At 43.1% G+C, this 72,089-nt stretch overlaps 1 protein-coding gene across 5 annotated transcripts; it reads left to right on the forward strand.

Annotated features, from left to right (window-relative positions):
* The first annotated feature begins 16,163 nt into the window (after positions 1–16,163).
* Znf169 (zinc finger protein 169) lies at positions 16,164–38,172 on the forward strand. Of its 5 annotated transcripts, none has more exons than XM_076939075.1 (5): positions 16,164–16,241; positions 19,245–19,331; positions 26,826–26,952; positions 27,278–27,373; positions 34,969–38,172. In XM_076939075.1, exons 2-5 carry the CDS (start codon positions 19,299–19,301, stop codon positions 36,909–36,911), a joined length of 2,199 nt encoding a protein of 732 aa, XP_076795190.1. In that variant the 5' UTR covers positions 16,164–16,241; positions 19,245–19,298; the 3' UTR covers positions 36,912–38,172. The 5 variants fall into 5 exon arrangements, with proteins under 5 accessions (XP_076795190.1, XP_076795187.1, XP_034366349.1 ...); XM_076939072.1 differs by having other exon boundaries at positions 16,189–16,331; XM_034510458.2 differs by having other exon boundaries at positions 16,189–16,331; positions 34,972–38,172.
* Positions 38,173–72,089: the final 33,917 nt, after the last annotated feature.

Here is a 72,089-nt window from a genome sequence, read left to right on the forward strand (position 1 = left end):
TTGGCAAGAGAAAATAACCTTGAATATGTCTCTGAATAGAAAATTCAGTTTTGGAACACCCAGATACATAAATATTAGAGAAAAAGATTGACTAAAATAATAGGGGAACTTTAATCTAGATCACTCAGACCAAAACTTATCAAAGAGCAGTATTAAACCATTCCAAACCAGACAACACATTTACAGAATGTTTCATCCAGCGGCTGCTGAATACACACAATTCTCTTCAGAACATGAAGCATTCTCCAGAGTAGATTACATGGCACACCACAAAACAGATTGCCAACAAATTTTCTTTAAGAGTTGAAGTTGAAGAGTGGGAACCACGTACTAAAACAAGTAGTACTAAGTGAGTTTATTGTGACCAGTAACTACACGATGAAAACAAGTCATTGTTATGCTTAAAGGAATTAAAAGGTAACAAACCAACTTCCGGGTCAGTAAAAGGGGGGGGGGGAGATTAAACAAATAAAAACCTATTTTTAACAAAAAAGGAAATAAAACCAAGATGGGAGTGAGGAAGGGACAACAGTACTCAGGAAATAAAGATGCTGCATCTGACATTGTAGAAATACAGAGATAATTGTGAACACTGATACATAGTTGATAAAAGTGGACACAGTTTCTGAGATTGAATGAAAAACCGAAACAGACCAAAGAGCAATGAGACTGAATAAGCAATAAGGTCCCCATCATAGAAAAGCCTTCGTTGTTGAAGTCCATTAAGCATTTTTAAAAAACAATATCTAACTCAAGCTTTTCAAAAGTATATGAAGAGGAAAAGAAGGCATTCCTCCATACTCAACTCTCCAGGGCCAGCATTATTAATATAGTAAGACTATACAGACACAAGTCAGTGATCAGTATTCTTACAAACATAGATGGGAGACTCAGTAAAACTAGGAAACCAAATCCAAAAGCACATTAAAGTGGTTTTCTACCATGAACAAGAGGAACTCATTTCAGGGATTCAAGAATGCCAAATCAGTAAGTACTGCACAACACATTAATGAAATTCAAAAGCCATATGATTATTTTGGTACATGCAGAAATGGCATTGATAAAACTTAACATTCATCATTAAAATCCCAAATGAACTAATACAGGAGGAATATAACAACATATAATGCCATATACAACAAGGTTCTAGCTAGTGTGCCAAGTGAGACAAGCTGCTAGCTTTCTCTTTGAAGATCAGGAACAGGACAAGAGTCTTTTTTTTTTTTTTTTTTTTTTTTTTTTTACCACCTTTATTGAAAACGCTGTACACCCTAGCCAGAACAATGAAGCAAGAGAAAGAATAGAGAATGTTTGAATTGAAAGGGGGGAGGGGGGAGTAAAATTCTTACTATTGGAAGATGATAAGGACGTTCTAGATAGACACCACCAAATATTCTGTTAAAGGATAGAAAGTCAGTATAGCAAAATGGATAGCTCTGGTAGAGGCTAACAGTGAATTATCTGGAAAAACCAACCCAGGAAGGTTTCTAAGTACAATATGTACAGATATTTAGAAATCAATCAAAGTGTGGACACTTTATAGTAAAAAAAAAAGCTTCGATGATAAAATTAAAAACACACAAGTCATCTGCCTTATTTACTTTTCTATTGCTGTGACAAAGCACCATGACCAAGCAAGAAGAACCAACTTACAGAAGAAAGGGTGAATCCATGACCATCTTGGTAGGGAACATGGTAGCAGGCAGACATGGTGCTGGTGTCCTAGCTGAGGGCTGACACCTTGAGACAACATCCATGAGACACAGGGTTAACTGGGAATGCTGTAAGTTTTGAAACCTGAAAGCCTACCCCCAGTGACACACCTCAAAAAGATCACACATGGGGCTTATACAACTGTTGTCCCATGTTTGTGTTACCCTCAGAGCTGGCACTTCTAGGAAGAAGTGCTGTAACTTCAATTTTTTCAAATCCTATTTTTAATGATGGTTCTTAAACAGTTTAACCTCCCTTCTAGCCCTCCACTCCCACCTCCAGAGGTAGTGGAAAAGAAATGATGGGTCAGGGAGGGGAGTGGACCTGTTTAGAAAGGTTCTTTTGAGCAACTCCCATCTGTGTTGTCTGGAAATTGGCAGTTTAGTTTATAAGTTAGCAGCAGCTTGATCTACTCAAAAACACTTCACAGATACACCAATAGTCCAGCTTGGTACAGTTGGGATAGCAACAGCAGTGACAGGACCTAGCAGAGACAACCAGACCTCAGCTTCAGCATGAGTTAGCAGGAGGGACCAGAGGACACCAGGAGAAGTTCTCTGCATCTCTTAGGGAGGCAAAAATCAGTGAAGATTTGAGACCCACAGAGTTGCACAGCTAGCTGTACCAGCAAGCCAAGCTCTGTCTGTTACTTGGTGGAGTCCTATTTATACCATCCAAACATCGAGTGTCCTCCATGTGCCTTGCCTCAGCACATGCATCCAATCAGCCACACGAGTGGCAAGAAACTGCAGCACACCACCAGAAGTTTTTGGTGCGTTTCTCTCTGTGGAGTCCTGACAAATACAGCTCAACTACACAGTGTAAGGTGGTCCAATACATGCGTGTCATTAGCAAAGACTCCTTCATCACGTGTCCTTTTATGTGTTTGCTTCAGCAGAACATCTCTCCTGTGTCTGCTTTAGCAAAACATTTCTTCACAAGTCTGCCTTAGCCTTTCACACCCGTGTCCACTTTAACAAAACATTCCTTCATGTGTTTGCCCCAGGAAAACACCTTCCAACTGACTTTCTAAAGAATTCCTAAGTTTCCACTTCAGTGTGCTTTTTTCAGAAGCCCATTTTGCTCATAATTCAGTCAAACTAGAAGTACAAGATACAAGAATTTATCAAAGTATAAGATACAATATTATATAGAAGTATGAGATATAAGAATATACTTTAACCCTAAAGAGTATATATTTATATTTTTTCTGCCTTCTGTCTGCCAGGGTTGAGTCCATTGTTTTTCTGTGCAATCTAATGTAAAATACCTAACTAAATGAATAAACATCTATGATCCCAGTTTCTTGAGAGGCTGAGACAGGAGAATTTTAAATTTGGACCAGCTTGGTCTTGGTGACATACATAGTAAGATCTTGTCTTACAGAAATGAGACACACATGCTATATATACATACACACATGTATGTATGTATATACATATTTTAGGGTTAAATACTCAGAAGGTTGAAAAGTTTGCCAGGGAAATAGGCAGCACCACTTAGCAGATGCTCTCCTGGAGAGGAAATCTTGAAATGCTTTAATCTGACCAATCTATCCTGGGCCACTATTTTTTGGGACCTTGAGCTGGCTCATCAGGATCATAGCTGTCCTTCAGTTAGCCCATTCAGTGTTCTTCATGCCCTATCTTGGGGCACTAACCTCTTGCCTAGCAGTCATAGAGCAGATGACCACTGGTTCAAATCTCTTATTGGATCGGAGGCATATTCTAAGACACCTCCTTTTACCCTATAAGGCCTCAATGCAAAGGGCAGTGTGAGGAAGAGTCAGAAACCAAGAGGCGCAGGTAGTCATGTGACTTCTAGTACTAGCCTGCTCTTCATCCATGGGTGGTCCCTTCCCTTCTCTCTTTCATAAGACAGGGTCTCACTATGTAGTTCTGCTTGTCCTTGAACTCAGTATGTAGACCAGGCTAGCCTCAAACTCATAGAGGTTTGACTTCATTTGCCTCCCAAGTCCTGGGATTAAAGGCATGTGACACTTCATCCGGCTCTTTTTCATCACTGTAATTACACTGATTGGAGGACCAGTGAGAGAAACAGGCAAAGTACCACGACAGCTGGCACTGCCTCATTCACTCAGCACAAAGAAGGACTAGCCAGGACAGCCAGAGACTCCCTGGTTGCCTTCAGGGCCTTGGTGTGACCTCCTCCTTCGGACTGGCTCTGCAGTGGTTGTGAAGGAGTTCTATGACAGTCACAAGTCTGCCGTTTTGGACAGAGACACAGAATATTGCCTTTTTGGCTCCATGCTGATACTGCTGTGAGGGTTTATGGGAGATCTTGTGAAACACTGTCCACTAGAAATATAATAATGTGAACCACATGTGTAAATTTAAATTTCCTGGTAATTGCATTTTTACTTTTGTAAAAAGTACAAAGAGAGCAGGTGAAAATAATTTTAAGTGCATATATACAACATTAACTTCCACATATAATCAATACTAAGCACTAATTAGACGTATTAAGCTCCTTTTTAATGCTCAGTTTTCAAAATACCATGTGCGTTTTATGTGGAAAACTACCTTAATTAGAAATAGCCCCCATTTCAAGGGCTCAATGGCCCTTTATGTGGCTAATGGCTTCCTCATTGGACAGATGTAGTCGTGGATTGGACTTTCTGAGAACAGAGCCATGCTGCCACCTGGTGGTTATTTAGTCAAATAGCATCCAGGAGCCACTGTGTGCCTGCCTGGTCCGCGGCCCGCAGGGAAACTTCCTTCTTGTGCAACTCCTCAGAAGCAAACGTATCTGCAGTGTCGTGAGACATGCTAGTAAGAGTCTTTAGGAATGAGGAGGCATTAGCTAAGAGGACAAACGATATGCTTGTCCTCAGGGAACCCCATTCCGGAGAGGCCACAAACATCTTTCCTAGACCACTTAAAATTTCTTTGTTTTTACTGATAAATACTTCGCTGTGACAAGAGTCTTTCTTGCAGCCCCATCTCTAACTGCTGAGCTTTCTGTTAGTGAAGAATCACAAGCGGAGCCGTGAGAAGCCAGGGAATGCTGTCTTTATATGTGGAGGTCAATTTGTAGACGTGTGTGTGTGTGTGTGTGTGTGTGTGTGTACATACATGTGTGTATAAGTGCTTGTGTATCCACTCATGGAGGCCACAGAAGTTCAGTCTCCCCTTCTATCACCCTTTGTCTTATTTCTTTAAAATAACGTTTCTCAGTGAAATGCGAACTATGCTGCCAGCCAACAAGCCCTCCAGTCTCTGCTGGGGTATTAGGCAAGTGTAGCTGTACCCAGGTATTCTACCTGAATGCTGTGAACTTGAACTCAGGAACTACTATGCAAGTGCTCTCACCCACTGATCTCTCTCTCTCCAGCTCACAAAATAGTTTCATAAATGGATTTGTTGGGCCCAAGGGTCTGTGTATCAATAGTTTTTTTTTTTTAAATTAAAAAAATCAGCTTCATTTAAATATAATCTGCATACAACAAATTTGATATTTTAAGTGTATAATTTGATAAATTTTGTCAAATGTACACAGTTATGTAACCACCACCACCACAATCATACCATTTCCATCCCTCTCAGAAATTCCCTGTGACTCTCCGCTCCTAACTCCCTTGTTCCCTTTCCTATCTCCGACAAACACTAATTAGTTGTTTTGTTTACACTGTGGCTCTCTCCCTCTCTCTCCCTCTTCTCTCCCTCCCTTCCTCCCTCCATCCCTTTTCCCCAACCTCTCTCCTGCCTTCCGTCCGTCCGTCCTGCCTTCCTGCCGTCCTTCCTTCCTTCTTCCTTTCTTCCTTCTTTTTTTCCTTTCCTTTTGTTGAGACAGCGTCTCACTCTGTAGCCCTGGCTGGCGTGGCACTCACTTGGTGTAGCAGGCTGGCTTCAGACTTCCAGCGATCATCTGCCTGTCTCCTGAGTGCTGGGGTTAAAGGCCTGCAGCACCCTGCTCAGCGGAAGCTTCATTCTCAGGTAATGTGAGTGGGCTCATCTCCTGGACAGGGGATTCTGGGCTGCACTAAATGAAGAAATAAAGTGAGCCCTAGCTTTATCGTCCTCTTTCTCCGTTTCTAATTGTATATGCAGTATGAGCGGCTCACGCCATTCCTGCTCATGACTTCCTACCACGACGGTCTGGACTTTGAATTGTGAACTGACAGAAACACTTTCCCCCTTCACTTGCTTGTGTTAGGGTAGTTGATCACACGAGGAGAAAAGAAACAAAGATGGAGCCTCAGACAGTAGAGGATTATCAGGGTAGCTCCGGAGGCAGGGTTGGTCATAGATAGCACTGAGGGGGATTTCAGAATTTATAAACCAGGGATGGAGCAAATTGTGACGTTCTCATCTTTAGAACGTATGAGTTTTTTTGTGACATTTTGTTCACTTTGTGGTCTTAGAACTTGTGGTGGTTTGAATGAAAATGGCCCATAGGGAGTAGCACTGTTAGGAGGTGTGACCTTGCTGGAGTGGGTGTGGCCTTGCTGGAGTAGGTGTGGCCTAGTTGGAGTGGGTGTGGCCTAGTTGGAGGATGTGTGTCACGAGGAGTGGGCTTTGAGGTTTCAAATACTCCAGTCAGGCCCAGTGTCACTCTTTCCCTGATGCCTGAGGAGCAGGATGTAGAACTCTCAGCTACTTCTCCAGCACCACATCCTCCTGTGTACTGCCATGCTTCCCACCACCGTGAATGAAATAAACCTCTTAACTGTAAGCCAACCCTAATTGTTTTCTTTTATAAGAGTTATTATGGTCATGGAGTCTTTTCACAGTAATAAACCCTGAGACAGAACTGTTAAGTAAAACATATCAGACAGCCATTTGATTGGACTGCACACCTGCATTCGGTTTCAGCAAGCCAACCCACAGTGTTCCTGTTCACCACTCCAAAATGAAGTTATTTGACCTTTTGAGAGCTCAGGGGAGACTTTGTTACAGACTCTTTCTGGAGTAAGCACTCAGAGATCAATGAGTGGAAGAGAGATGTCACTGGTGGATTGAAACCAGGACACCCCTGAAAGGTTTTGGTCCTGGGTCCAGTTTGCATTTTCATTTTTATACTCCAAAACCACAGGGGAGGGGCGGGCAAGCAAGTGAGATGTTACAGAAGCTATGTAGCAGGTCAGCCATTTAAAGCCGTGTGTTGTAGTTGACAGAGGTCAGCTTTGGCGGCAAGCTGTTAAGGTCATTGTGTCTCTCCAGGTTGCTCTGTTCTAGCAGCAAAGCAAAGTCCTGTTTGGAAATGCACAGAGCTTTAAATAAATCTAATGATTGGCCTTTTCAATTTTATTCTACTTGAACATGGCAGCCGCCTCCACACCAGGCTAGTTTGATCAGGCTTAAGGAAGTCCCTTCTCTACCACTCAGAAGGAAAGTTACTGACATTAATCAACTCCTTTTTGTGTTATGGTCATTCCTTGTTCCTGTCAATGCCGCTTAATAAAAAAAAAAAAATGACAGTTCTGTTATGTCCAGTTTAACCTGTCTGTATTTTTAGATGAAGTGCTACCTGGTTCACGAATTGCAAATAAAGGCAAATTAGACTATTTGACTTATTTTGAAAATTTATCTTTTAAAAGACTATCTGAAGGTCTCTCTGAGCAGATTTATGTGAAGTGTTTTTGCTGTTGGCTGGTGGCTTTGTCTTTTGACGCGGATGCATAGTTTTAATTTGATGCAGCTCATCTCTTTTATTTATAAATCCAGGTTATATTTTACAAATGGTTTCCTTTTCTTTTTACCTTTTATGTCACTCTTGTGAACTTGGTACAGAAAATGCAGTGTGATAAGTTAATATATCAGACCTAAGAGGCAGGGCAGGAAGATCACAAGTTCAAGGCCAGCCTGTGCTGTAGAGCATAAACATGTCTCAAAACCAAGTGAGCAGTGCCAAATGGGGCGGCATGAGGAACACTGGGAAGGGCCGTCAGGAGCTAAAGCAGGAATGGGGACTGTGTTTGCGGCAGTGCTGCCTTTCATCTGGGCTTGATGCATATCAAAGCAGGCAAAAGTTTGGCGTCTCGGCCTTAGCTTTCCATTGCTCCTTTTTTGTCATAAAGTTTGGGTCAGATTCCTGCTCAACTGTCTTTGAGGAACGTTCAACTAAAGCTGAGTAACCTCCCCCCCCCCACCTTTTTTTTTAAAGGTTAGGATACCAAGATAAGAGTGAGATTCTTTTCAAGGATTGCCAACCGACAGCTCTTCAGACACCCTGTTCCAAACCTTGGAGTGGTGCAGAGAGAAGCCTTTACTCATTGCCCTACCTTTGTAGGAACAACGGAGGCTTGCAGGCAGATAAGCCCACGGCACTGCCCCCTCCTCCCCCATGCATAAGGACTCATCGATTCCAAGCCAATGTCACCTTTCTACGGTCAAGGTTCTACCTAACTTTTGATTAAGAAGCCAGAAATACACACTGGAAAACAGAAAGCATCTTCAACAAATGGTGCTTTCAAACTGGATGCCTGCATGTAGAAAAACGCAAATAGACCTATGTTTATGGCCCTGCACAAAACTCAAGTCCAAGTGAGTCAAAGACCTCAACCTAAAGCCAGACACATTGAGCCGGATAGAAACTGGGGAATAGCCTTGAACTCAGTGGTACAGGAGACAACTTCCTGAACAGAACACCAGTAGCTCAGGCAGTAAGATCAACGATTAGTAAATGGGACCTCATGAAACCGAAAAGCTTTGTAAGGCAAAGGACTCCGTCGATCAGACGATGCAGCAGCCTACAGATCGAGAAAAGGTTTCTACCACCTCTACATCCTATACAAGATTAATATCCAAAATGTATAAAGAACTCAAGAAACTAGTTATCAAAACCCCAAATAATACAATTAAAAAAATAGGGTACAGATTTAAACACAGAACTCTTAATAGAGGAATCTCAAATGGCTGAGAAACACTTAAAGAAATGTTCAACATCTTTAGCCATCAGGGAAATGCAAATCAAAATTACTTTGAGATTCCATCTTACACCTGTCAGACTGGCTAAGATCAATCATACAACTGACAGCTCATGCTGGCACGGAAGTGGAGCAAAGGGAACACTCCTCTGTTGCTGGTGGGAGTGCAAACTTTTACAGCAACTATGGAAATCAGTATGGTATTCCCTCAGAAAGTTGGGAATTTATCTACCTCAAGATCCAGTTGTACCACTCGGGCCTATACCCAGAGGATGCCCCATTCTTCCACAAGGATGCTCGCTCAAATATGTACATTGCAGTTTATTATTTATTTATATTTTTTATTATTTTATTATCATAATCAGAAACTGAAAACAACCTAGATGTCCCTCAACAACGAATGAATAAGGAAAATGTGGTACATTTACACAATGGAGTATTACCCATCTGTTTAAAAGTATGACATCATGAAATTTGCAGGCAAATGGATGGAACTAGAAAAAATCATCCAGAGTGAGGTAACCCAAAACCAGAAAGGTAAATATGGCACACACTCACTTATAAGTAGATATTAGCTGTTAAGTAAATGATAACCAAGCTATAATCCATAGACCCAGGAGGTTAGGTGAAGAGGAAGGGTCTAGGGGAAATACATGGATCTCCCTGTGAGGGGACAGGAGGGAGGGCCAGGTTGGGGGTGATGGGTAGAGGGAGGGAGGATGGGGAAGGAAGGCTGGAACTGGGTGGTCCTTGGAGGAATCTGTGGAAACCTAGTGCAGTGGAAACGTCCTGGAATCTATGAAGGTGATTCTAATGAGGACTCCCAGGAATGGGAGAGATGGAGTCTCAGGTGGCCATCTCTTGTTGCCAGGCAACGCTTCCAGTGGCAGGAATAGGTTACATTCACTTGAGCTGTTGGCTAAGGGGGCCCCATAAACAACCCTAAACAACCAAGGCTGTTGCTAAGACAAATGGTTACTCTCTGCAAACTGATAGCAGAGCCCCAGTTGCCAAGAACAATACCTACACAGCTCACTGAGCATGGAGAGGCTGAGCTGTCTGACCACACGGAGCCTTCACCCCTAAGTCTCTTTGTTGAGGAAAAGTACTCTGTAGGCTACTGAGAAAGAAACTTGGAAACCAACCCAGCCACAAAACCTTTGACATAAAATCTGTCCTGTCTGCAAAATATGCCACCTATGGTGGCACAGAACTTATAGGAGTAGCCAAGCAATGTCTGATTTGACTTAAGGTCACTCTATAAGAAGGAACCCATACCTGATACTTCTTGGGTATCCACTAGATACCCAAGACACTAGATAGCCCAGAGATCTAGGGTAAACCTAAACACTACTTGTCTAAAAAAAAGTATTAATAAATGATACTCCTAATGATATTCTGCTGTACTCATAGATCAGTGTCTGATCCAGTCATCATCAGAAGGCTTTCTCCGCAGCTGATGGGAACAGATGCTGTGATCCACAGACAGACATTATGCAGAGAGTCTAAATGGGAGGTCGTCATCAAATCCTTCCTCTTAGAGCTCAGGGAATCCTGTGGAAGAGGAGGTGGAAAGATTTTAAGAGTCAGAGTGGGTGGAGAAGACAAGAATAAGGCCAACCTGAATCAAATAAGCAAGGCACATATGGATTCACAGAGATGGAAAAGAGAGCAAAGGGCCTACCTGGGTCTGCACCAGGTCCTCTGCATGTGTGTTACAGCCACGAGCTTAGTATGTTTATGGGACTCCTGACTGTTAGAACAAGTGGGTCTCTGATTCTTGTTCCTGCTCTTGAGAGTCTTTCCCTCTTGTTAGGTCACCAGCTTCAGTTATAATAGTTTTTGCTTAATGTTGTTATATTTTATTTTGTCTTGTTTGGTTCTTATCTCTTAGAAGCCAGTTTCATTTTAATGAGAGACAGAAAGAGAGTGTGAATCTGGAGAGGGTAGAAGATGAGCGGGAACTGGGAGGACTGGAGGGAGGAAAAACTATAATCAGGATATATTGCACGGGAATAGAATCTATTTTAAATAAAATGAAAAAAAAAAAAAAGCAAAAGATGTCTAACTCGTGTATAATAATGAAGAAACCAGACAGGACTTTGTATATAGCTCAGTGATTGAATGCATGATTAGTATTCATAAAGCTAGGATAATATTCTCTCTCTCTCTCTCTCACATACACACACACACACACACACACACACACACACACACACACTGCAGAGGGAAAAAAGAAAACAGAGAAACAAGACAAGTCTAAATCAGAAGATGTTCTATAAAACGCTTACCTGTCATCCTCACCAGTGGCGAGGTCACCAATGTAAAGCATCCAGGCGTTATGGCACACACCCAGGCGTTAGGACACACACCCAGCTCACATCCAGCTCTTGGAGGCTAAGATAGTAAGTTCATGGCTCCCACGGGCAACATAGCAAAGTCTTATCTCAAAAGCAAACCAACAAAAGCAGAACAAAAGAGAGAAACTGTCTTGTATTGATGTGGACTAAAGGAATGTAGAAACAACTCTTAGCCCATGATTATAAATTTACTCAAATGTTAATAAAGGACCTTATTGATACATTTTGTAAAACTTGAGTAGAATATGAAAATGTGTTAGAAATGAGAATTTATTAATTTTGATGACTATGATGGTTTCTTAGTTAAGGTTTTACTGCTGTAAGCAGACACTGACCAAGGCAACTCTCATAAGGACAACATTTAATTGAGGCTGGCTTACAGGTTCAGAGGTTCAGTCCATTATCAAGGTGGGAGCATGGCAGCATTCAGACAGACTTGGGGCAGGAGGAGCTGAGAGTTCTACATCTTCATCTGAAGGCTGCTAGCAGAATACTGACTTCCAGGCAGCTAGGATGAGGGTCTTAAAGCCCACACCCACAGTGACACACCTACTCCAACAAGGCCACACCTTGTAATAGTGCCACTCCCTGGGCTGAGCATATACAAACCATAACAGATGGTTACTTTTGCTTGTGAAAAACTTGTGGTAAAGTATTTCAATGTGATGTAAGGCCAGGCCTTTTTTTCCCTCTGAAAATTTACTAATTTTTGAGATGGGTATGCACGCTATGGTAACCAGGCTGTTTTTAAACTTGTAGGCCCAATGATCCTCCTGCTTTGGCCTCCCAAGTAGCTGAGACTTCTCTGCCATAAATTGTCAGTTTGGCTTTTTTTTTTTTTTTTTAAATGCACACAAAACTTTTCTTCAAGCATTTGATTGCTTTAAAATGTGAAAAAAGTAGGAAAACATTTTAATACTTTTTTTTTTTTTTAAAATTCTGAGTATGTGTGTATGTCTTCATGTGCGTGTATGTGAGCGCAGGTATCCACAGAAGTCAGCAGAGCATGTTCGATCTGGAACTGAGGTGAGATGCTGTATTTGGACCCAAACTCCAGTTCTCTGGAAGAGTAAGTTGTCCATGCACTTAGCATCTGAGCTATCTCTCCAGCCCTAACTCCCTGACCCCATTGAAAATTGACTTTTAGAAAACAATATATGGTTCTGGAGAGATGGCCCAGCAGTTAAGAGCACTGGTTGTTTTTCAGAGAACCTGGGTTTGAATCTTAGCACCCACATAGTGGCTTAAACCTTCTCTGGCTCTACTTCTAAGGGGCTCTAACACCCTTTTCTGGCCACCATGAACACCATAAACACATGGTGCACAGACATACATGCAGTAAATCATCCATACATATAATATCAAATGAAAAAAAACCTCAGCAAATGCAGAAAAATACTTGAAAAAAAGTTTTGGTTTTCTTTTTGTTTTTGAGATAAGATCTTAGGTGGATCAGATTGGCCTTGAGTGTAAGATCCTCCTGCCTTCAGGGTACAATGTCTACATACATTATTTGGCATTCTTTTACTTAGGAGATTTGCATGTTCTCTCACATGTGTTTATCTAATAATTTACACTAATATGGACTCACTGTGATATTTACACTGTGAGTTATGACCCAATTTAAAAAAAAATTGTGAGATTTTTCAGTTGGTTCCTGGATCTTTTTGAACAATATTACCAATTTGTTTTTGAAACTGTAGTGGCTTGAGTATGCTTGGCTTAGGGAGTGGTACTATTAGGAGGTGTGTCCTTGTTGGAAGAAGTGTGTGTCATTGTGAGGGTAGACAATGAGACTTTCTCCTAACCACATGGAAGTCAGTCTTCTCCCATTTACCTTTGGAATGAGATGTAGAATTCTCAGCTCCTCCTGCACTATGCCTGCCTGGATGCTGCCATGTTCCCACTTTGATGATAATGGACTGAACCTCTGAACTTCTGAACCTGTAAGCTAGTCCCAATTAAATGTTGTCTTTATAAGAATTGCCTTGGTCATGGTGTCTTTCACAGCAATTCAAACCCTAGCTAAGATAAACACTTCCAACCTTTTGGTACTATGAGATAATCTAAGCTCATAATGTATATTCTCTGTATATCTCATATAGGGAGCTCTGATTCCTATATTACAGAGTGGTGTAGGAACCAGATGTGGGTAGGTGTGCCCACTACTGTGGGGCTATCATTGTTTCTGGATTCTTCCAGGTGACAGGGCTAGGAACCATCTGTGTGAGCATCTAAGCCATATGCACCAGATGGCTACGTCTCAGTATCCATCTGCATCTTTATTAGAATATACCAGGATGCATGTTGATGTATCTCATCCTATTCTGGTACCACATCCTGACTGCATCTCCCCCCTGGCTTATCAATGACCTTCTCTTCAACAGTGAAGAATCTCGTCTCTACCTTGTGTCATACTAGCAGTATGTCATGTGACATACTGTGTCACAAGGCCCAAGAATGGAGTCGTGAAAATTCTGAATGCTTGTGAGAAAACTAAGAACAAAACAAACCCCAAGAGTCTTGTGACCTGTTTCTTCAAAACATGGAATTTGTTCTTGGATGTATTTTCGTGTTCTTCCCAGGTGTAGCAAATAGTAGTGTGCTTACTTCAGATGACATATTGTTATTCATTATTGTTTGCTGGTGTTATTCAATGAAATGTTTAGCCTCTGTGGAAAAACACATTTTTTTCCCACATGTGGCTCGTCCTTGTGGTTGTTTACAGCTTGAACTCAATGAGAACTTTGATTTTTCTTAACTCTCAGTATGGATTGGCTGATGCTCTGAATAAAGGTGGCTGTTGCACAAGACTTTCTGGTCTGCCTCATTAATTGGCTCCATTCTCCCAGGTCTCACCTGCACCTCTTGAGCAGTAGACATCACATACTCGTTTTTTCTGATTCAGCGTCCATACTCTTGTGAGAAACAAATTCTGAACTGAAGGGCATTATGGCAATTTCAAGACACAATGATCTTAGTGTCTTAAGATATTAATTAAAAAAAAAAAACAGCCCAAAACACCTTAGATTATCTTAGATAACAGCTTCTGGAAGTGTTTTGGATTTATGGGTAGAATTGGCTCCTCAGCTGGGTCCCAACTGCTAAGATCCATCCTGGGCTCAGTCTCTTTATCTCTCTTTATCTTTGTGTGTGTGCGTTTGTGTGTGTGTGTGTGTTTGTGTGTGTGTGTGTTGGGGGGGGTGTGTTGTGGGTACACATGTGTTTGCACATGTGCATGTGTGTGGAGGTCAGAGGCTGACATCAGGTGTTTTCTGCCACTCTAGTCATACAAATTGCATGGTGGCACACGCCTTTAATCACAGCACTTGGGAGGCAGGGGCAGATGGACCTCTGTGAGTTTGAGGCCAGTGCGGGCTACACAGTGAGTTCCTGGACAGCCAGAGATATATATAGAGACCCTATCTCAAAATGCAAAACAACAACAACAACAACAACAACAACAACAACAACAACAATAACACTGAAGCAGGGTGTTAGCATCCAAACCCAAATCTTCATGCTTGAATGCCATGGCGTGCACATTATCCACTGAGCCCATCTCCCCACTACATTTTTTTTTTTAATTTAATGTATACCAGTGTTTTGCCTGCATGTAAGTACACCAGGTACTTGCAGTATCTGTAAAGGCCAGCAGAGGGCATCTGATCCTTGGAACTGGAATTATAAGCAGTTGTGAGCCATTTTGTAGATGCTGGGAATTGAACCTGGGTCCTCTGCAAGATTAGCAAATGCTCTTAACTGTCAGTAGTTACCTCTCCAGACCCTCTCCTTATTTCTTAGTATTATTCTTACTGATTTTATTTTTTCTTTATCGGATCAATATAGGCCCATTTTACTGGCATAGCATCTTTTAATTGAAAACTTGACATACCAAGTTGTGCCTTACCAAGTGTGGCATGTATCCTAAGTATGCTTGAACTTTAAAAAAAATAAAAAATAAAATGAAATTACTTGTAAATAATTTGATCTTTTCTAGGGTCAGTTTTGCTTTTTCTTAGGTGAAACAAGAAAGGCTCTGAGGCCCCCCATCTTGTCTTCCTGTCCAGGTGAAACCGTTTCCAGACATTATGTAAAATTCTAAAGGCTTTCTTGCTTCATAGGAATAGGTATCGCTCCTCACCCCTTTTTCCTCTGACATTTTCCCGTGGCTTTCCCCTTGGACAGCGCAGCTTTGTGTCATGTGATGTCAATGTTCAGTGGATGCACAAGAAGAGGAGCCATTGCACATCTCTGGATTTCTCTGTTTCTTCCTCCTGTCTTTGAAATGAAGCTGCCTTGGTTCCTTCAGGACCCTGGCTTCCTCCCAGGTTGATCACCAGGTCCTGCTCGGGCCTCCCTTCTCTGTTCTGTGACCAGGGGAGTTCGATGCTCACTTCATTTATTGTGCACATTACTGATTTTCCTCTATTGTTTCTGTGCACAGAGCTTCTGCATCGATTTCTTAGTACATGTTTCCTTTAAAGTTTGATTTATGTGGAAGGCTGAATCTGGTCCCTGCTGACGTCTGCTACTTGTTACTTTACTTTGAGAAGCAAATAGGAAATGATTTGAAAATACCACTCATGTCAAATTCCTAGAAATACAATTGAAAATTCAAATTCAATTAAATTGAGTTCTGCTCAAATTCCTAGTCTTTTCGCAAAGACTTTATCTTTCTGTTACAACCGATAATATTTCTTGTATGAGTAAAATAATTTAAAACATTACAGCTTTAAATGTTTTCAAACTTAGTTTGCCCTTGTCTTTTTGTAATCATTAAAAAAATCAGAATTATTTTCAAGAAACAATACCCACAGCATTTTTGGCATTTAAAAGTGCATCTATACATGCTGTAGTTTAAAACACACAACTTCATTTAAAGTAGGCGTGTGAAAACAAAACAAGACTGAATCGGCAGGAGGAAGGCATCTAGATAACACATCTTTTTAAAACAATTGATTGATGAGCCTCCTTAAAAGTACCCGAAGATTACTTCGGTCTGGCTTTTCTGATTTTTCTGTTTCTCCAAGATCCTACCCTGTTGTTCTGCAGTCAAGGAAAGAGTCCCGCAGTGGTAGGGAGCCCCTCCAGTAGTCGGAGGTTGCAACCACCAAGTCAGCACGGGGTGCCCTGCAGCACGCAGCATTCTGGGTATTGTAGTTCCCCCATCTCTAGCGCTGCGTGGGTAGTGAAGTGCGCGCGCGTCATCCCGGTCGGTGTACTTCCGCATCCTGCAGTCGTCACCTGTGCCTGTGGACGATCCTCCCGCGGTTCTGGTGAGGAAAGTGCAGACGACCCCGGCTTCTGCAGATCCCTCCGGGCGGAGAAGAGTCCGAGAGCTGGCGTGGGCCACTCACAAGGTTCAGGTGTCTGTCGCTGCTCCATCCTCGATGCGTGGAGTCTCTGGGAGTAGAATCAGCTTTTCTGCCCATCTCAGAGGAGGGTTTTGGTGAAGACCCTCGGGTGGGGATGGAGCCATGTGAGAATGGCATTTGGGGTCCAGTACCTTGTCCTAGACAAGCTGCAGGTCAGTCTGGCCTGCTTTCCAGGCTATGACGCTGTAGGTGTGTCCCCTGTGTTAGTGCGAGGTCAGGGAGATTGGACTTGGGGCACCTGGATGTCACCTTTCCACTCCAATTCTCCGTTGAGAGTGGGAGGTGAAGGATAGGAGCCATTCACCACAGGAACAAACTTCTGAATTGGTGAGGACAGGAGTCTTGGGGAGCTGCGCTCATCATAAATTTGGAGATACAGCTTGGTCGCTAGGACCAGTGTTCTTGCAGGAGGCTTGCCTTGAGAATCGCCTGACTGAATGCAATGAAAAACCCAGGAGACTGGGGCCACCTTTGAAGTTTGGAGTCTTGGTGTGTGGCAAGGCTTGTGTGTGTATGTAGTGTGTGTGTGTGTGTATGTATGTATGCGCACCCGTGTTCCTATGTGTGTGTGTGGGAGGGGGGGTGGCCTTTGTACATGTTGTGGGCTTCTGACCTTGTGTGACTCCCTTGAGCTCTGGGACCTTCCAAGAGCCTGGAGTGCTGCAAGGGGAAGTGACATTTCCCCCATGTCCCAGGGCTTGATGGCTCCCTGAATTTCTGGACGTGAATCTTTTTCTTTTTAGTTCTCTGAGTGATCCATACAACTCATTTTGATTATAGTCACCAACAAAAATTCTTCCCCGATCCACCAGCCTTTTCTACCCACCCATCTTTGTGGCATGTACTGGCTGGTTTTGTGTGTCAACTTGAGGTATCACAGAGAAAGGAGCTGCAGTTGAGGAAATGCTTCTATGAGATCCAGCTGTAAGGCATTTTCTCAATTAGTGATCAAAGGGGGAGGGCCCATGGTGGGTGGTGCCATCCCTGGGCTGGTGGTCCTGGGTTCTATAAGAAAGCAAGCTGAGCAAGCCAGTGGAAGCAAGCCAGTAAATAACATCCCTCCATAGCCTCTGCATCAGCTCCTGTATCCTGACCTGTGTGAGTTCCAGTCTGACCTCCTTTGGTGATGAACAGCAATGTGGAAGTGGAAGCTGAATAAACCCTTTCCTCCCCAACTTGCATCTTGGTCAGAAAAAAAAATCCCATGAGCAAGAATCAACCCATGACAGTATTAATAATAGTCGCCTGTTATGCTTGCAGACAGGAACCTAGCATAACTATCCTTTGAGAAGCTCCACCCAGCAGCTGACTGTAACAGATGCGTAGACCCAGAGCCAAACATTAGACAGCGCTCAGGAAATCTTATGGAAGAGTTGGGGGAAGGATTGAGGAACCTGGAGGGGATAGAGACTCCACAAGAAGACCAATAGTCAACTAACTGGGAGGGTTGGGGGCTCCCAGAGACTGAACCACCAATCAAAGAGGTCTTTCATTTCTATGAGTACATTGTCGCTCTCTTCAACACTCCAGAGGAGGGCATCGGATCCCATTACAGATGGTTGGGAGCCACCATGTGGTTGCTGGGAATTGAACTCAGAACCTCTGGAGGAGCAGGCAGTGCTTTTAGCTGCTGAGCCATCTCTCCAGACTAGATCTTTCATTTCTTTCAGCAAGGTTTTGTAGTTTTCCTCATAGCCATCTCATAATTAGAAAAATTATACTTAGTATGTCTTTGTTTGGATGTTATTGTGTTATACGGTTTTCATCGCAAATTCTAGTGGTTCATCACTAGTGTATAGGAAAGTAATATTTTATGATTAACTTGGTATCTACTAGTTAAAGTAAATTGCTTTAGGAGTTTTTGTTGATTTTGTGGGATTTCTCTCCATAGTCACGCCATCTATAGACCAAGTCAGAGTTCTTTCTTTCACTGACTACTTACAGTATGCCTCTGTAAGGTTTACATGTTACGTTTGATTGACACATCTTTTAAGTACCTATTTATTCCACGAGAGCATTCATCCCTGTATATGTTAATACTTTTATTTGTTGAGGGCATCATGTTTAATAATATTTATAAATATCAATTCATCATTCAGTACTTTTGCTTTGCTTTTTAATAATGACTGTCATTTTCCTCCATACCCCCAGAGGTCATGATTACACCTAATGATAGTTTCAATTTTCTAACATTGTCTCATGCCCCGTTCACATTTAACTCTCGTTAGTGGTCTTTTCTCATTCATGTGTGTAAGCCAGGATCCGGGCCAGGTCACATACAGCATGTGAGCAGTGGTTTTCTCCTAACTGTAATTAAGAGAAGCCCTCCCTCTACTTGTTCCTTAAACTGTTTATGAGGTTGACTTTCTATAGACCGGAGCAAACACTGCTGATGGCCTAAATTCCAAGTGACATTTCAAATCTTGGGAGCCTCATCTTGGCTTTATGAGTGGGTGTAGCCAGAGTCTCATGAGAAGAGAGCAGGCCTCTTCTCAGCTCCAGTTCTCCCCGAGATCTTCAATTTGGAATTCTCCTGCTCTTTCTACTTTGGATTTCCTGGACTCTGTCCTTTAGCCTCCAGTCAGGTATGGATGGGATGCTTCTGTTTTCAGTGTACCAGCAGCTTTCTCTTTCTGTGTGAGTGCTTGTTTGCTGATGGGCAGTTCTGAGTTTTTCCCAGCTGTTGGAGGATAGAGGCTGTTACTCAGCCAGAGATGGGGCTTGACCTTGTGACTGGCTCAGCTCTGGGGTTCTCTTTACTGGTTACATGGGCTGTAGAGGTGCTTGCTCTCTGTTAACCTGCCTACGTCACCTCTACCAGGTCCCTAATTTCTGCTCAGTCAGGAGACTGGGGCATGATGGGTCTTCTTCCTAAGTGTTCTTGCTTTTCTTCTTGTTCCTCAGATTGGAGTCTGAAAGCAGATTCCTCTCCAGGGAGAATATTCTGGAACGTGGGAAATGGCCCCAGGGCTCCTGACAACCAGAGACAAGGTGAGTCCTGGCATTTCCCATACTCCTTTGCCCATTTACTGTCTGCAGTCTTCCTTGAGGGTGTAAGGCAGTGCCTACCTCCATCTGGGAGGTCTAACCTATCTTATCTGGAGTTTTCTATAAGATTTCTTTGCTTGATTCATGACAAAAATATTTTCCCAATAGTTAACTATGATTATCCCACAGCTAACCTGAAAACACAGGATATCCAGGCTTACATACCCAGTGATTCCCAAGGCCTAATAAGAGGTATATATGAAGGTCATCCCTCTCCACATGTGTACATATGCACACTGGGGCAGGGAAGCCAGAAGCCAGTCTTGGGTGCCGTTCTTCAGGAGTCATCCGTTTTGTTCTTTTGAGACAGAGGCTTACTGATTAAGTCAGGCAGACCTAGTGAGCTCCAGGGATCCAGTCTGCACCTCCCAGCGCTGGGATGTCAGCACCTAGCTTTCTGCATGGATGCTGGGGATTAAACTCGGGTGCTTATCAAACGCGGGTGCTTATATTTTTAAGGCACAAACTTTACCAATAGCTGCCTTCCCAGCCTCTAGGATGGGTTTTGAAAGATTTTGCAAACTGGAGAGTTGAAGACATTTTTAAAGGAATGTCTTAGACCCTGTGACTACAGACTGTCTTTTACTATGTCAGAAGCTTGCACTAGCCAGTAGTCTTTGACACATTAGCTGTCTGGTAGAGGTGAAGATGGTGTACCTTCTGTCTGTGTGGCACACGGATGGCTTTGGTTTTGTGTTTGAGTTTTCTTCTCTATGTGTTCCTTGACTGATGATCTTCTGAAGGCCCATCGTAACTTGAATATACTGTACTGGGTGTTTGTGTTCAGGAAGAAGTCAAAATTTAGAACCAGAGACTAGCCTCTATCGAATGAACACACATACCTTTACACTGCTATAGAATGAAGAACATATGTTGAATCATTTTAAATCAAGGAAGCATCCATGCTTAAAAGATTGCAAGGTGGTGCTTAAAAGTCTGGATTGGAGCCAGGCAGTGGTGGCACACGCCTTTAATCCCAGCACTTGGGAGGCAGAGGCAGGTGGATTTCTGAGTTTGAGGTCAGCCTGGTCTACAGAGTGAGTATCAGGACAGCCAGGGCTACACAGAGAAACCCTGTCTCGAAAAACAAAAACAAAAACAAAAACAAAAGTCTGGATTGGGCTGCATGATAGGGCAGCTGGTAACGCTCTTATCCTGTAAGTTTGAGGACCTGAGCTTGATTTCTGAGACCCTATATTTTTTTAAAAAAGGGTCAGGGGAGGCTGGAGGATGACTTAGCAGCAGGTAAGGGCATTCTGCATGTGATGGCACATACCTTTAATCCTAGCACTCGGGAGGCAGAGGCTGATGAATCTCTGAGTTCAAGGCTAGTCTGGTCTACAGATGGAGTTCCAGGACAGCTGGAACAGAGAAACATTGTCTGCCTCGAAACAAACAAACAAACAAGCTCTGTGGAGAGCTGGGGTTTGGTCTCTATCACTCACATTGGTTGGCTCACTACCACCTGTAGCTCCGGCTCCAGGGAACCTGGAATTCTCTTCTGGCCTCCCTGGGGCAGCTGTGTTCATGTTCACATACACACATAATAGATGTACATACACATACACATGCACATACACATAGTCAGGAGATGGCAAGATGGTACAGTGGGTAAAGGCACCTGCTGCCAGTGACCCCAGTTTGATCCCTGTGAACTCACATGGTAGACGGAGAGAACCAAGTCTTGCAAGTTGTCCTCTGACCTCTACACATATGCTATGGTATACATGTACCCCTCCCCCCACACAAATAAATGTTGAAACATGTTAAAAGAATTCAAGTGGTGGTGCGTGCTTGTAATCCCAGTGTTGGGAATGCAGAGATAGGTAGACCTCTGGGGCTCACTGCCCAGGCAGCCCAGATTACTTAATGAATCTTAGGCCAATGGCAGGTCTTGTCTCAAAAAACAAGGTGGACAACACTTGAGAAATGACAGCTGAGGTTTATCTCTGAATGCCATATACATGCATACATATGCCCAAGTGCTGGGTACAAAGGTGTGTCCCACCACACCTGGCTCCTAGAGAAATGTTCGTCATCAACAGTGTTTTTAAAAGTTGTATTTTCAGTGACTACATTGTGTATCAGATCTGAATTGCATAGAAAAATCTGACACACACACATACATATATAATACTATGTATTATATATATATTATATATGTATAATACATATGTATTATATATGTATTATATGTATTACATATGTATTATATATGTAGATATATACATGTCATTTATATGAAGGATATTGTTTGAAAGTTGAATTATAACATTAAAGGGCTGGTAGGTACAGGATAGTAGCTAATTAGAAATCATTTAACAGCCCTTCATTGCATCATAAGTTTTTTTTCAAAGTCTGCTGCAAACCATGTCTTACAAAAAAATAATAATCACACTTTGGGCTCCATTCCTGCAAAGATCCCCATTTGATTAGAAGACCCATTACTAAAATTTTAAATGTTAAAAATGGGGGCTGGAGAGAAGGCTCAGTGGTGAAGAGCACTTGCTGCTCTTGCAGAGGACCTGGCATGGTTATTCATGACCATCAGTAACTTCTGTTCCAGGGGGATCCAGTCTCCTCTTCTGAACTTTGTACCAGGCATGCATGTGGTGCAGAGATACACATACAGGCAAAACACTCATACACATGAAAATAAAATAACTGTAAAGTTCGCCCATAAGAAATATGCAATTCAGTGAATTTTAGTATACTATCAACTAGTGTGTATTAAATTGTATAGCCTTTACCACCACAATGGTTTTGTCACTTCCAAAAGAAATCCTGTACCCTCAGGAATTATTTTACCCTATACTCTCTTCTTCCAGCTTCTGTTAACCACTGTGGTGGTTTGAATAGGAATGGCTCTCATAGGCTCATAAATTTGGATGCTTGGTCATTAGGTAGTGGTGTTACCTGACAGGGATATCAGGTTGTGAGTTTGTTGGAGTAGGTGTGGCTTTGTTGGAGGAAGTATGTCACTGTGGGTGGGCTTTGAGGTTTCAAGTGCTCAAGCCAGACCCAGTTTATCCCTCTCTTCCTGCTGTTAGCTGATCTGGATGGATGTCTTGCTATCTCTCCAGCACCACGTCTGTCTGTGTGCCACCATGTTTCCCATCATGACTATAATGGACTAAACTTCTGAACCTGTAAGCCAGCCTCTATTAAATATTCTTCTTCTGAAGAGTAGCCAAGGTTGTGTCTCTTTACAGCAATAGAACAATAACTAAGACAACTAATGTGCTTTGTGTTGTATAGATTTAGTTGTGGATGTTTCATATAAATAGAATATTTCAATTAAAAAAGAATATGTAATAAAAATATCATAAAAGAGAAATCCAGATCTCTGTCCTTCCCATCAAGAAACCAGTGAGCTGACAGAGGCAGTCAAACCAGTGTCTGCAGAATGACGGAGTCTAGTCAGAACTGGAAGACACTGTTGAAGGAAACAGCTGATCCTCGGTAGCCAGAGAGCATGGTGATATTTTCAGCTGCCGACCTACCATTATGTTGTCCATCTGCTAAGTGACCTGCAGGAAACTCAGCAGAAAGAGCTAAGGGAACCACACACCCGGAGCCAAAAGAATTCAAGTCAACACAGTGTTTCAGTAGGTAGAGAATTCAGTCAAGAACAATTCTAAAAAGAAACACTACACAAATTAGAGAGCTATAAAGCATACTGACTGGAGTGAAGATCTCAGCAAAGGAATTCAACAGCCTGTGGGGTAGATGGACTGAAGACTGGAGATAGTTCAACTGTGTGTCCATTCTAAAGAGCAAACAAAGAATGCAAGAGAAAGTAAATAAACCAGAGCTTAAGAGAGCTCAGGCACCAGTGTCTGTCAGTGTTCACAGCGGGAATGGAGGAACAGATAGGTGGAGGAGGTGAAGAAGCAATTTCTATAAAGTCTGTGAACAAAGGTCTGTGCATGTAAAAAGCCCACAAACACCAAGTAAGATGAACATTAACGAAACACAACAAAGCAAAACAGACCACACCATGATTTTAATAACCAAAGACAGAACTTTTGGAAGCCGTTAAATGAGAGGTGACTCACTTCCCACAAGAGACCATCAGTGTGACTAAGCTGATTGCTTATCTGAAAGCCAATCCGAGTCAGTGAGAAACCAAATTGTAAGAAAGAGTAAAGTGACCTCTTGAAACCTGGTCCAGTTCCTTCAAACTGTCAAGTACTCTTCCTTACTCTGTGAACTGTCAAGTACTCTTCCTTACTCTGTGAACTGTCAAGTACTCTTCCTTACTCTGTGTATTTGCCCCAAGAGTCGTATGTTGAAACAAGATAGGATCTCGGGGAGGAGATTAAGTCATGGGGGCAGAACTCTCAAAAGACTGACCTTATAAAGGGCTTAAAGGGAACTAATTGGCCCCTCATGTCCCCTCTATCCCCTCTTTCCTATGAGGATGGTGTTTGTCCCCTGTGGAGTTTACAGGACAGCTGTCTTGGGAACAAACGAGGCCCCGAGTTAATACTTCCAGTTGACTTCAAGCACCATGAGAAAGAAAAATTTCAAGCATTTGGTTAGATTATCATGAGTCGAATAACTTTTTTTTTTTTTTCAAGAGAAAAAAAGATGGTTAGAGTTAGTAAATTCATCAGAGTACTAAAACTTGCACTACATATAACCGACACGCACACTCCGGTTCTGTCATCTTACCACTGATCTGTTTGAGAATAATTAAAGAAGAAAAAATTCCTTCAAAATAGCAAAATCCCTGGAAATAAATTTAGCCAAGGAAGCCAAAGATTTGTTCACAAAAACATTTCTGGAAAAAAAAAAAAGACTTCAAGAAGTAGAAACTTTTTGCTTACAGTCCTGGCACCCTGAATGATTGGGGGAAGCTAAGCAGGGTCAGGCCTGCTTAGTGCTTGGATAGGAGAAAGGCTTTCTGTGCTTGTGACTGGATGACAGTACCACCCAAGTGATCCAGAAGTTCAGCTCAATTCGTATCAAAGTGCCAGTGACTCTAGTGTAGAACCTGCCACACGTTAAACACTTAGCATCAACGCTGCACCTTTCCCCCAAAGCTAGAAGAGGAGGCAACACCTTTCAAATTCCTTTTATGGAGCAGAATCATCAGATACCCAGACCAGACAGGTCCGGTTCAGAAGAAGGTTTCAGACCATCATGTCCTGAAACCGACACCTGACAGTGCTTGTTAAGCTGTGGGAATAAATGTGTGCTATCTTACCATAAAGTTTATTGTTTTTACTGCTTTAAATAGACAATTCAGTGCTATCAGGTACACTCACGGCTGTGTAACCATCACCGCCATCCTTCGGGAGGAAAAAGAAGCACGGCCTTTCTCCCTTTGTGATGGGCATATTTCACCTGGTGTAATATTTTCAAGGTCTGCTCTAGAAAACACAGGTTAGAATTTCCCTTTTAATGTCAGCGTGTGCTACAGTTCATGTCATCATGTGTCACCAGTTGTTAGTCACCTGGGTTGTTCCCATGGTTAAGTTGCTGTGGATAAAGCTGCTATGAACACTGTCCTACCATGTTCTCAGCGTGTGCTTCCAGTGTTTAGGAATGCTGTTGTACAAGTTCTCAAACTCTCCTGTACAAGTGTCTTATTTTATGTTCCTGTCAGGAGTGTGCAAAGTTTCAGTTTCTCTGTTTACTTTTTATTTTTTTATTTTTATATATTTTTTTGAGACAAAGCTTCTCTGGGTATCCCTTGGATGTCCTGGAACTTGCTCTGTAGCCTCAAACTCACAGAGATTCCCCTGCCTCTCCCTTCTGAGTGCTAGGATTAAAGGTGTGCGCCACCGCCTGGCTCTCTGTATTCTTTGATGACTTGTTTCCTTGAATTTTGATAATAACTATTCTGATGTTTGCATGTTAATGGTGAAGAACTGAATTCACTTTTTTCTTAAGACTCAGGATAAGCATAGGATGTGTGTTTTCTCTACTCATTCAATGTAATGCTAGAACAAAAAAGTAAGGAAAGAGTTAAAAACATACAGATCGTACAGTAAGAACTAAAACTGTTCTTATTTCCATGTGACATGATCGTTCCCTGTAGAAAATCTCAAGGAACTTAGCAGAAAAACTTCTGAGGGTTCATGAGTAAGGTTGTATACAAGTAACAAAATCATATGTCCTGTATATTGTAGCAGTGAATATGTGTCCAAACTCTAGGCCATCAAGATCACACACACAACACACACAGAGATTCTGAAGTGTAGTATAAAAAAATCCTTGTAGGATCTTAAGTGCTGGAAATTACATTTTACAAAAAAAAAAAAAAATCATCTCTCTCTCTCTGTCTCTCTGTCTCTGCCTCTCTGCTCCCCCCTCTCTCTCTCTCTCACACACACACACACACACACACACACACACACACACACACACTGTAAAGGCTGGAAGATTTGACATAATAAGGAGGTCAGTTTTCCCCCAATGGAAGTACATGATATGCTAGCTAGGTTTGTGTCCACTTGACACAAGCTATAGTCGTTTGGGAAAAGGAAACTCAATTGAGAAAATGCCTTCAGGATTGGGCCAACCTATGGAACATTTTCTTGGTTGGTGATGGTTGGGGAAGGCCTAGCCCATTGTGGATGGTGCCATCCCTAGGTTGGTGGTTCCGGGTTCTTTAAGAAAGCAAGCTGAGCAAGCCAGAGGGAGCAAGCAGTAAACAGCACCCCTCTATTTCCTCTGCATCAGCTCCCGCCTCCAGGTTCCTGCCCTGTGTGAGTTTGTGTCCTGGCTTCTTCCAGTGATGGACTATGATGTGGAAGTGTAAGCCAAATAAACCTTTTCCTTCCCAACTTGCTTTTGGACATGGTGTTTAATCACAGCAATAGAAACCCTAACTGAAACCCATGGTAAACAAATTCTGATAAAGTCGTAGCAGTTTCTGTTGTTTGTAGGTATATACAAAGTTACTCTAAAATTTGTATAGGAAGGCACTGGGTATTTTAAAATAGCTAAAGTAACTTTTAAGTAACATTTATTGACTGTGCGTGGTTGTGGTATGTATCTCATCCCAGTTACCCAGGGCACTGTGGTAGGAGAGTTGGAAGTTGAGCCAGTGTGGACAGTACAGCAAGAACCACTTCAGGGAGAGTGAATGAAATGAAGAGTAAAGTGGAAGGACTTAGTCTTCCTGATGTCAAGCCCTGCTCTATAGCCACACTAGTCAAAACTGGCTTTTGAAGGTCTTGTACATGCCTAGAACAAAACAGGAAAGCCAGCATTTCTGGGTTCTGTGTACGGAACTGGCGTCCATGTAAGGAAGTTGTCTTCGACATACAACAGTCAGGTTCAGGGCGGAGAGCAGGACCTGTACATCTCCTGCTGTTAAGTCACCACAGTCTTACTGCCTTGCTTCTGGATAGTGACTGACACTGGTTACTGGTTTTAGCCAGGCCGCTGCTCTCATGAGCAGGAATGTGTGTTTTGTTACAGGCATTAATGGCCTTCCATGACGTGGCCGTGGCCTTCAGCCAGATGGAGTGGGAGCTGCTGAGTCCTGCTCAGAGGATCCTGTACAGGGAAGTGATGTTGGAGAACTATAGCCATCTGGTCTCCCTGGGTAAGGCCACCCTCTTTTGTCCTGGAGGTTATCTGTGGGCATGTTAAACGTGTGTTGCGGCCAACACGCTCTGTTCTTTAGAATGCCCGTGTTTTGCAGTGCAGTGTGTGTGTACCTGCACACAGTGTATTTCTAGGGATGATTACCCTGCTTTCGATACAGAATCCTCTGCCCTTGTTCATTTGTTCTTAGTATTCTGATATTCTTTCCCTGTCCCTCTACTTCCCTTCTGGGTGTTTGACATCTTCTACATTGGCCCGGAGTTCTGTTGTAGCCTCTTTAGCCGCTAACCTAAGGTCACTTTGGGTTTGTTTCTTGCGACTAGGTATTGCATTTTCCAAACCAAAACTCATCACGCAGCTGGAACAAGGGGCGGAACCCTGGAGAGACGGCAGTGGATGCTTTCTGGACCTTTGTCCAGGTAAGAGAAGACTCTGGGCAGGTGAGGATATGAGGCATTGAGGGGCTCCCTCAGACAAGGAAGGGGCCCACTCTGACATGCTAAGGGAGCTCTCCTATAGGCCTCCCTGGGCTCCAGGTGAGGCCGGGTAGCAGTGCTTCTCTCCCTCCCTCTCGCACTTAGGAGAAGGTCAACCCCGTAGGGTACCTGATTCCTCTGCTTGACTCCTGCAGCACGTTTAGGATTTCCTCTTGTGTCCTTGCCAGTCTCGATTTTGATCTTCAACACAGTGCCCGCCCTTCAAGACCGACTAGGCTGTGCCGGCTGAATGCTCTTCCTTTTCTGTACTTGATCCAAAAACTGCTGTACATCACACCCACCCTGTAAATCCCCAGGTTTTTTTTTAAACTAAACTACCATAAAGAAAACAAAAAAAACCCTTTGTTTTCTTTATGGTAGTTTAGTTAACTTGAAGATAGTTAATGTGGCAGTCTGACAGCCTCTGGGAGCTAGGAGCCCATTGTCCACCAGGGGGCAGGCTTGTTCCTTCTCAGACTGTCCAGCTTCCCCACCTCCTTCCCTGTTCACATTCCATGGCTACCCCAGTCCTTTTATCCTACTCCGTGGGTCCTTCCGCATACCACGTTACTTTGCACCCTACGTCTGTGTGACACAGGCTTGGCTTGACTGATGAACTATACCAGACAGTCTGAAGCAGGTAAGAGCACTGCCCCAGTGGCGGTGTGAGAACTCTTCTGACATGTCCTTACCAACATGGGGTACTGTCTGACCTTATTTCCCCATCTTTCTGGAATCTCAAGGGGTTTGAGGTGGCTAATATCCCATGTGGTCTGTCCCCGTCTGGGAGTGATGGACTGTTTTAGATATTTGCCCACATTGTAGTTAATTTTTCTTTTGTTACTGATCATAGTTGTAAATTTTCCCCCAAACACTTACTTAGGTCTTTAATTCAACCCATACTAATTTTATATGATTATTAGAATGTACAGGTAAATTTCTGCCTGGCTTATCTTTTTCTTTTTAATGAATTTGTCTTCACTTTTACTGACATTTTAAAAAGGTGGTTTTTTTTTTTTTTTTTTTTTTTTTTTTTTTTTTTTTTTGAGACAGTCTCACTATGTAGCCCAGGCTGGCCTGGGACTCCCTATGTAGACCAGGTTAACTTTGTGCTCATAGAGCTTTGCCTGCCTCTGCCTCCCGAGCACTGAGATTAAATGTGTGCAGCACCATGCTCTGATTTTATTGTTTTCCTTCTAAATAAACTGTATGGGGGATGTTATGCTTTATATCAAACTTGGACTTTGTAAAAAAGAATGTTACATGAGGTATGTTAACATATAATATAAAATGCTATTAAGGTATGAGGTATTAAGGGGAAAAAAGGATATTTTTAAGGTAGTTTTAAGTTTTAAACTGTATTTAAGAGTGAAGGTCAGTAAGTTTTGTTACAACTGAAATAGTGAGCATCTCCATCATTCCCAAACTTTCTGTACACCTCACCACAACTTCTACTTTCCAATCTCCTTGTCCTTCTTTCTTTTTTTAAAAAAAGAGTATTTTATTAATTTTTAAGAATAAAATAAAATAAATTAATTTTTAAAATTCTCTTTGAGAATTTCATGTATATATGCAATGTATTTTGATCATATTCACCCCCACTTCTCCCAGGTCTCCCCAGCACCACACAGTTCCTAACTTTATGTCTCCTTTTTCTTTCTTTTTAAAAATAGTCCGTTGAGTCTCTTTTGTTTTGCCCATGTATTCATGGGTATGAGGTCGTTCACTAGAGCGTGGTAGACCAACCAGGGCCTCACCTTAAAAGAAACCGATTCACTCTTCCCAAAAAGCCGTAAACTTCCAATAATATCTCCTCCTTTCTAATCCATTTTTCCTGATTATAGATTTGTCTGAATTTTCTAGAATTTATGTAAATTAATTCACACAGGATGTAACTGTTTTCTCTACTTAGCATAATTACATAGAATTTTATCCATGGGCTGTACATCAATAATTCATTTTTGTTGGCGAGTAGAATTACATCATATTGATAAATCATGATGTACCTAACTACTGACTTGTATCTGAGTGTTGGGTATAAATAGGGTGTATATTTCTTATAGGGCCCAGAGTCTCTTAGCATGAAAGTCAATTCAGCATACAATAAAAAATACTACCCTTCATACCAAGAGTCAGGAAATTAAAACTTTTTTTTTTTTTAGACAGGGTTTCTCTGTGTAGTCCTGGCTGTCCTGGAGCTCACTCTGTAGACCAGGCTGGCTTCGAACTCAGAAATCCACCTGCCTCTGCCTCCCAAGTGCTGGGATTAAAGGCGTGCGCCACCACTGCCCGGCTAGGAAATTAAAACTTGAAGATGACAGTGACATACAGCTGATTAGGTGGTGGTGGTAGGGATCAGAGATTAGAATTATCTTTCAGGGCCTGGTAGATGCAGGACTGTGAATTTAGCACTTGGCTGAGGTAGGAGAATGGCAAGAATGGCAGCCTGGTTACAGAGTGAGTTCAAGGCCAATCTGAACAACTATGAGACCTTCAAAATAAAAGATAGAGCACTTGCTTAGCAAGTACAAGGCCTTAGGTTCAGTCCCTAGTAATGAATAAATAAATGTTCCATGGATTTTCAACCTATTACATGTACTCTTGAAACAAAAGAGTATAAAAATATCAGCAAAGAAATATTTTACATAAAATAAATCTGCAGTTGTGTTATTGAAATATACAACAGAAACTGTGAACTCATTGGATGGGCTTAGCTATAGAGTTGGAATAATAGGGTGGAATCAGTGAGTTTGTTTTATGTTTTAAGACATGGTCACACTCTGTAGTCCTATCTGGCCTTGATCTTATAGGGATCCATTTGATCTGCCTTCTGAGTGGTGGGATTAAATATGTGCACCACTACATCCAAGTGGAATTGGTGAACTTGATTCTGGAACAATAAAATATCATAAATCTGAACAAAGAAAGAAAATAGCCTGAAGAAAGAATGATTTTGGAGACTTCTGGGATAAATAAAAACAAGAAACAGCCCTTATGTCATCAGAACCCAAAAAGGATACTGTAAAAATATTTGAGAAAATCATGGTTATTAAAAGATAAATAGGGGCTGGTGAGATGGCTCAGTGGTTAAGAGCACTGACTGCTCTTCCAGAGGTCATGAGTTCAAATCCCAGCAACCACATGGTGGCTCACAACCATCCATAATGAGATCTGATGCCCTCATATGGGTGTCTGAAGACAGCTACAGTGTACTTACACAAAATAAATAAATAATAAAATTCTAAAAAAAAAAAAAAAGATAAATATACAGATACAAGAAGCCATAGATACATTAAATAAACATATGCATAAACACAAAGACACATGATAACTGCAATTGTGGAAACTAAAAAGAGGGGAAAGACCAGAAAGGCAGCCAATGGGGGGAAGAATGCTTTGCCTATAGAGGATTTTTTCATGTGAATGAACTAGGTCAATGAAAACATGGCAGGGAGTTTTCTCAAGTGCTGAAAAGATTGTGAATTTTATACCTAGCAAAACTATCCCTGAGAAATGAAAGTGATATTTAATGTAAATAGTTTGTGACACATATGTTAAACTATAGGTAAGGAAATTCTTCAAAGAGAAGGAAATGGTAAAAGAAATAATCTTGTCCTCATCCTCAGTACCAAAAACCAACCAACCAATCAACCAACCAACCCCCAAAACAACAACCACCACCACCACAACAAACCATTAAAAAAGAGAAGTTGTGGAGCAAGAGCATTAGAAAGAAGAAAAAATTATTTTAAGAGTACAAATATGGCTCTACAATAGAATGTTTTATGTCTAAGATTTTTACAGTCATATTGATGATTAAATCAAGTTTTTAACCTTAATTACAATTTCTTTAAAAAGTATGATGAATAAGAATATAGAAGATACTGAGACCTAAACAAAGGTAATGTTTTCTGTAAATTCAACGGGTAAAATGTCAATTGGCCTACTGGGGTACCTTCCCCTTGTGGGTTTTTCTTTGTGCCTTGTGTGTTAGGTTTAGAACTTGCTCTGCCCTCAGGCTCACAGGGCCAATGGCCAGGTCCCCCACCAACCAACTTGTAGCAAAGGTTCCATTCCCAGAATTCTGCCAAGCCCCATCAGCCAGGAGAAGAATGCCTTCTCAGAACCTCTGTGGTCCCCTTCCCTTTGAAGCCAGTGTGGATGTCTGCTTGCTCCCATAGTTTGTGGACTCTGCCTTCGTGGTGGAAGTGTCATTGGTTTGATTTGGGTCACTCTCCACTTTTTGAAGCACGGTGCATGCTTACATCAAAATAGCCCTACTAAAATAAGTGAAACATTGAACCAAACTAGTAAGTGAATAGACAATTTTTAAGAAATACAAGTGAGCAGTAAACGTGTGAGGAAAGTGTTCAACCTCTGTAGCCACCAGGAAGCTGCCAATTAAAGCTGCTCTGAGATTCCATCTCACCCCCATCAGAATGGTTATCAGGAAGACAAAAATACTGCAAATTCTAGTGAGGATGCAGGGAAAAAGAGCCCCTCCGTGCTGCCAGTGAGAATATAACAAACACAGCTTCTGTGGGAATCAGCATGGCAGGTCCTCAAGATACTAAAAATAGAAGTGTTTCATGACTCAGCTATATCCTTCCTAAGCATATACTGAAGGGGTTTGCAGGCAGATGGGCACAACTGAGGATCTTCATGTTAAACAAAATAAGGCAGAGTCAGAAAGACATCGTGTGTTTTCTTCTCAGATACAGAACCTAGATTTAACTAACTCTCTCTCTCTCTCTCTCTGTCTCTCTCTGTCTCTGTCTCTCTCTGTCTCTGTCTCTCTGTCTCTCTGTCTCTCTCTCTGTCTCTCTCTCTCTCTCTCTGTCTCTCTCTCTGTCTCTGTCTCTCTCTCTGTCTCTCTCTCTCTGTCTCTCTCTCTCTCTCTCTCTCTCTCTCTCTCTCTCTCTCTCTCTCTCTCTCTCTGTGTGTGTGGTGTTGTAAAGGTGGGGAGGCCACGGGAAGTGGGGGTTAGAGGAAGTAATGGAATCGATGTGGTAAGAAAGCAGAAGCTGTAAGGAATGAAGAGCCAGCTAGAGGGCGATAGGGAGGTAGTGGGGGCTGAGCAGCAGGGGTGTAATGACATACAGGTCTGAAGGTGCCACGATGAAAAACCCCAGCTTAAAAACCCTGCACTATTAAAAACCCAAATTCTGCCTAGAGCTTTAGAGTTGGAGAAGTACGGCAGTCTTCCCTCACTCTGTCTCTCTTGGTCCCGACTGGCTGTGTTACTGGTGCTGTAATATATCCCATGCCTGTTGCAGGCTTCTGCAATTGTGATTATATGGCCACAAAAGGCTGTCTAGTGACACTCTTAGCGTTTGCCTCAAAACAAGCTTCCCCATCTTTCTGATATGCAGAAGCCGAGAAGTTTCCTTAACCATTCAATGAACTTGTTGCATTTTCCATCAAGTGATAAGGTCAGTTGAGCTGCAACTGTGCTGCTTTGCTTAGAAATCTCAGCTAATTTTTTCATTGTGCTAGGCCCCTTTTAGCGTGTATAATCACAACTTTCCTAGCCTCTGTCACCCGGTTCTGAAGCAACTGCCACTTTTTCCACATGACTGAAACATCTACTTGTTGGTCCCCAAAATCTGTTTCTCTTCAGAAAGACAGCCGCAGTACCAGTAGGGTGGAGGTGTTCCTAACAGAATTAGTTCCCACAGTTTCAGAGGCTGACAGTCCTCATGACTTGCAGCCGGTGAGCTGGACCTCTGCAGGGAGTGATGCAGGTCCAGTCCAGAGGCTTGTGGGCCAAAGCTTTTTCTTGAGTTGGGAAACCGAGGAACTATTTTTGAGTGGGAAGGTCCTCAGGAGAAGCATTCTCTTATTGGGGGAAGATGAGTCATCGGTGCTCTTCAGGCCTGTGTTTGATTGGATGAGAGTCACTGACGTTAAAGGAGGCAAGCTTAGCTGCCTTCAGTTTAAAGTTGCTACACTACTACTCTGCCAAATGGTCTATAGGGGCGGACATCTTTGTTAGAAGCCAAGTCTCTTGTAAGGGCAGTGGTTACTGTGCCTAGATCTGAAGACAAACAAAAAGATGTGTGGTAAATGTGATTAGTATTTATAACCAAGTAGGGATAAGGCAGGGGTATCTATTTCTTCCTTACAAATCACAGGCAGGTAGTCAGCAGTATAGTCTCAAAATTCAGCCGTTAAAAACTCCAGAATTACACACACACACACACACACACACACACACACACACAGAGAGAGAGAGAGAGAGAGAGAGAGAGAGAGAGAGAGAGAGAGAGAGAGAGCGCTGTTTGATTGCTGAGTATTGAACCCAGGGCCTTGTATATGCCAAGTGTACGCTCTGCTACTGAACTATAAATAGCTGACAGCTAGAAATGCAAACAACTGCCGAGAGTTGTGTTAATACCGGCGAACTAGCTTACCAGAGTAAATCAGAGCTTAGTGAGCTGAACTAGAACACAGTTCCTGATGAGAAACTGACCACAGTAGGACCTTCGGTGACCAGATCTGAGTACTGAGGCCCAAAACTCCCACAGTCTGGAAGGCCATGAGGAACAGCATTAGTAACTGTCAAGAAGTCTGTTCAACTAGCAGGGACACCCAGAAAGTGAGTTGTATTGTTTTCTTAGGGGAAAAAAAAAACCAGTGGGACTCAGGAGTTAGGAAGGGGGCTTCATGATAGTTATTCATAAAAGGGTCTACAGTACATACTGTAGACTTCAAGGGTGTCTTTCTTGTAATGACTCCTCTTCAGTGTGAAAGGGGCAGTAAGTGGTGCACTAATAATTGACTATGGTCCAACAACCACCTATGAACAGTTGGCAGACCTATTGTAGAAAGGATCAGGCAGGTCTAGAAAGGCTGGACATTCTGAGTCCTCAGAGCTCATTAGATTTTGTTTTCTTTTATAATCAGCTCTAAGTAGGTAAGAACCAATTGCAGTGGAACAGGTATATTGATTCGACATCTCCTAGGCAAGTCCTGTTATTAGAGGGGAACACTTAAGAAAATCCAAGAGGCTCTTGGGTTATTTAGGTCATGAGAATCAGATTTCTTTAAGGGCGGAGGCCATGGCATCCTGCTTCATCGCCAAATCCCTATTTTCTGATAAGAGACTCCCAGCTTGGTTTCCTGGTTTGCTTCCTGGTAAAGGAGCATTCAGTTGAATACCACATATGGACCTCTTGACATTGGTTAGTGCTGCCTCTCCCATAGGGGAACGACTTGACACTTAGTCACTTCCTTATAGAGCAAAGAAAATCGCTGAAGAAATTTGTACTACCTGGTTGAATAAAAGCGAGTATTCGTGGGCATTCTTGCCACTATTAGCAGTTCTAATTGTAATAGCTTACAGAGCAGGCATCACCCATAAGGCTTTTCAGTGTTTTAGTTTTCCTTTCAGAGCTGTGGGAAGGCAGTTAGCAGTAGAGCGTGGAAGATAGACCTTTAAAGAGAGTGTTTGTTATGAACATCTGAGGAATCACTGTTGGGAGTATGTTCCTACCCACAAGGCACTTCTGTGATTCTGACCACTGCTTTCTCTCTAGCAGAATCCAGGACAGAATTAGAGCCCTGTCTCTCCTGCCCGATAGCCTTTGCTAGTCCGGAAGTCCTCAGAGTGTGTGTGCTGAATGGACCTCCCTCTCAGACTTTCCCAAGCCCACCAGCAGGGAGCAACTTCCAGTCAGAAGCTCCAGGCTGTTCTAGCAACGAAGGAGGTGACGAGAGAGACAGCAGTGATGCTCTGTTGCAAAGGACGAGTCCAACGAGGATTCTGAAGACGTTCTTTAGCCCATGTCAAGGTCAGGCAGCATACTGGGTAGAAAGCAACAGTAAACAAACAGACCTTGGCCTGGCCTCTGAGGAGGCGGTCACAGTGTTGAAGGGACCAGATGAGTCCGCATCTGGAGCCATCATACATGGAGCGTTTCCACTAGGGCTTAATGATGTCACAAACCTGTTCAGCCCTCAGAAGCATCACGCGTATCCTGACTGCGGAGGGGGCTTTTGCCAGACTTCAGACCTCATGAAGCTCCAGAGAATGGACGGAGGGGAGAAGCCTTACTCGTGCTCGGAGTGTGGGCACCAGTTTACCCAGAAGGCTTCTCTCACGGTCCATCAGAGGAAACACTCGGGGGAGAAGCCACATGTGTGTGGGGAGTGTGGGCGAGGCTTCATGTACGTATCCTCCCTCAACAACCACAAGAAGATTATTCACTCTGGAGAGAGCCCCCTTGTGTGTCCGGAGTGTGGGCGTGGCTTCCGCCAGAAGATTGACCTCCTCCTCCACCAGCGGACTCACCTGGATAAAAAGCCCTTCGTGTGTCCTGAGTGTGGGAGGGGTTTTTGCCGGAAGGCCTCGCTGCTACAACACCGATGGTCACACTCGGGTGACAACCCCTTCATCTGCTCAGTGTGTGGGCGTGGCTTCAGGCTGCTCTCCCGGCTCCTCACTCACCAGGTCACTCACTCTGGGGAGAAACCGCACGTTTGCACTGAGTGCGGGCAACGCTTTGGCCAAAAGGGTACACTCATGAGACATCAGAAGACACACACAGGGGAGAAGCCTTACGTGTGTCGCCAGTGTGGCTGGAGTTTCACCCAGAAGGTCAACCTCATTAGGCACCAGAGGATTCACACAGAGGTAAAACCTTTCCTGTGTCCCGAGTGTGGACGAGCCTTTGAGTTTAAGTCACTTCTCACCAGACACCGGAAGACACACACGGGGGAGAAGCCCTACGTGTGTCCCCAGTGTGGTAGGGGGTTTAGCCAGAAGTTCAACCTCATTGGGCACCAGAGGATTCATGCAGGGGAGTTACCTTTTCTGTGCCCTGAATGTGGGCGTGCGTTTGTAAGGAAGTCCATGCTCATCCGACACCAGAGGACCCACGCAGGGTGGGAGAAACCTTACCAGTGTCCCGACTGTGGACGAACCTTTGAGTTTAAGTCGCTCCTCACAAGACACCAGAAGATACACACGGGGGAGAAGCCGTATGTGTGTCCGCAGTGTGGCAGAGGCTTTAGTCAGAAGTTCAACCTCATTGGCCACCAGAAGACGCACACGGGGGAGAAGCCCTACGCCTGTCCCCAGTGTGGCCAGCGTTTCAGGCAGAAGTTCAACCTTGTCAGGCACCAAAGGATTCACACAGGGGAGAAGCCGTTCCTGTGTGCTGAGTGTGGGCGAACATTCGGGAAGAAGGTCTCTCTCATCAGACACCAGAGGACCCACGGAGAGGAGAAGCCTTACCAGTGCTCTGAGTGTGGACGAGCCTTTGAGTTTAAGTCTCTATTCATCAGACACCAGAAGACACACACGGGGGAGAAGCCCTACGTGTGCCCCGAGTGTGGCAAGGCTTTTAGCCAGAAGTTCAACCTCATTGGGCACCAGAGGAGCCATACAGGAGAGAAGCCTTACCTGTGCCCCCAGTGTGGGCGTGCCTTTGGTTTTAAGTCACTTCTTACTAGACACCAGAGGACACACTCCAAGTAGAAGCTTTTTGTAAACAGCATATGTGGGTAGGGACTGGATGGGATGTTACACCTTACCTCCGACTCCAGGACTCAGTGCAGTCCGTATAGAAGCCATGGCTTTAACTCTGCCCTCATCAGACGGCAGCAGACCTGTTCTGTCAAGAAGCCCTAAGTGCGGGCATTGTGGGCGTGGCTTCAGCTGGAAGTTTCACCTCTATAGACATAGGAAGACCAAGTATGGCCATCAATTCCTAGCCTGAGAGGTGTTTGCCTGACCTGTTGCTTCCTTTCCCCAGGAGCACGGAGCTGGCAGAAATCACTAGTGAATGTTCCCGGAAATCGAGTAGGGGAAAAATCCTTGCTTGTTCATGAAATCATTGGTTTATGGTTTACTATCTTCAGTTAGCAGTATGCGTTAGTTCTCTAGGGCTTCCTAACAAAATACCCCATATATATGGTGCCTAGAAGTCCTCTATCAGACTGGCTCAGGTGTTGCTGGGACCACACCTCCCCTTAGTGGGTAGATGGCTTCCCGATGTGCTGTGTACCTACAGTCCATCCCTCCTGTATAGACTTTCCTGGTGCCTCTAATCCTGGATAGGACCACATCCAGATGACCTTGTTTAACCTTGATTAAATGTCCTGCCTCCAAGTCAGGTCACACTAGAGGTAAGACATTGGTATTTACATTGTGGGGATAGGATTCACGGCATCCCCAGACCTCAGATCCTTAACTCACTTTAGCATCAGCTCTAAATTAAAAATCTCTTAATACAAACATCTAAATCAAGTGTGGGTGAGGATATAATTCCAGCTCACCTGTAAGCCATTTTTTTCCATCTGCAGTCCTGTGAAATCAAACATGGAATTTGCTTCCAAAATCCTATGACTAGACAGATACAGGTTAGATATTCCTATTCCGAAAGGGAGACATCAGAAAGATCTGAGCAGTGCTGGGTCCCGGTGTCCAGCAGAAACCCAGCAAGGCAAATTCTGTGTGACCTTAAATTCTCAAGAATAATATTGACTCAATGTTTTGCCCCCTGGCTCACAGGGCTGGCAGGCAGTATTGTTTCCCAAGCCCTGAACAACAGCTTCACACATTTCACCTCACTCCAGACCTGGTCTCTCTGGGCCTCTGGCCAGGGTTTGGAACCACATTTTCCTCTCCTCCTCTCCTCTCCTCTCCTCTCCTCTCCTCTCCTCTCCTCTCCTCTCCTCTCCTCTCCTCTCCTCTCCTCTCCTCTCCTCTCCTCTCCTCTCCTCTCCTCTCCTCTCCTCTCCTCTCCTCTCCTCTCCTCTCCTCTCCTCTCCCTCTCCCTCCCCTCCCCTCCCCTCCCCTCCCCTCCCCTCCCCTCCCCTCCCCTCCCCTCCCCTCCCCTCCCCTCCCCTCCCCTCCCCTCCCCTCCCCTCCCCTCCCCTCCCCTCCCCTCCCCTCCCCTCCCCTCCCCTCCCCTCCTCTTCTCTTTTTTCTTTCTCTTTTCTCTTTTTTTCTTCCCTTTCCCTCCCTCCCTCTCTCCCTTCCTTCCTTCCTTTTTTTTTTTTTTTTTTTCCTTTTTTTCCTTTTGGTGTTTTGAGACAGGGACTCTCTGTTACATAGCCCTGGCTGTCCTGGAACTCAATATGTAGACTAGGCTGGCCTCAAACTCAGAGATCCACTTGAGTGTCTACTGAGTGCTGGGACTGAAGGGTGAACAGCATGAAGAGGTTCCCCTTCCTTGAAGAAGAACAGCGCACTTATAGCTTAGAGCCCTACTGGTCTCTTCAGAGTCTCCAAGTCGGAAAGTCTGTCTTCCTTTTGCCCCAGTCTCGTTCTCTCTGTCTCCTAGGGCAAGAAGAGATAGCTAATTAACTCTGGTTCACACTCATGTTAATCTCTGTTGAAAATGTTTTCCAGTCATCTACCATTCCCTCCAAACACACACACTTTTGTGGCTTTGCTTTTTTGTTTTTATTTTTTTAACAATTGGACTAAAGAGAGAATTTTCCAAATGTTTGCTCAACAATTCCCTCAGTTTATCTCTGTCCTCCTGCTTTGTAGATGCAGCAAGAGCAAATCAGGGCACACTTTGATCATCTGTGTAGAAATCTCATCTGAGTATTCTGAACTTACATTTCTTAAAATGCTTCCATTTGTGGACATCAAGGCAGCACAGAAGTCCGAGGCCCTGAGTTCGATCCCCAGAATCCACATAGAAGAAGAGACCCAACTCCACAACACTATCCTCTGACCTCCTCCACAGGAGCTGGGGCACGCATGCCCTCAATACACTCTGGACCTGAGCCATAATAATGACAAACACTCTATTCTATAAGACACTAGAATTAAGTTCAGCCAGGTTCCTTGTCACTGCATAGCAAGGACACTGTAGCTGGGCTTTTCTACTTTGAGGTTCTTTTTCCTTCCTTTTATCCCCAGGTTTCATCCCTATCACTAGAGAGGAGAGAAAGAAGGATGGGGGTGGGGTGGGGAGAGTAGTATAGAGATCCTTGAACCTAGTTTCTTCTTGTTCCTTTGCTTATAGCCAGTCTTTACTACTTTGTAAGTTTTTTCCAACCCTTTATTCCCAGGTTTCACCCCCATCACTAGATAGGAGAGAAGGATAGAGGACAGAGAGAGAGGGAGAGAAAGAGAGGGGGGGAGGGAGGGAGGGATCTGTCTCTATAATTTCTTGTTTCTTTACACACAGCTACTGCAACCAACCTCACCTATCGGGACTCTAGCATTTATATACCCTCTGAAAAATTCCCAGAATTCCAAACATCACACAACTGCAGACACTATCTGTTGCTGGCAAAACCACACCTCTGATAGAGCAGAAGGCAAATCATAGTCAGCTGCCATGAAGCAGCCCCATATCCCACACCTGGGATTAAAATGATAAAAAAAATATATTTCTGTGTTTGTTAAAGACACCAAGATTCCAAGAATTCTCACTACAGGTTACTGGTTTTTAAATTAGGCATACCTGATTCCTGCCAGAGACCTCATCAGAATCACCTTACACGGGCACCTCAGATGGGGTCTAGACCCTACATATTATACAATTCCAAGCCACTAACACATTTTTATGCTTGTTATAACACTTCATGTGTGGTTCTAAAATCTGTATTAACTAGGGCTACCATACCTTCTCTTCCTTTCCCCATTCTTCCCCACAACCCCATATCCTCCGACCTTCTTTTTTTTTTTTTTTTTTTTTTTTTTTTTTTTTTTTTTTTTTTTTAGACATCGTCTTGTGTAGCACAGAAAGGCCCTTACCTGATCATGTAGCCGAGACTGGCCTTGAACCTGTTATCCCCAATGCTGGGTTTACAAGTATGTGTGACCATGCCCAACCTTTCCAGTCTTATGATCATTCATATTGGATTAGGTCCAGACCTTATACATTTCTGGACCTCTTTAAATGTTCTACAAAGACAGACACATCATCAGAGCTCTACACGTGAATTGAGCTTGGAGCAGCACGCAGTTCAATACAACAATATTCACACTATGTCTCCACAGTTGTGACCAGCCACCAGCTCTGGCCATAAGAAGTGTTCTTGACCATTCATTTTCTTCCTCCACAGTGGTAAAGCGACAGAAACCACTAACTAGTAAATGCTTTGCTTTTTTGATGGGGAGGAAGGGAAATTTCATTTTCTCATCGATCACAAGGTTGTTGATAGATAGCAACACTCTTGTACTTTATCTTTCCTTTAAATAAACTGGTTCTCTGCAAAGCTGCGCACCCAGGTATGACTGTGTTGTGATCTACTGTGGAGAATTCCGGGGTGTTGAACCTCTTGGGAGCCATGGAAGATTTATGCTGCACCTTTATTCTGGATTCCGTTTCTTTAAAGTGAGTAATATTGTTGTTTTGAACCTTCCTTGTTGAGAAGGTTCTTCGGTGTCTGTGATGAGCGGGCTACATGCCACATACTCAGCCTCCCTAATACAGACTGAAGGGCTTTTGTAGTTGTTTTTCTTTGAGACAGGGTTTCTCTCTGTAGCCTTGACTGTCCTGGAACTCACTAGGTAGACCAGGCTGGCCTGAATTTGGAGGTCCACCTGCCTCTCCCTCCCGAGTGTTGGGGTTAAAGGCGTGCACTACCACCGCCCGACCTGGCACTTGTTTTTATCCTGTGTGTACCCCAAAGGTTTATCTTTTTTTACCAGTGGTCCAGCCCAATGCATCCCACCCCTCTCAGTCACAACCTTCCTTAGTCCTCCAGCCAGGAGTTAAGGATCTGAGGTCACTCAGCTTTGCGTCTACCCCAAGACAATGCTGTTTTAGCCCATTTTCTCATATGTCCAGAGCCCTAGTGCTCCTAATCGTGACAAACACATGCTCTAGGATTGGCCCCAGCCTGGTCCTTTTTGATGTCACATATTCACCATAGGATCAGTCTCCCCAGGACTTGGAACATTTACTGTCTCGGGAGAGGCTTCCCCAGAATGAAACAAAAGGGATTTTGGTTTGGAGGAGTCAGAGTCTTGGGTGGGAGGAATGGGTGAACGAATGGTCAAAGGGTATCACTGGCCCCACTGTGTACCTGGAGATGTCCAGACTTGAGTGATAATCCGGTCAGCCTAAGCAGGGGTGGCTAGGACACCTGCCGATGGGGCCACCTTAACACATTTACTTCAAAGCCCCTTTGCCTCAGCTGCTCAAGTAGCCTCAACTGAAAGTGACATGTGTGCATGTATGTGTGTACATGTATATTTGTGGCGTGGAGTCATCTCGCATCAAGGGTTTAAAAATTCTCACTTGAGAAACAAACCGACATGGACACTAGCATATGTGTCTATCACTTCATTATCAGCCATTTTGATCAAATCCGCCCCAACCCCTCCTCTCTGGTCCCCCTCCCTGCCCCCGCAAATCTGGCAAGTTTTCCTTCTCAACTTTAAGTGCTGTCTCAGAATTTAACAGCCATGGTTCTAGTTACTTTGCTGCTGCTGTGATAAGACACCCCTGCTGAAGGGAACTTAAGGAAGAGAGAGTGCGTTGTGGCTCCAGATGGATTAAGAGTTGATGATGGCGGGTGGGGGTGTGTGTGGAGGCATAGTAACAAGAGGAAAGCGTGGTGCTGAGGCGGGATGCTGAGAGTGCCTGCTTTATTATAGGCATGGAGTATACAGCACAAGAGAGGATCTTTACTCCCAAAGCTCACCCCTAGTTACATCTCCAGCAAGGCTGGACCTCCCGAACCTCCCCAAACAGTACTAACAAATGGGGACCAAGTGTCCAAATGCCCGAGATAATGGGGTACACAATGGGGTATCATTGAATCCAGTTAGTGCTGCCTGCATGTGCGTGAATGTGGGGCCATCTACTGGAACAAGAGTAGCCTCCCAGGACGTACACCCTCTCTTAGTAGCCAGCAGTTGCCAGTAACTCCTCAGATAGAGGTGGGACTTTTTTTTTTAAAGCCCTTTCTTCATCCATGCTGGATTTAGGCTGGCCTTGTTTAAAGTCTTGCGCATACAGTTCCATAGCTGTGAGTTCATGTGTGCAGCTGCATTGTCATGTCTGGCAAGAATTATTTTGCTCCTATAATCTCTACCACCCTCTTTTATGCAGGTCTCCATGTTAATTTCCATCTACTGCAGTAAGGTTATTCTCTGATGAGAGTTGAGAAACGCACTAATACATAGGTATAACAAGATAAGAAATCAGGGCCTAAAGTTTATCACCGGGTCCATTTAGAAGCTTTGTGTAGTAGGTTCTCGCCTAGGGCCAGTGACCTAGCTAATGACATGTTTTTGATGCAGCTAATGGTACCAGTCACAGGTCCCATCTTGTAGAGTGGGCTTTATGTAGTTGGTTACTTCCATGACATTTATGCCACACTTGCTTGCATATCTTGCCAGGTCAGTCAAATATGGCAGCTTACAGGGTTCACACTTAGGTAATACTGTTGGTGATTTTTCTCCCCTGATAGTGTGGATAGAATTTTCTAGCAGTATGAAACCTATCCAGTAGGGGGTGAAACTTCCATATCGGTACCAGCTTTATTTCCCCCTGTTCTGTGATATGGGTAGATGGTGTCTTTAAGGGTCTTGCTATCAAGTTCTGAATAGCCAAGAACAGTGCTAATAACTGTATCTTTTTGACAGGGTGGGTGTTGATGCTACCTCACTGACCAAGAGCTCCAGTACCATGCCTGGCACTGAACTTTTTGATAGCAATGGTATATCTTAGGAAGCTTCTACAGTAGTAAGTTTCCATATGGCATTTTAAAATGTCTTCAGTATTGGTTATCCTTCACCACACTGCTGTACACTCCTCTGTTTTTCTAAGATTTCTCTGTCTCTGTCTTTCTCCCTGTGTCTCTCCCTGTGTCTCCCCACTGCCCCCGTGTGTGTGTGTGTGTATGTGTGTGTGTGTGTGTGTTGTGCACGGATTTCCCAAAGTGGAGTTACAAACAGTTGTGAAACTGCCTAAAGTGAGCGTTGAGAACTGGACTTGAGTCTTCTGGAAGAGCAGCCCATGCTCTTAAACTGCCCTGATTTACCTCAGGGCCATAGCATAAATGCAAAGTTTTGTTTTTGTCTATTCACTGAAAATGGAGATATTAAAAACAGCCCCCCCCCCCCCGAATCTGGTTTGTTTTTGTTATAGCACCTAGATAAATATGAAACTATACAATCTTGGTGATTCAAGCATAGCAAGACTTGCTTGGATTGATAGGAAACCACATGTGAAATAAACACTAGGGTGTCATGGAAAGAGTCGTGCAGCTACATCTACTCAACTATGGAAAAGAAAAAAAACAACACATAACTTTTTTTTTTTGGAGACCTGTGTAACTTTAATTTTTTCCAAACCCTATTTTTAATGATGGTTCTTTTTGTTTGTTTGTTTGTTTGTTTGTTTTGTTTTTCGAGACAGGGTTTCTCTGTGTAGCCCTGGCTGTCCTGGAGCTCACTCTGTAGACCAGGCTGGCCTCAAACTCAGAAATCCGCCTGCCTCTGCCTCCCAAGTGCTGGGATCAAAGGCGTGCGCCACCACCGCCTGGCTAACACATACCTTCTTTAGTGCTGTGTCTGAACTAGAATTCAATAAGCCTGGCTCCTAACACCTCTGAACACAAAATGACTTTTCTGTTTGCTTGCTTTTGTTTTCACAGTGCTGGGGGTTGAAGCCAGGATCTCGCGCATGCCGGCGAACAATTCCACAGTTGAGCTTTAACCCCAGCACCTAAAAAATAACTGTTATCAACTGGGTTGTCTGGTAATAATTTTCACAAGGGAATCATGTTATCCAATTGATTGGTATCTCCAATTTTGGTAACACTAGAATAAGACAAAATATTTAGGAGTGATATTAATACAGAATGTTCTAGGCCAGTAAGAAAAGCCCTACAAAACATATAGAAACAAAGAGGTCAACAAATGAAAAAGTATCTTCCCTTCTTGGTTAGAATATCTGAGGGTAATGGGCATGTCTCACAAACTGTAATAATATTCAATCTGACAAGAGTTCCTCTGTGTGTGTTTTGTGTTGATACAGACTATAAATCAATCTTACAATTCATATGGAAAGATTTAACAGGTAACATACAGATTGCTGCAGAATCACTGCTCAGAGGTATTTCAGGAGAACTCTCCCTTCTCAGTATGGAAGTACCCTGTAAGCATCTATCTATGTGATAACTCATGTAACACAGCAGTAAAACTAGACTCGACTTAAAAAAAAAAGTATATTCCAGAAAGGTGAATTTTCAAAATATACTGTGGTAAAGCTTACTAAATAGGACCTGGCTAGCCGTTTGCAACCATTCCTCATATCACACATAGGGATTTCAAATAGATTAGCACTCTAAATAGGAAAAAGTTTCTTCCTGAATATTTTATAAAATCAAATATTTATACATACACTCAAGTGAAAGTGAGAACAGACACACCAGAGCCTGTGGGATGCAATGGAAGTGCTTCTTGGAAGTTTATAGCTGTGGAAACTTACATTAATAGGTCAGAGAGGGGCTGATGAGGTGGCTCGGTGGGTAAAGGTGCCTGCCGGCAAGGCTGGAGACATGTTTGAGCCCCAGGATCCACAGTGTGGAAGGAAAGAACCATGTCTAAAACAGTCTTCTGACTTCCACATGTATAACATGACACATGCCAAGCCTACACAAATATATAAATGTTAAAAAAAAGATCTCAAATAAAAAAACCCTCAATACACCTGAAGTCCTTGGAAGAACAAGAGCAAGCCAAAATTAATAGAAAGAAAATAATAGAAAAAAATTAATAGAAATTAATAGAAAGAAAATTAATAGAAAGAAAAAGGTCAAAAATAAAATTAATGAAATGGAAAATAATGTAACATCAATGAATCGAAGGGTTCTTCTTTGAAAGGATATATAAAATTGGCATACTTTACACAAAACTGGTAAAAACGGAAGGGACATTAATAAACTGATCAATGTAGTGACCAATAGGTGATATTAACAGCAGGTAACACTGAAACCCAGATCAGTAGGATTCTTTCCAACATCATACTCTAATAAATATGAAAACTTAGGAGAAATCAATATATTCCTAGACAACTCTATCCACAATTGACATAGGAAGATGCAAAAATCCTTGAACAGAAATGATAGTGATCAATAAGACAGAAACTAATAAAATAGCCCACAAGTTCACAACCAGAAAGATCCACTGATGAATTCTCCCAGGCCGTTTAAAGAACAAACACCAATGCCACTGAGGTTATTCCAAGAAAAATAGGGAATAAACATCTCCATGGATAGAGAGTACGCAGACGAGCGCCTTAGCTGCTGCGCCACAGCCGGTTTGCTAAGGATTTCAAGAAGAATAAGATACTTTGCAAGCTGAATTCAACACATTCAAATGGTCATACCTTATGATAAACTTGTATTCATCCCAGGGTGGTTTAGCATGTACCAATGCTAAGCACAGTACAGCACATAAACAGAATCAAGGATAAGAATGACAGAAGCATTCAACAGATGCAAAAGAAGCCTTGACAAAAACCGACATCCCTTCGCAATAAAAACCCTACAGATAGAGTAGAAGGACCACACCTCAGGGTAATTAGGACCAAAGACTATACACCTATAGCCAGTGTTTATACTGACTGAGAAAAAACTGAAATCATCTCCCTAAAATCAGAAATGAGACAACTTGTCTATTGACAATATAGTGTGTGAAGTTATGGCTGGAGCGAGAGAGAAATACAATGGGTACACACAGGAAAGGGAAATGTTAAATTATTCCTGTTTGGAGATGATATGATTCTGTCCTTAAAGGACCCTAAAGGTCTCTACCAGAGATGGATATGACAAATACTTTCAACAAAATAACAGGATACAAAATCAATATGTAAGAAACCAGTAGCTTTTCTATACACAAACATACTCATTGGGAAAAAAAAGTCAGGAAAAGAATCACATTTGCAATAACTTCACAGAAGGAAATCTTAGGCGTAACACAAAATGCCAAAGACTTTTACAATGAAAACTATAAAACAATGAATAAAGAAACTGAGAAACTAGAAAATGGGAAAGACCAACAATCAAACAGTCTCCCAAACCCTCCCATGTTCTTGTTTTGGCATAAAAATATTATTAAAACACTCATGTTGCAAAAAAAAAAAAAATGATAACACATTCACAGCAGTCCTACCTGAGTTCAAATGATATTCTTTGCACAAATAGAAAAATCCTAAAATTCATACGGCAACATAAGGGACTGTGAATATCCAAAATAATACTGAGCACACAAAGATTAACTCTAAAGTATCACAACACCTGACTCTGAACTCCACTGCAGAGCCATCCGGATCAAAATAGCACAGATTTGGTACAAAAGACTGGAAGCCCAAAGGATGAGAACGGGAGACTCAGAAACAAGCTCACACATCTTCAGCTCTCTGTTTATTGAATGGAGGACAACAGGATCCAGTGGAAAACAATGACAGCCTTAAACAGGCAGTGCTGGAAACACTGCATGCTCACACACACAAATCTGAAGACCTCCAGAGCTCTTTCATCCTGCAGAAAAGTCAACTCAGCGATCAAAGACTTTGATGTAAGATTTGAAATTGACATCACCAGGGGAAATACTTAAAAAAAAAAAAAAAAAAACCACTCAGCAACTATTAGCTTATTAATATCATCCAGGATTCATGTTCAGTATTCCTCTTCAAATTATATAAACAAGCACAAATGGAAAAATATCCAGTCAAAATTATATGAAAAGAAGCATTCTTGTCATACAAGAGTATAAAATAACAAAGATGTAATACTGGCACTGACACTTTAAAGAGAACAATAATCTCAAAAAACCCATGACATCTCCAAGTTGTTCCCTAAACCACTAAGCCGAGTCACGTGACTCTAACAAGCTAGTTTGGGTTTTGTAAAGAAAAACCAAATGCATTGGACAATGGTGCTAAGATGCAAAGTTTATCTTTCCTTGCATCTGCTTTATAAGTGACAGATCATAATATGGGAAGATATATGTAACGGGAGGTATTAGAGCGCGTCATTAACGGTGGCACATTAACGGTGGCACTGGCACCGGCAGGCCACCTGGCCCCAGCCCTGTGTTCTCATCTCAGCAGACTCTCCAGCAGGGTGGAGCAGAGCTTCCCTGGGGCCACGCTAGCCCCAAGCCAGATCGTCTACCCTGCCATCAGCCTCCACACCTATCACCCGGTAAATCAAAACTCTAGATGGTTATAGTTAACCAATGGATTTAATATATCAGTAAAATCTCAATACACAAGATGCCCACACAATTTAGACAAGTTATCCCAATTATTCTAATCTTTTGATATGCACAATTGCCTGAGATTACTAAAGCCTCGCGGGTTCATTTCTGCCTCTTTCTCCAGTTTCTCCCTGTGTCTCTGTCCCTGCCACTCTTAGCTCCGCCTCCCTTTTCCCTATCCAATTACAGGCCTCCCGCTGCAAATAGATTGAACAGAGAAATTTCTGCCACAGATCTACTTTTATTTTAATTTTAAATGTGGCATAACTTAATAAAAGCTGGCTCAAGTCATTAAAAACAATTTTAAGCTGTCAAGTGTCCTGAGTAGTCCATACTTAGATAACTGGGCAAAGGCACTAACAGCCAACACTGTCACAGTCCTCCCAACCTTCACTGCGGGTAATGTCAACAAAACCTTAAGTATGGTAGTCTCGGCTGTCAAGCTCACGCTCTTGGGGATGCATTCTCAGGCCTTCTTTCATGGGGAACTGCAGAATGTAACTGCTGTGACATAGTAATGATAATTAAAGAATACAGAGTCCTCATTAGGACACACTTCGCCGTTCTTCCTTCTGGGACAGTGTGATGGCTTAGAGAAACGGCATTTCATGGTAGGCGTCCATCTTGGTACGAACTAGGCGTTTGTCTCTCCAAACCCTGGAAGATAAGTTCCCAGTAACTCAGACTTGTGACCCTCACCCAAAAAACGTATAGCCATGATCATCTACTTGTTCTGATATGACGGGCTGCTTTTCGGCTTCCGTAACCTGCTTATGCACAGTCAAGGACTATTTTGAGCTCACCTTGACTGTCTAACCTTGGCAGAACAGAGCAACTCCTGGCTTGTTTGTGCAGATACTCAAGATCGTATGGTTTCACCTCTAAAGACCCTACCCTCTCCCCACTTGCATAGAAATCTCTAATGTGGCTCAGAGATTCTTGTCCTGATAACAGCTTAATAAATTCAACCAATTATAATCTGGATCGAGCCTATGGTGTTTACCCAGGGTCAAGAACTCTGTAACTCTGACTTTCAGGTTATTTGATTCTAATGACTGCTTAGTGAGATATGATTGACCATCTTTAGTTTTGCACTGGGTTATGTGCAGTTTCTAATCCAATCGATGATATTTTTGAAATTTCAACTGTGGATGAAAACCTTCTAATTCTCATTACCGCCATCGTAATATACAGGGTATGGAGACACCCTTTTTTTTCATCTCCCAAGATGCAAAGACAAACACTGCAAAAATTTGCTTGTCTCAAAATGGGCAAAAAAGTTAGCTCACCCTTAGATAGAAAATTTGGACCTATGAAAAGGACAACAATACTAATTATAGAAAAAAATTTATTTACTTAGAAGCATGTCAACAAAACAGCTGCATTTGTTTTCAATTGCAGAGTGGTATTCAATTAACAATAATTATTTTCCCATAAGATACACCAGAAACAACTCAAGATGAAAAACAAAAACAAAGCCACCTACTGTCCCCATAGAAACTAATTTATAGTGTGTACCCACAAGAACTTGCTTTAAATTTCCGTGCTGGTTTACAACCCCCAGACTGTAGCAGGCAGGATTAGTGGCTATTAAAGATCCTACCGGGAATGGGCTATCTACAGACATATTTGGTAGTGTATTAACTATACAAAAAAGATACCGTACAGTTTTAAAAAAAATCTTACATAGCCTTACATTTCATTGTTTTTTTCTTTAAAAGGAGTGAGTTGTGCTTAGGGGGTTAAATACATGAAAACATGTCCGATATGTCTAGCCATTAGGGAAGTGCAAATCAAAGCTACATTTAGATTGCACTTCATCTCAGTCAAAACAAGTCTCATCAAGAAAACAACCACAGGGACTGGAGAGGTGGCTCAGTGGTTAAGAGTGCTGGCTGTTCATCCAGAGGTCCTGAGTTCAAGTCCCAGTAACTACATGGTGGCTCACAACCATCTGTAATGGGATCTGATGCCCTGTTCTAGTGTGTCTGAAGATAGCGACAGTGTACTCATATACATAAAAAATATAAATAAATCTTTAAAAAAGAAAACAACAACAAATGCTGGTGAGGATGTGTAGGATAAGGTACCCTAGTCAGTGATGGTGGGAATGCAAATTAGCCTGACGTGTGTGGAAAGGACTATGTAAGTTTCTTAGAAAATACGATGTCAGTATTATAGCAGATAATCTGCACACTCATGTTTATTGTAGCCCTATATATATGATGGCTAGATTATGGAATTAGCCTAAGTGTCCATCAACAAAGACATCGATAAACAAAACATGGTATATTGTATACACAGTGGAGTTTTACTTGGTCATAAGGAAGAATAAAATAATGTTGTTTGCAGGAAATGGGGTGGAGCTGGAGACCACCATACTAAGTGAGTTAAGCCAGTTGCACTAAAAAGTTTTGCAAGTGTTTTTTCATAAATGGAAGCTGAGGAGAAGGATGAGGGAAATTCTAAAGGAGACATGCGAAGGAGCTGTATAGGGGTGGATGTGATCAAAGTGCATTCTTCACACAGATCGAAATGTAGTCCTTTGTATTGTTCAATTAATGCACGTGAATAAAAGTATAAGATAAAATGTGCTAGAAGAAAACATTTATGGAATGATCTTCAAAAGTCCGGTTTTAACGTAAAATTCAGAGTTCATCAAGGACTAAGAACTGTTATGTATACGTAGAGAAAATGTTTATGATGAAACAATACCATCGACATTATTAAAAGGAAAATGACTACAAAAAGCATATGAGCATATAAATAAAAATATTTCACTGCCTCACTGGTTAATTCTTATTATAAAATACTTTAAATGAAAGGCTTCAGAGTATTCTGTTTGTAGACTGTGGGAAAACAGGCATTTTTTTTTTTTTTTACCTTGTTGATAGAGATGTGAAATGGAATATAAGCCAAGAGGGAGAAGCTGGGACTATTGGACAAAGTTTCATTTGCACATACCTGTTGGCACAGCAAGTGTGGTTCCAAGCATTTATCCCAGAGTGACCTACAATTGTCTGGACACTCATACACACAGGTTTATCATGGTATTACTTTCATGCAAATATTAGGAACTGCTTAACCACTGAATTATGCACTGACTGAATGAACATCATGTATACACGATGAAGTGAAATGCAGTTATGAAAGAGAATGACAGAGACAAGATACCAGTGGATTGGCTCGGCAGCTGTTTAGGGAATGTTGCGGGGGTGGGGGTGGGGTGGTAGGACAAGGTGTGAAGGCATAGTCTGTTGCCCTTTGTGGAAGAAAGAAGGGAGCATGATTAGCGTGTGTGACTGTATCCCCCTCAGCCCTGCTGTGTGTGCACACTGGAGTCACAAGCAGATCCTAAATGCTGGTATGTTGCAATAAGCAGAATGAGTGGGGCAATTTGGAAGCTGCTTTGCATGTATCACAGAGCTGTGCAGACGAGTGAGTCTGTCTCTCTGCAGTGCTCGCACTTTAGACAGAAAGTGCTACAAACGTGAAGCGGAACACGTAAGGCTGGATGGGATAAACCTGTGTGTGTTCATCTATGTGTGTGAGCATAAGCATTTTAGTTAACATTTATGGATCAGTACATATGTACACACACACATATATTTTCTAGATATCTATACTGAGAGATCAAGAAATGGGGATACCCTAGAAGAGATGAATGCATGTACCATTTAAGTCTCTGCCTGTAATTCTGCTTTCCATGAAAGGAAACAAAACTTCTTGGTTTGATGATCCTAGGAAATCTTGTTTTATCACAAGTAAGGAAATGCTTTTAAAAATTCATGGAGCATGCCAGTAATACCAGGAACAGTTTGAAGGGCTATCGGTCATTGGGCCAATCTGGGACAAGTAAGTGCTGTCTTAGAGTTTCTATTGCTAGAACAAAACACCATGACCAAAAAGCAAGTTGGAAAGGAAAGTGGGTTTATTTGGATTACACCTCCACATCACAGTCCATTAATGGAGGGAGTCAGGACTGGAACTCAAGCAGGGCAGGAACCTGGAGGCAGGAGCTGATGTCGAAGCTACGGAGGGATGCTGCTTACTTGCTTACTCACCATGGCTTGCTTAGCTTGCTTTCTTATAGAACCCAGGACCACTTGCCCAGGGATGGCACCACCCACAGTGGGTTGGGCCCGCCCCAATCAGTTACTACTTAGGAAAATGCCTTGCAGCTGGATCTTATGGAGGCATCTTCTCAATTAAGGTTCCCCCCTTTTAGATAACTCTAGCTTGTGTCAAGTAGACATAAGACTAGCCAATACACACACACATACACACACACACACACACACACACACACACACACACACACACACACACCAACCTTAGAAACCACTAGAAAAACACAACCATACGTGTTTAGAACACTAATACATCATGAACAAACAAGCCTGTTCATACAGTGGACTAATGCCAAGGACCAGCTGGTAACTTTACACTTTACTCCCACGGTCAACATCCCACATAACTCATGTTATATTTATTAATGGAAATAACATAGGAAGAATGGTAATTGAGCTGCACACTTTATATGGATTTCTACTAGTTTCCCTATGACTGTTCCTTCTGGCTAAGGACCCTATACTGCATTTATTGGCTACATTTCTCTGGCCTCCTTTATCTGTGACACCTGGACACAAAGAGAACTGCTAGGAATTTTATAGAATGCACCTTGATTCGAAAGTGCCTGATGTTTTCTTATCACAGTGGTTATTGACCTCGAAGGAACACTACTTTGGAGAGTGTCCTTGTGTTTGGTTAAGGATAGCAACATGGCTTATTCCTGGTGGCATCAACCTTCATGACTTGGTGAAGGTAGTATCTACTACCTTCTTATAGAACCTAGGACCACTTGCCTAGGGATGGCACCACGCACAGTGGGCTGGGCCCTCCTCCATCAATCACTGCTTATGAAAATGCCTTGCAGCTGGATCCTATGGAGGCATTTTTCTCAAGTGAGGTTCCCTCTTTTCAAATGACTCTAGCTTGTGTCAAGTTGACATAAGACTAGCCAGCACATGCATCAAGCTTAGAAACTAGAAATCCCTCACCAGAATTATTTTTTCCTTTCTATCCTCTGCTAGAAGTAATAGCCAAGAGTAGTCAGCATGTCAAGGAAGAGGGATTAAGCTCTATTTCTTGGAAAAAGAATTGTCAGAAAGAATTTATGCACATACAATGTTTTATCTTTAAATCTGTATTTTAAACTGATGTTTAAAAGGAAAAGTGTGATATTTATGGGATAATGTGATGCTCAGTATATATTATGTATATGTGTATGTGTGTATGCATATGCACTGTAATGTTTAAATCAGTGTGAAAATCTATCTTCTATAGGTGAAATCATAACAAATCCTTTCTTTCAGCCTTCTGAAATATGCAGTACATTGTTGTCGGCACACAGCTATTGTGCCTTGCTGAAGGTGCCCAGTCCCATTCCTGACCCACTGCCAGTTGTTACTCACTCCCTGCCTTCTTCTGTTTTTTTCTTTTCTTTTCTTTTCTTTTAAAAAGATTTGTTTATTTGTTGTATGTACGTGAGCACACTGTTGCTGTCTTTAGACACACCAGAAGAAGGCATCTGATCCTATTGCAGATGGTTGTGGACCACCATGTGGTTGCTGGGAATTGAACTCAGGACCTCTGGAAGAGCAGTCAGTGCTTTAAACCACTGAGCCAACTCTCCAGCCCCGCCGCCCCCGGCTCCTTATAACCACTTTTCTACTCCCAACAACTATGAGATCAATTTTTAAAAAAAGGTTTTAAAATCTGTTGTTTGAGAATTTCTTACACAAATACAATATATTTGGTTCATACCTGTCCCTCTGCTTCTCCTCTCAAGTCCCGCTCATCCTCTGACCGCCATATTTTCCTTCCAGCTTCATGCTCTCACTCTTTATTTGTCCCTCCGTTGGTGTCTCCCCCACAACAACTGAGCCCAAGTAGTGCTTCTAGGATGTGGGTGGATATGTGGAGTGTCCTTTACACTCTTCATGTAAGTGACATTGTGTGGTACTTTCTGTGACATACCTACTTCAATAAATATAATCACTGTAAACCCACCATGGTTAATAAACATTTGAGGGACAATACTTTGAAGATAACACCTTTTTAGCATTTCTTTCAATGCTGACACTTAACAGTGTGTACATACTTACGGGTTAACGCATAGGGTTGTCCAATCTTTTAACACTGTGGCACAAGTTCATAGTCTATGAGTTGGGGTGCATATGGCCACAGGTTGGCTAAGCCTGGCAGTGTGACATTCCAATACACGTCTGAAGTGCATGGCATTTCCTGCCTCTTGAACACCCTAAGCTGCCGTGTTTCTTCCCTGTTAAATATCTAATGAATTGTTGCAGCTGGGTATGCTGGCACACGTCTATAATCTCAGGATCTGAACCCTGGCCCTTATGCTCGTGTGACAAGCACTTAGCCATTGAGCCATCTCCCCAGACACTAACAGTAGTTTTTAAAGGAAACCACGTAGCTTCAGGTTACAGCCATACCAGGTTAACAGCATCTGCACACTTCTGTGCCACATTTCAAATATTCTTACAGGGAATAGAAAGAAAGCTGCCCCAATAGACGGAGAAAACGCATAGATACCAGTTTCCACCATGGAAGCTTGTGGAAGAAGACAAATTATCTCTCTTGAAACTTTCTGATAGCATCATCCCCCAAATGTCAAAATGCATTGATTTTAGGCATTTATAAACGATAAAAAATCCAGTCATCTACCTACCCACACTTTTACAAAAGGGGGAGCTGGGCACAGGGGCACCCAGTACTTAGGAGATAGAGGCAGGAAGATGAGGGGATTATAGCCAGTGTGGAGTCTGTCATTGTCTCAAGGGCATGGCAAGCGTAATAAAGAAGACGGATGCAAAATTCCCTGTCATCAACTTTGAGTCATGTAAGCTGAGTTTGTATGCCAGAGTGGCTAAGAAATATCAGCTGAGTTTGTACTGTGAGGGAAAAGATTCCTTTGTTTACCTATTATTGCTGTTGGAAAAAAAAAATCCCGTGAATTCGGGCATGATGGTGCATGCCTCTCATCTCAGCCCCTGCTGGTCCAGGCATGTGTTTTTCTTGATGGCGGTTCCCACGTGGTATGTGTGTCTGTACATGTAGTAGCTCCTTATTTCGCAGCCGCGACCGAATATTTGATCATAAGCAACTTACGGAAGGAAGGACTTATTTTGGTTCGTGGTTTGAGGGCACAGTGTGCCATGAGGAGGAGGAACCGCAGAAGAAGCATCTCTGGGCCGTGGCTGCAGTAGCGGGAGGCAGTCCACCCACATCTGGGAAGATCAGGGAGCAGAGATGGAGCCAGAAGAGGGGCTGAGTCACAAGCCTCAGGAATTACCCCCTAATAACTCCTTTCCTCCTGGCCAGGCCACACCTCCAAAACTAAACCACCAGCCAGAGAACCTGTGGGGGACATTTTACATCTAAACTGTAATAGTCTTTTAAGTTGGCTTCTCATGACTTCAGGTTCCACATCCAATCAGAGACTGAAGATGCTGTTAGACCTGCCCTGGTTGTGTCTGAATATAACTATGTAGGTTTTTTTTTTTTTTTTTTTTTTTTTGCCATTGTTCTCTAAGTAACAGTATTTATGTAACATTTACATTGTATTAGATATTACAAGCCACATGCAGACATTTAAAGCATCTAGGCTATGGGTAGGTTATATACAAACGCTATGCTGTTCTATACAGGATACTGGAGGATCTGTGGACTTTGAGATCTTTTGGGAATCCTTCAGATACTGGGGAAAGACTAAATGAGCTTGTTCACGTTTCTTGGCATATCATGGTACCAGGTCTATTAGTACTAAGTATCTTAAAATAACACACATTTATCTACTGCAGTTTCCAAGGGTCAGAAACACACCTCTACTGTGGATGGGGGCATACCATCCACACTTAATCCCAGCACTGCAGAGGCAGAGACAAATGGACCTTTGTGAGTTCAAGACCAGCCTGGAACTACAGAGTGAGTTCCAAGATAGCCTCAAGAAACAAAACAAAGCAAAACAAAACAAACGAAAAAAATATATCTCTGCTTGGTGGTTCTGGTTCAGGGTTTCTTATGAGGCTGCAATCCAGGCGTCATCCCGGGCCACAGTGAACTGACTGTTGACTAGGTGGAGGTTTTACTTCTGAGCTCACCCCTAAGGCCTGTTGCCATACGGATGTCTTCGTGTCACAGCAGCTGGCTCCCCTGAGTAGCTTGAGAGTAAAATGGCAATGCCTTTTATAATTTTATCTCAAAACAATGACATATTCCTGGCACATTCTATGAAGTGAACCAAGCAACCCTGCGCCCCTTGTCCCCCCAGTCTGGATTAGGCACCCTCACAAGTCTTCTTATGACATCCTTGTCTCCCTTCTTCCTGTGATGAGCACTTTGCTGTGATCTTATCACCGTGCCGATGCTCCTGTCCCTGCTTCTTCAGCCTAGGGGTCTGATGTGTTCTCCATGGATTAGTGCTAGTGCATTTGTGTGTGTGTGTGTGTGTGTGTGTGTGTGTGTGTTACAGACACCATGATCATAACAACTCTTATAAAGGAAAGCAGTTAACTGGAGCTGGCTTGTAGGTTCAGTAGTTTAGTTCAGTGTCATCACGGAGGGAAGCATGGTGGCACACAGGTAGGTATGGGATGGAGAGGTGGCTGAGAGGTCTGCAACTGGATAGGGAGGCACTAGGGAGAGAGAGAGAGAGAGAGAGAGAGAGAGAGAGAGAGAGAGAGAGAGAGACTGGACCTTCCTGAGCATCTGAAATCTCACCCCCCCAGTGACACACTCCCTCCAAGGCCACACCTCCCAATAGTGTCACTCCCTATGCACCTATGGGGTCATTTTTATTTAAGTTATCACATCCCACTCCCTTGTCCCCATAGGCTTGTGAACATATCATAAATGCAGAAATGCACTCGGCCCAACTTCAAAAGTCCCCACAGTCTCTAACAGTTTTTACACTGTTTAAAAGTCCAAAGTCTTTAATGAGACTCATGGTAATCTCTTAACTGTAATCTCCTCTAAAATAATAATAATAAAAAAAGCAGATTTCATACTTCCAGTATACAAAGGTATAGAATGTACATTACTGTTCTAAAAGGGAGTATAATGAAGACAAAGTGGACCAAAGTGAGACTGAAAACCAGCGAACAAACTCCAAACTCTGTGTCTCCTCCATACATAATGTTAAAGCCTCTTCAGATCTCCAACTCCTTTTAGCTTTGTTGACTGTAACACACTACTTTCTCTTGTGCTGGTTTCACTCCCGGTTAGCAGCTCTCCTCTGGAGGTTCATCATGACTCTGGCATCTCCAGGAAAATCCAGACTTCACCTTCAGAGCTTCACACAATGGCCTCTCCGGGCCTCCATGCAGGGACACGCCTGGCCCAAATGGCTTTCCTTAGCTGTGGAGAGAGATTTCATAAGCCCTTTCTTCTATCCTTGACTCTAAAGTCAGAACCACATGGCTTAAATTGCCATATTCTGCTGCTTGCTGGGCCTGGACCATGACCCCTTTGATCAATAACATCTTCACCAGCTTTCTGTTTTTGATGTTTTTCTTCACTGCCTAAGCTTGGCTGTCCTGGAACTCACCCTGTAGTGAGTGGCCTCAGCATCTACCATCTTCTGCCTCTGAGCGATGGGATTAAAGGTGTGCACCACCATGCCAGGCCCTAAGGTTTTCTTTAGTTCTTTTTTACAAGTTGGAAGCTGAGCTGGGTGGGTTCTTGCTCTGAGGTCACCACTCCCTTTATTCCACTTGGCATCAGTCTTCTCTTTAATCTGCTCACACTTCCTGATGCCCCTTTCTCCTCAGACTGCACATTCTGTAGTTTTCCTTGCCCAGCTTGTTCCTTTTCATTATAGATCTGTGTAAGCATGGCTACTAATAACCAAGCAACACAGTCAGTACTAAGCTGTCTGGAAATCTCCACCAAAGATGTCAATCTCTTCAATTTAGCCAGAGGCAGATTTTTTTTTTTTTTTTTTTTAATTTTGGACAAGAGCAGAATCAGCCACATTCTTCACCAAAACATCCCAAGAATGATCTCTAGGGCATATATTATTCTTCTCCTCTGAAACCTCTGGAGCCAGGCTCCCACAGTTCAAATCACCCTCAGCACCACTGTCTTCTATGCTGCTACTAGGATGGCCATACAGCCTTGTTTAAAGCATTCAACTGTTTCCCTAATCCAAAGTCTCAAAGTCCACAATCCTCCAAACAAGAACATGGTTAGCAATACCTCAGTTCCTGGTACCAACTTCTGTCTTAGGGTTTCTATTGCTGTGAAGAGACATCATGACCACCGCAACTCTTATAAAGGAAAACATTTACTTGGCGCTGGCTTACAGCGTCGTCAGAGGTTTAGTTCATTATCATTATGGTGGGAAGCATGGCAGGATGCCAGACATGGTGCTAGAGAGGAAGCTGGGAGTTCTGCATCTGAATCAGCAGGCAGCAGTCAGAGAGACACACACAGACGATGGTCCTGGCTTGAGTATCAGAAACCTCAAAGCTCACTCCTTCAACCAGGCCACACCCACTTTGACAGGTCACACCCACTTTGACAGGCCACACCCACCTCAACAAGGCCATACCTCTTCCTAAGTGTCACTCCTTATGAGCCTTTGGAACTATTTTCATTCAAACCACCACACTGGGTGACAATTTTTATTGAATAAATCGATAAAAGTGAATGCACCATGAAAGCAGCTGCGAGCGAGCGCAGGGAGTCCAGGGATTGACAGGTAAGACCTTTTCTCACCACCACAGTTCCGGGTCCTTCTCCTATCTCCATTTTCATCAGCACCACACTCTCCGTCGTTGCGGTTCTGTTTTTCCTGTCTTCCCAGCGGTCTACAGCAATCCAGAACTCTGCTGTGTGAGCGCTTCCAGACCCAGAGTGTGCCAGCCAGCAATCCAATTGAGTTTTGTTTTCATTATGCAGGCTTCCTGTGAAGTTTCAAATTAATTTGAATCCTCTCCATACGTTTAAGGCCTCTCTACAAAGGGCCGTGTTCCTGCCTTTCTTGGTAAACAGGGGCCTATCCCACTTCCCTGGGACGGCTTTCATCCTGGTGAGGGCTGTATGCCCTCATCTCTTTGCCAGGGTAGTGAGCTTCCACACTGCCGAGCTGTGGGGTGGCTCTCCACCTGGGCTCTGGGGAAGCATGCCCAGGCCACCTGCACCATGCCAATACCCACCTGTGTCGGATGGACCCTTAGCTTTTAAAATTCACATGGCAACATGGCACTATTTTCTGTTTTATCGTTCGCCTGCGTCTCTGTTAATGACAGACAGCACGAAAACAATTTTCCTGCCGAGTCCTAAACATTTTAACTGTCTTCCTGAGACGCTTGGGCTGAGGCGGGTGGTGGCATTGAGAAATATGCATAACACATCCTATTAGAATGGATCAGACGTCGGATACTCGAGTCCCTTCTGTAAAAGGGCATACTATTTGTGTGTAACTCACGCACATCTTCTTGTATATTTTAAATTATCCACAGATTACTTCTAATACCTAGCACACCACAAATACTGTATAAACTCTCGCTGCTTTGGACTGTTTAGGTGATAACGTCAAGAGAATATGTCTACACCGGTTCATTACAGATGCACATTTTGTTTCGGGTGTTTTCCACTGTGATTGGTTCAACCTTCAGATGTGGGACCCATTAGTATTGAAGGCCGACTATGCTTTGTGTTCTTTTTTTCTAATACCCCTTTCTGTTTTCTGGCCCAGGATCTTTGAATAGCATACAGGAACCCACTCCAGAAAGCTCTGATGGAGAAGCGGAAGCTCCCGTAGTTATATGTGACCTTGCCACCTTAGTGCCTCTTGTGTTCACGAGCTTCACAGAAACGCTCTGCAGCAAAGGTGACTGGCCTTTTTGCAGAGGATGGGTGAGAGGCGCTGAGGGTTTCAGGTTCACAGAGCTGAGCCGGCTCACGGCTGCTCCTTTGCCTTCTGACTGTGAAGCTGGATCGAGGCTTCCTGCCCAGTTTCTCCGTGAGTGGATTGGTTGTCTGAAGGTGATTTCTTTTCTTTTTTTTCCCACCGAGAGTGAAGAGTTTATTGATCTTGAAAGTTGGAGTAAGTCAATGAGATGAGGTACTGTCCTCATCCCCCTGTCGGGCTTTTGGAAGCCCGAGAGAACACCTAGGTTTGTGGAATCCGGAGCCTCATGGTTTCTAGCTGGCAGTGGCCAGGACATTTTTGGGCAGTGACATGGAAAAGGTCTTGATGGCAAGATCCAGACAGGTCTCTGGGAGCTGTTTCAAAGCCATGCCTTTTCCCAGGCTGCTTCCTCACAGAAGCCATTCGATTCCCCCAACTGTTGGATTTTTTCCCCCTCCATTAAAAAATTAAAAAAAAATTCTAAGTGCTGGGCAGACTGGTCCTACTAATTTTGTGAGCTACTAAGAGGCCCGGTTTCCCTAATTCATGATCAGAAGAGGTTTTTATTTATTCGCCATTTTAAAGAATAGGAAGAGATTTGGTAGCCACTCCATGAGGAGGCATGGCCAGGTTCCCACTGAGAGAGCCACACATAAGAGTCCTATATTCATCCCAGGCTTGGGCCTCCTGTGTGGCAGCTGAGCTGTCAGGCTGGTTGTGAAATGCCTTATTTTATTTTCTGCCTAACATCAGGCTGCAAATGAAAATACCTTTTCAACCCTAGTATTATTACCCCTATGGATGGTACCTTTAATGCACGCTATTCATTGTTATAATGGCCGCACCTGTGTAGCAAGCGCACATTAGAACCGCAGCAGCTGTGGACTGTAATTGCAAAACATTATTTTCTGTTTCTCCCTGAAAGCTTGTGTGTGTGTGTGTGTGTGTGTGTGTGTGTGTGTGTGTCTGTGAACGAACACGTGTGTTTCAGTATCCATGTGTTTGTTTCATCTGCTCTGGCCCGAATATTCTCTACCTCCCCCCCACCCCTTTTATACAAGGGCTAAATGTAAATACGTTTGTTTCTCAGTTTGTGTTTCAGGGAATGTCAGATGCCACCCAGTCCTTCCCCTACACAAGGTCAGTAACGGCACTTCAGAGAGCTACTTGGGAGCGTGTGGTTCCTGTGATCAATGCTGCTGGGAGCAGCGGCCTTTATGTGCTTGGCACCCAGGCGCCGCCATGATTAATGCATTTGTTTCTTGCTATTCAGCCCCTGGGTGTCTGCGGGACAGTGAATCACTTCAGCATTAGCAGACCCAGATAATCACTGGCATCAAAGATGGTTTCGTGTGTGTGTGTGTGTGTGTGTGGAGGGGGGGGATCCCCAGTTCCAAACAAAATTTCTAAGAGAAAACAATGCTCTCCTCGTATCTCTCTCTTAATTTTCTTTGTAGTCTTCTCTGAAGCCATCCTTGATGCGATGCTGTGGCCACTGGAAATCTGCTCGCCTGTCAGCTTTGCAGACCGGGCAGAAAGTTAGCAGGCAGGCAGAGCTCTGCAGGATGGAAGGCAGCTCCAGTGTCCTCACCTGCTCATACCCCATCTGTCACGCTACCTCTTTGGGGATCTTCGGTGACACACAATGTGACACATTGGCGTTGAAGTAGGTACTTGTAGCTGTCTAAGCAACTGCCCTGGGGAGGACAACAAAAAATATGCCAGTTGGTTAAAGAAATTAAGCTTCCTTCCTTCCCCTGTGTTTATCTCATTTGCAAAGACATCTAGGACTTGCTCCCTCCCACAACCCCGGGTGCCCAGTGTAGAGGATGCAAGCAGAGGAAACCACCCGACCGGCAGTGCTCTAAGCACAGATGTTAGTGGCTGACCAGTTTTGACGAGGGACCAGGACAGCTCATCCCAAGTACTGGGGAACAAAAGACAGATCTACCCACAGCTTTGGGGGATCTGTTGCACGGTAGAGGTTCTCTGTAAAAGTTTCTCCCGAGAGTGAGGGTAGACACAGTGAACAGGACTGTCAGTCACAGCTACTTGCATCCTCACAGTGAAAATGTTTCTCAGAGAAACTGTACCTGAAACCCTGTGAGCCTACAGGAAGAGGGGTCCGGGACTAATGCAGAGACTCACACAGGGAGACAGCGCTGAGCAGAGCAAGCCGCACAGGCTTTCTGTCTCTTCTTATCCAGCAGTGCAGTATACTTTGCAGATTTTTCTACCTTGGACTCACAGACACAAGACACATAGAGACACTGCATTTTGTTGTGAGGGTGTGAACCGAAAACCATCGGCTCTGGTTCTGGCTCTGCTCTAGTTCTATTGAAGTCTGTCTTACTTGCCCGATTTACTTAGAAAAAAATTATGAGAGTAACTGACCAATAGGAAGTGGGGCTCATTGCAGAGGCAGCAGGACACCGGCATTTTACAATCAGGAAGAAGGCAGACATTTCCGTCCCTCCTCCAGGGCTTCGCGAACTGTATACCCTCTGCCTCTTCAGGTGTCTCCTTGTTAAGTCTTAAATTTTAAACCAGGCATGGTCGTTGTCCACAGGCCGGAGGCAGAGGCAGAAGAACCATCAATTCAAGGCCACCTCAAAACAGCAAGACCCTCTCAAAACACAAACAAACTGTAAAGCGCTGATGGCTTTTTATAATAGTAAAATACACCAAAAATTCAAGACTTGCTAAGCCAACTTGGACTTATTTATACAGTGAGATCGGCAGCAACAGCAACAGCGAAGAAACAAGTTGGCTTCTGACAAGGGTTTTTTTTTTTTTTTTTTAAATCAGGTCCTGTAAGAGTTACAGAGCATGTGAGATTTTTAAAAAGCTGGGTAAACCTGTTCACGGTGACTTTTTCTTCCCTTGGAGAATTTGTTTATTGTTAAAGTGGGCTTTCAGATCAATTTTGCATAAGCACTGTGATTTTTTTTATAGTGACTTGATTCATTAAAAAAGAGTATCAATGTCATGTGGAATATAGTAATGGGAAAGAGAAGAGGCAAAAGTCTTTTTATTGACCACGTAAAAGAGGCTACACACAAGCCAGGGACCAAGGTCCTGGTGGATGGTCATCACTCTCCTGTCCAGGAGGTGGCACTATTTCCTTAAGAATTTTCCAGAGAAGCTAGAGCAAAACCACAATTTATCTGAGGACATTGTGTTTTGTTCTCCTTTCAAAGGGACAGCACTGGAAAGCATGGGTCCCCACAGTCATAGTGCTCCCCCAGTTTTCAAACAGTTAATACACAGTACTGTTTTCCTAAATCGTCAAAGGTTTTCAGTCAGAAATGAGAGTGGGCAAGTGAAGTGGACACATTTATTATGATGACACAATTTTAATATATCAGTCTCCTCAAATCACCCTATTCCCCAGATTATCTAATTCTTCTTGGAGAAGAAGGCTGGATGAAGTTATATCCTTAGCAGTGACGCTCACCCTGAACATGCTGCTTTGCAATGATCTTTCTTGCTGTGTGTGTGTGTGTATGTTTGTGTCTCTGTGTGTCTTCTTCATTCACTTTCCACTGCATCATTCATTTATTCATTCATCCATTCATTCATTCATCAAGATAGGGCTTCTCTGTGTAGCACCAGCTGTTCTGGAACTCACTCTGCTCTGTAGACCAGGCTGATCTCAAGCTCAGAGTGCTGGATAAAAGATGTGCACTACCACGCCTGGCCTTAAATACGTAATACTTAATACCCAGGTGGATCCTCCTGCCTCTTCCTGTAAATCCTTACTGGCGAGTGTCACTACAAACAGCGCCAGCTTATCCAGTGTGGGGTGGTCTCACAGTGAACCTGGAACTCGCAGGATCAGCAACACTAGCCGGCCAGCGAGTCCAGGAAGATCTGTCCAGTCTGGTTTTTTACACAGAGGCTGGAGATCTGAACCCAGGTTTCTAGTGCTTTGCAGCAGGCCTTTTACTGACTGTGGCATCTCTTTAGCCCCAGGAGTCTTGTTCATCAATATTTGCTCATGCTGTAGACATTCAGAAGCAAGGAGCCTTGTTTGGACTGAGGTAGTGAAAATAAAACATTGGATCAGGTTGTGAACTTTAGAAACCTATATGTGGTCTAGTTCTTAGTAATAAGTTTGGGGAGCACTGTCCCAGGAGCCCCAAATTGTTGGCATGTTTGTTTCCAGCCCACATTACCACCATTCCATGTTCCAAATATTTAATTTATGGAAAGCACGGTTGTTGAAAACACATGTATACATACACACACATGAGTAAGATTTAAAGTAGCTATTATGAGTCTGGAGAGATGGCTCAGTGGGTATGAGCGCGTGTTGTTCTTGTAGAGTACCCCAGTTCAATCCTCAGTACTTACAGGGTGGCTCACAACGGTTTACGGCAGCAGTTTCAGGAGCCTGACACTCTCTTCTGGCCTGTGTGGGCATCAAGCACACATATGGTACACACACACACACGTAGGTACAACATCCATACACATAAAATAAAAAGACAATTGCTATTACTTTAGCCATGGCTTATTTCTGACCAGAATATCCATCTAAATTATCTTCTATAATATGTATGTGTAATGTATCTTATATCTCGGTTTTAGCCAAAGGTTTGAAAATAATGTCTGAGTTGACCGACACACCACTTACCCAATCTGATCCCTACACACTGAATACATGGGTTAAAAATGTCACACCATATCCAAAAAATTGAACAGTTACTATGTGTCAATTAAGGATAAAGATATTTTAAAAGTTTGGATTAAATAGCTCTAAGACAAAACTAAAGAATAAGGTTGATCTTGGAGACTGAGTCTTGATATGTAACTCAGAATGGCCTCAGACAAATGAGTTTGCCTCAGCCCAAGGAGCTCTGCTATGTGTCACTATGCACGGTTAAGATGGAGTGAATATGTTATGTCTCATCTTGTAACCTCGTCTTTTATGCTGGAAGGAGTGAAAATGTACACAAGTCCAGGAGATTTCTTAGGAGCCATAGCTCCTGGTATTCTCAATCTTTTTTTTTTCCTGAAATATGTGCACATGTGCACACAGACACACACACACAGACACATACATTCACACACAGACACACTGACACACAAACACAGACACATATAGGCACACATACAGATACATAGATATAGACACACACAGAGACATAAACACACAGAGACACATGCAAAGACACACACACAGATACATAGAGACAGACACACTTGAACACACACACAGACACACACAGATACATAGAGACAGATACACTTGAACACACACAGACATACACACAGATACATAGAGACAGACACACTAGAACACACACACACACACACACACACACACACACACACACACACACAGGCTTTGTGTTGGATGTGTAGTTCAGGTCTTTACCTCTCATATCCAAATCCACTGCAGCCCATACTTTCCCATGAGTGGAGAACAGGAAGTGGCTTCTCTACCCTGTCCAGTGCTCTATTCACTGTCCTGTCAGCCCGACAGCTGTCTTTATTCTTTGTTTCTGTAGCCACAGGATAGCTGCCTCAGCTGGGCTTCCGGGAGGACCTCTGTCTGTGAGATTATTTTCCCATCTCCCCTCACCTGTGGACTTCTCTCCACTCTGAGTCTTGTCTCATCTCTTGGCCTTGTCTCACACAGCAGACATATCATTCCCATCTCTGCCCTGACTGGGACAGACAAACTCTTCTGACACAAGCTGCAGTGGGGGATGGGTGGGAAAGAGGAGATGACAAAATGGTCCTGACAAAGCTACAGCAAATCTACTAGATGTTAAACAAACACACAGCATGGTATAATACAAAACAATATGGCAAGAGTAAAGTTTTATCTTCTGGAGATCAGTAACATCAGTTTCTTCCAAGGCCTAGATACTTCCATGTATGTGTGCATCTGATTTACAGTCTACCTGAAACTTCTGAACTCGAGCTGCATATTTGCTCATGGGACATTATCTGTTAGTTTGTCCCAGTCTACTGTCGGCAGAGCTGGGCATGGGATGGATGCGTAATGCAGGGGACACCACCTGTTATTGACATTCCATTGCTTCAGTCTGGTGTATAATTTAGCTAAAAATTCCTCCTTGGGTGTTTCAGGTCTCTTCTCCCTGGCTCTGTTCCTCTCCTAGATGAACCACTGGAGGTGAAACCTATCTGTATCCATATTGTCTTTTAAACAAAATGGCTTCCTGTTTCCCAGCCGGGTGATCCTGGAGAAATATTGGGCTTCCTCGGGCTTTGCAGGACTGGTGTGTTGGAATCTACCAATAGTTTGGGTCTTTTTTTTTTTTTTTTTTTTTTTTTTCCCAAAAAGCTTCTACCTGAGAGATTTCATGTTCTAATCCAGCCTTTCCTGGTCCCTGTTCCAACTCTTGCAATAAAGCACTTGATTGCTATGTCACTGAAGAAGAAATGTCAGAAGACTCACCGGGGCCTTCTCCACTGCTGAAGGGTTTCCTATGTCACAGACATCCCATTTCTGAGGCACCCTGTAACTTGCTAGAAAATTTTGAAGTTCTATTCCCATCAAAAGGATGAGGAGGATCCCGAGAGTAGAAGTGGCTTCCTTAACCTTTCTCATCTCTTCCCATAATGCCTTGTCTAGAAAGAGCAACCAAGTCTCAGCATCTCCCTCTGTCTTCCTTCCTCTTCGTCATTCCACGTTAAAGCAAGCACAGTGTCCTATGTAAATGGGATGGCTCCCAAAGGAAGACCTGATCAACTTCATTGTAAGGGGATTCTAGTAGGTAGCATTGAAATGACTTTTTACAGGTACACAGTTGTGTTTTAGAGTCAAAGGTGAATGGTCTTGTGTCTGTAGGTTTCTACTTCCGTTTGTTGGGCTCTTTCATTGTTTCTATCCCATAGAGTTCGCCTTTTTTCTCCAAGGCATGTGAACACCTGCCCAGAATCATTTAAGGAATTGGTAAGAGGCACATAGGCATTTCTCAATGAGCCTTTTGGAAGCTCTTGTGACACTGGCTTCCTCTTGGTTCTCTGTGGGGACTCAACACCAAAGAGATCTTCACCACTAAAAATCCCGAGTTCCTGAATGATGAAGAAATCTTACAAGTCTTATGCAAATTTGTCTGTAAAATATGGGAAAATGGCTGTAGTATGTGTAGATTTAGGGTTCTGTCTGTACTCCCACCTCCAATACCAGTAGCTGCTTGTTCAAACAGAGGCCCCAGTTTCTCCTTTACTACTAGAGAGTAGGCGATTATAAACTTGAGTTTCATTGGTGTGTGTGGGGCTCAGCCTTAGTCAATATTTATACATAATGTGGTTCGTAGCCACAAGGACTTAGTATGACATAGTTACCTGTCACAGCCCATCTATAAAAGGGATTTTAATTATCGGCATCAGCAACAGCAAACATTTATGGAGTGAGTGACTGTGTGTGGTAATTGCGTTAATGAATTTGTTAATTGTTGCTTCTGCTTCCCATAACTGTTGCCTGAAGTTGGATCAGAGAGGCACCAGGCTAAGATACCTCGTCATGTAAACAGATCATGTGTGTCCTTGAATATGCGGAGGATTTTATTCTTGTTTTGTATGTGTAACTCAGATTTCTTCTCTGACGCCAGCTCATGAGAAATGTTCTAGAACTCCCAGCAGTGGGGTCCTTGTGTGTGGAGATTCAAGGCTCCTGACAGAGCCTCAGAGCAGCGTCCCGGGGTCTTTCTCTATCATTTGCCAGCCACTGACTAATAAAGGTGAGTGCTCCTTTTCTGCTGTGTTGTTGGAATTAAGTACCTTTCCTGTTTCTTTGATAAAATACCCTCTAAAAAGGAGAAAGAGGTTTTTTTTTTCTTTTTGATTCTCAGCTTGAGGGTGCAATCCATTATGGTGGGGAGTCACAGTGTCAGAATCTCAGGGTGACCACATTGCACCTGCCGTCAGGAAGCAGGAATGAGTGAATGCTATCCTTCCGAGCCTCCTCTTTTTCATTCAGCCAAGGACCCCAGCCTGTGGAGTGGCGCTGCCTACAGCTAAGATGGGGTCTTCTCACCTCAGGTAACCCAGTCTAAGTGAGCCTTCCCAAGAATGCTCAGAGGCTAACTCAATCTAGATATCCCTCACAGACATACCCAAAGGCAAATCTCCCACTTGATTCTAGATCTGGTTAAGCTGACAATATCACAGGGCTCCTTCAAGCAGGTGATGAGCATGCATACTGACTCTTGACTCCCTTGTTTCCCCAAGGCCCTGTACTGAAGCATCAGGACTAGGCCTTTGGTCAATGATAACATGATTTTTTTTCCCCTAATAACTAGTTAGACTTTAGGCTTAAAGGAGGATGGTCTAGTGTCTTGATATAATAATTCATCTTCCCTAATCCATTTTGTTCACTCCTACGCTGGAGAAGTCACAGAGCTCTGCCCAGAGTCATTCAAGGGATGGGCGGGGAGCCATACTTCCGAAGCACCCACGGTTGTCTCTCAGTTCCAACACTTGGCCAGTGTCCCTGGAGATGTTGTGTTACGACTCGGGTTCCCTTTCCTATTCAGTTCTCAGGCCAGAAGTCAAGGACAACGCTCATCGATGTTTGTTTATAACATGTTCTGCCTGTCTCTTTAACTCACTTCTGTGCTTCCATTTCTAACTGAAATTTGAGTTTTGTCTCAAAAGTTAAAAAAAAAAAAAAAAAAAAAAAAAGGTCCATGGTCAGGTGAGATTATATAACTCCAGAGGGGAAGGAAGAACCATCAAGATGGAGGAGACAGGTGTTTCATGTATCCTCATGAAGAGGGTGGGGTTGACTGACTTTATCTGTAGTGTAGAACCCATTTCCAGTCTTGCTCACCTACTGGATGTGCACAGCCAGAGAGGACGCCTTCCTGGCTCACCTTTGAAGCAGGGGAGTTCAAGTTTGCCAAGGGATGAAATAGAGCCGAAGCCACCACAAAAAGACCCAAAGTGAACTGAGCTGCTGTAACCCAAAGCCCTGGCATCACTGGAGACTGTGGTTGGTCTATGTGCTCCCCAGTGATCAGTGGGGCCTCTCTGGGGTTAGTCCTGTAGAAGATCCTGCTTCGTGTGAGCCAAGGAACTCCAAAGGAGACTGGGTTTGACTTTTCTAGCCATAAGGGGAAGGTGATCAGAATTTAACTTACATTGAGTTAAAGAGAAATAAATATGATATTTCTTGGATTGCGTGTTCCAGTGTTATTGGCTATCCTCTGTTTGCCCTTTGCTTCCCTTAGAGGAATGAAATCCACTCTGTTCTGGCTAGATGCATTTGATTTCATGTCAGAACATGCTTAACAGACATTCTTGTGGGGCCTTCTCAGCAAAAGAGTCATCAAACAGTATAGAATCTCTATTCTGGTTTCTTGATACAGAAGAAATTTCTTATTGTGTTACAAAGCATGTAGCTGAGAGTTCCAGGTTGAAGGTACTCTGGGTGATGAATTTGCCCCGTGGTTTAGCAACTGGCAGTCAGGGAGGTGGGACAAAGACAACCAGAGGCAGAAAAGATGGCTGAACAATGCTTTGCATTGCGAAACCACATTCAGTGTTCCAATGGGTGACCTGGGTAAGGAAGGAGATATTATTTAATATTCATTAGTCCCTGCTTACTTCACGCTTCATTCTAATGGCTGCCTACACAGCCCTGAGCTGAACAGGAATTGGAAATTGTATATTGCAAAACAGCTGAGGGACTACATTTCAAGTATATCTCTACAAAAACATGGAAGGCAAAGTGATGACAGGCTAACCTGATTCAATCATTCTAGATTCTGGATTGTGTGTATAGATATTGTGTGTATAGATATATGTATACATACCTCAGAGCCTCACACTGTGTCTCATTAACATAGACATTATGATTTTGCAGCTAAATTTAATAAATCTTGTGACCGTGACAACTGTTGCTATTTGTTACTGGAGACTGCTTGCTGTAGATCCAGGAATTTAAACATGATGAGAGCCCTAGACCAGCAGTTCTCAACCTGTGGGCCGTCACCCCTCAGGGGGTCACATACCAAATATTCTGCTATCAGATGCTTACACTACAATCTATAATAGTAGCAAAGTTACGATTCTGCAGTTTGAATAATGAACCATGTGGTTGGGGGTTACCTCAATGTAAGGAGCTGTAAAGGGCTGCAGCATCAGGAAGACTGAGAAGAACTGCTTTAGATTTTTCTGATCTTCTGTACACTGTAGGCAGCCATCAATCACTGACTGTATGGAAGGCTTGGAGACCCTTCAGAAGGCTTTCATTGTGTGGAGAGAACATATTGGTGACAAAATGGGACCTGGTTAAGGAGGCTTTTTGTCACCCCTCCCCACTCCCTGCTGCCGGTCAGGATAGTGTGTGCCCCCTATCATATCTTTTACTCCCGTGCAAGGAGAGAGCTCTTCATATATGTACTATATAGAATATATGATATGATATGATATGATCTGCCAGGCTAATACATATCTTTCTCTCTGGTGATCAACTAAACATGCTTGTCTTTTTTTTTCCCTCTGCCTTTTAAATTAGTTCTTCTAAGCAATGAAAATCATTGGATTGCTTCTTGTATGGCATGCTTTGGCCTTGTGAATGAATGCACTCAGGAAATATATCAGTATCAACGAAACCTTGCATTCTAGTGCAGAGAGAGGGAGGGGGGAACAGAGGGGGTAGGCATGACCTGAAGGCTATTACTTCCCAGGTATATCTGACATGTGGACTCATTTAACCCTAATAACAGCTCTGTGGGGGTAGACAAAGGCTGGTACCCTCTTTCAGTTAAAGAAATCTTTGAGAGGTTAACATACTGCTTAGGGCTCACACAGGCGATGTGTAGAGTAGGATTAGAATTTAAATGAAGTTAATTTGTATCTAAAGTTTGTATTATTTGCTTTCTACAACAGTGCCCCTAGTGTTAGACATTGAACCCAGAGTGGTGAGAGAAAGGGAATTTAGAACCACAGGACTTTACGGTAAACTCCATGAAGTCTACAAAGTCACAGGCCAATTATTTGATCACATTTTGAGACAGAACTCTGACAGCTCATGGCGAGCGTGGCCTAAATTGTCAGGTTGAGACGAGGCTCTTTGAGAAATCCACAGAGGGCTAACATAATCACTTTCTATTGCCTTATTTAAGTCATAGGAAAGATTAACATGTACCAGGCTGAACTGAGGTAACGGGCAAAGCTAACAAGAAGCAATTTTGCTTCTGACAGATTCTCTTCTTTATTCTTCCACTTACTCCAGACGGAGGGCAGTGTAAACCTTGTATCATAAAACAAATGCCTATTGATTGATTAAACATTGACATCCCCCAGCTCCCTGACTTCACCTGTGTGAAGTAGGAGCTTTTCCCAGAATTAACCCTTCAGCAACTCTGATACATCCTGAGGTTTGGGAGCTGGACTGTCCACAACTGTGCAATCCTGTGAATGATGCTATTTTCCAGATGTCATTGGATGCAATGGTAAAAAGCTACTTTTAGGGTTTAGCCTAGATACAGACATCAGCGTCTTATTTACTTCACTTCTTCAGGAGTGCACGGTGCCTTCTCCTTTTGGGGGACTCTCTTCTTGCTCCACAGTGAACAGATTTTTCTTTAAGTAGAATTTGCTGGGAAGGGAATTCCCCGTGTAGTTGAAACAAGCACTGCCACTAGAGATGTTACTTATCTAGGTAGTCCTTTGGCCTGATGAGAAATGCGTGTATCTCCCTCTTCGCTGTCACAGTGGAAACGAAAGGAAAGACTTTGCTTATCTTGATTTTTTTTCCCATGCCAACAGAAGCTTCTCTACAGCTACTGACCTACCTTGTGATTTTAGAGTGTTAGACTTTCCGTTTTCACTATACTTGGCTCTCCTGAGGCCCCACCCTTTACAGGGCTTCTAATAATGGATCCAGCAACAGAACAGGCAGTCCGGCTTCTGCTGGACCAAATACTCAGTTAGGTTTTCATTCAACAGCTCCTACTGAGCAGCTCCGGTGAGCAAGGCACTGTTACAGAATGCAGGAAGACACAGGAGTAGGAAGGTCACCCGTTCCCTTTAGAAATAGTAGTGAAGAGAAACAGGGTGCAGGTGGAACTAGATACAATGCAGAGAACAATGTTTGGGAGGAGGAAGAAGAGGAGGGGAGGAAGGCTAAAACAGAATAATGTTCAGACAATATGGTCATATATTCTAAACGTTATATATGACCCAAGTTCTCTTAGGCATTCTAACCTTCTCTGCTATAAATCAGGACATTTAAAATATTGATACTAAATGTTCTGCTATAAATTTTTCTGTTCTCTCCTAAATTTAAACGTAGTTTGACTTCCTAAGGTCTGAAGTCCCATTACATTTCTTATAATGAGTGAAATTACTTGACAAATTTTAATAGGTACTGACTAATTGTAGATTCCTAATAGGCCAGTGGCGAGGACTTCAATATTCCCCGGAAGTAGATCAGTGTGCAAAGAGACCTGCCTCATTGAGCAGTGTGATTTAGTAGGTAGGAAAAAATATTAGGTGCCATTTCCAATTCTGTCACTTGATTAGTCATTTAAATGCTC

The sequence above is a fragment of the Arvicanthis niloticus genome, chromosome 8 (genome assembly GCF_011762505.2).
Source record: "Arvicanthis niloticus isolate mArvNil1 chromosome 8, mArvNil1.pat.X, whole genome shotgun sequence".
NCBI classification, from domain to species: domain Eukaryota; kingdom Metazoa; phylum Chordata; class Mammalia; order Rodentia; family Muridae; genus Arvicanthis; species Arvicanthis niloticus.

Bases quoted from the DNA above. Each gene is read 5' to 3' on its own strand.
- Znf169 (XM_076939075.1), top strand. From the start codon at position 19,299: ATGGCCCCAGGGCTCCTGACAACCAGAGACAAG. The intron at 19,332-26,825 runs GTGAGTCCTGGC...GTTTTGTTACAG, and splicing joins TCCTGACAACCAGAGACAAG to GCATTAATGGCCTTCCATGA. The intron at 26,953-27,277 runs GTAAGGCCACCC...TCTTGCGACTAG, and splicing joins TAGCCATCTGGTCTCCCTGG to GTATTGCATTTTCCAAACCA.